Source organism: Lissotriton vulgaris, chromosome 3_1, assembly GCF_964263255.1.
Source record: "Lissotriton vulgaris chromosome 3_1, aLisVul1.2, whole genome shotgun sequence".
Classification (NCBI taxonomy): domain Eukaryota; kingdom Metazoa; phylum Chordata; class Amphibia; order Caudata; family Salamandridae; genus Lissotriton; species Lissotriton vulgaris.
In genome coordinates this window covers 1437625772-1437697860 of record NC_141689.1, presented here as the reverse complement: position 1 = coordinate 1437697860, position 72089 = coordinate 1437625772, and the positions used below count along the sequence as shown (strand labels likewise).

The 72089-nt window shown below is 46.2% G+C and overlaps 1 protein-coding gene across 1 annotated transcript; it reads right to left on the bottom strand.

Moving 5' to 3' along the window:
• Nucleotides 1-21102: 21102 nt before the first annotated feature.
• On the bottom strand, nt 21103-24179 carry LOC147728013 (uncharacterized). Its single transcript, XM_086963220.1, has 2 exons — nt 23625-24179; nt 21103-22873 (listed from the first exon to the last, which is right to left on the bottom strand). The coding sequence occupies exons 1-2, from the start codon at nt 23932-23934 to the stop codon at nt 21150-21152; spliced, it is 2034 nt and encodes a 677-aa protein (XP_086819346.1). The 5' UTR covers nt 23935-24179; the 3' UTR covers nt 21103-21149.
• Nucleotides 24180-72089: the final 47910 nt, after the last annotated feature.

Sequence of the window (72089 nt, the reverse complement as noted above, 5' to 3'; positions counted from 1 at the left end):
TCCTTCACAAAGCGATGGATAGGCAGAGACATAGTAGCAGGCTTCCTAAATTGAGGCAAGACCGCATCCTGTGAAGTGCTGGCCACAACTTCATCCGGAAACCCCATGTTCCCCGTGACATGAGAGAGAATGTCCGGAAACAAGTCCTCGGAGATAAATTTGCCCTTCATGTCCCCTGCACTCAGGGAGGCACCATCAGAGGAGTCTGAGCTAGAAATATCTGAATAGAGGTCAAGACCCCCACCAGAACGACCACCAACAGACATTCTGGAGGACTTCAAGTCAGACAAAGTCTTTAAAATCAGGTGCTTCAACCTGCAGTTATCCAACCGGGTCTGCTTCCCAGGAGGGGCAGAATCCCTACTGTCTGCCTGGGAAGAGGAAGAGGAGACAGGAGACACATGTGTGCGCTTCCTCAGGTGTTTTCCCATAATGAACACGACCACACCAGGTCTTACTTCGAGGACTTTGTCCTCAGTAAAAGGCCTGGAATTATGAGTTTCAAAATCAGGCAGGAAAGCCTGCATGCTATTTCACATTCTATAGAAGGAAAGGGTTATCAGTTTGTATTCCTTCAGTAATACGGCACACAAATTGAGGCACTAGATCCAGATCTTTCATCTCAGTGGATGTGGGAAAGTGGAATTAGAATGGAGAAATGGGTGGTATGGAGGCGGGGTGGGCATTTAAAGCCTTTGTATGCTACCACAAAGTCGTCCTTTGCAAAATTCGCAAAACCTTTTCCACAGAGGTTTTCACACAAAATTCATATTGACATTTAGATGTACAAGAAAAAGGTCCAAGTGCCTTTTTGTGAAAAGAAAAAAAAATGGTTGAAGCCACACCATATTTCAAGAAACAATAACATAGGATATTTATTTACAGAGAAAATTGCTTTGCAGGTGGAGAAAAATTAAAAAAACATAAAGGCCTGCTGTTGGGGCAAAGGAAGATTTGGAATTACTTATAGAAATCTGAAACGTAAGAAGGGGTGGCGATAAATATACTCCATGACTTATGACATTACTTGTGAATCCTTCCGAAAAGATTCTGCTTGTAGTTTTTTCATTTTACCATGTATAGCTTATTTTCTAAAATGCCCCGTCCCCCTACCCGGAGGCAAGATTGTGCATATTGTACCACTTCTCATCACAGTGCGCCTTGAGGGAAGCATGCCATGTTGAATCCTCGAATGGAAATGAATCTTTGATATGCATACTGGAAAAGAAGACACAGCAACCCCAGAGGGCCTGTGCAAGTCTCAGTAACTACTGACTCATAACTAATTCCAAACACACATCTTTATTGTACATCGCAGAAGCAAGAGCAAAAACAGCACTGAAGCAACGGAGCACCTGGAGCCCAACCCGGGTGCTCATAAGGTGGGCCCAAATTCACGGACTCAAGGAAATCCACAGAGCCCCCAGAACCCAACCCGTGCTCAATGCGCACACAACGTCACCCGCGTGCACACCAGCCCACTCACCCAGAAGAGTGGAGCACAACAAGGGTGGAGGAGAAGACCACACGTGCTCCATACGGAGCCCAGCTCCGGTGCCCATCACCACGCTGGGGAGTACACTGGAAGTAGCAGACTCACCACTGACTCCAGGAGACCGTTGCAGCCCAGTAGCACAGGAAAGAAAGAACCAAATGGAATCAAGGAAGCCAGGCGTCCGACCCAATGTAATGTCCTCTGGCGCAGGGTAGTGGTGCAGTCTACCCGCGCCGGAGAGGTCAAGTTAGCGCTGGTGCGTGTCGTCACGTGCCAGCTACAAATAAAGGAGGCGTGGCCTGGTGAGGCAGTCAGAGCCATGAGGAAATCACAGAAAGGTGTCCCGAGTAATCATTACTGCTGCGGCGCTGTCGCCACGTGTGCAAGCGGCCCCACCCTCAACAACACTGGCGGTGAGGGGCAGAAACGACCCCCTGTAGTGCTGAACAATCACCTTCATTGGCTGGTGATTGGGTCCTTTTGTGTGCCTTTGATCTGGGCTCTGGGCCAACGGAGTGTGACCTGGCCTTGTGCTGACCTGCTGGGTGCCCAAGAGTGACTCTGCTGTGTCTGAGGCAGCCCCATAAGCCCCAGAAGGTGCCTTGAATGGGGGATAGGCCCCTTCCTGCACACCTGGAGGAGACCACACCTGAGTGTGCCCCAACACCCTGCTAAAAAAAAAAAAAAGGAGAAGAAAGGAAATGAAGGGAGGAAAGCACCACGGTGAGGCTGAGGACATACAGGCCACAGGAGAAGACCCTGCCGACATCATCGTCACCCTCATCCAGTCGGCTGCTAGTGTGCCTAGGAGGTAAGCAGTGAATGTGCCCCGAGGTGTGAGTGCGTCTGCGCCAAGATGGTGTCGATCCCCGCCATTGAACCTTTCGTGGTGGACGGAGTACCCTCCTCCCTTGCTCCGCGATGGAGAGACTGGACTGATCGCTGCCAGATCTACTTCGAAGGGGCGGGCATAGCCCGGAAAAGGCGCAGAGCCCTACTCCTCCACCTCGGTGGTAAAGACATCCACTGCATCTACAAAACCCTAGTGGAAGCCACACCCAAAACATATTTCACGCTTCTCAACGCCCTAAACGCATACTTCGGGGCGATGGCGAGCAGAGACTAAAAGAGATTCATTTTTCGCCAGGTCAAGCAAGAAGCAGAGGAATCGTTGGACGCATTCCACGGACGATTAATGGAGTTGGCCAGCACGTGCAGATTCCACGAACAATAGGAACAAATTTGAGGTCAGGTAATTCAAGGGTGCTATTCGTCCAAACTCAGAGTAAACATTCTTCAAGAAGACGGCAAGCCACTAGCAGACATCCTCACCCTGGGCCGATCAAAGGAACTGTAGCAAGGCAGAGCTTCTCACATGGAAGCGGCTCTCCACGACTCATCAAGATGGAACAAGTCAATATGGCGGAGAAGGCGGACGTGATGAGGCCTGAAAGTTCGTCAAAACACTGGGAGAAGACAGCAGGACAAGAAGAAGGAATGCGGCTACTGCGGAGGCCCACCCTATCGCATGCAAGACTGCCTGGCAAGAGGAAAGAAGTGCAGTGCGTGCGGGTGGATGAATCACTTCACGGCGGTATGCCGGTCAGCGAAATGAAAGAAGGAAGCAGCACAGACTGTAGTTCAAGAACGAGACAGTGAAGATATGGATGATGACACGGGTGACTACCCGGTCCACTATGTGTTTGCAGTTGATCAACCACGACGGAAGAGACAACGACTTCCGAATTGCAGAATCAAAGTCCACTATCAGGAGGTGAGAGCCACTATTGACACTGGGGCCTTGATTGAACTGATGGCCGCCAATGTATACAACTAACTAAGTACACACCCACCCCTACTCGAGGCAAGGATAAGAGTATTTGTGTACGGCCAGAAGACACCCATCCCGCTCATGGGATGCTTCAAGACTGAACTGCAACACCAAGATCTTAAGATCCCCACTACAGTGTACGTAACAAAGGAAGGCAGCGGCATGCTGATAAGTGGACAATCAGCTGAAGAGCTGAGGCCAATATAATTCGCCATGGCAGTACAAGAAGAGGAACTAGAGGCCATCATGGAGGAGTTCAAAGACGTCTTCAAAGGTATTGGATGCCTGAAAGGGAAAGAAGTCTCTCTCCATATTGACCCATCAGTCCAACCAGTGGCGCTGAGGCACAGGTGCATTGCATTCCACCTGCAGAAGAAGTTTTAAGGAAGAGTTGGCGGCACTGGAGAAGTAAGGAATTATCGGAAAGGTCAGCGGACCCACCCCGTTGGTGTCCCCAATCTAGTGGCATGGAAACCAAAACAGCCGGGGCAAGTCTGCATCTGTGTGGACATGCGCCTCCCAAATGCCGTGGGGAAGAGGGAACGTCACCTAACCCTGACCATCGACAACATACTGGGAGAACTGAACGACGTGAGGTGGTTCTCGAAGATGGACCTCCGGTCCGGTTATCATCAACTACCACTACACCCGGACTCTCGATACATCACAACCTTTTCTACAAATGTCGGACTCAGGAGATACCGACGCCTCAATTTCGGAATCTCGAGTGCCGCGGAGGTGTTTCAAAACACCATCCGTGAAGTCCTCAGCCAACTCCAAGTGGTTTTAAATGTAAGTGATGATCTACTCATTTACGCGTCATCAATAGAAGTCCACCACAAGAGACTGCGGGGGGGGGGTTCTCCAAAGGGTCAAAGAATCCGGATTGACTCTACACAGAGAGAAGTGCCAGTTCCTGAAGAACAAGATCAGCTTTTTTGGCTACACCTTCTCGGACCAAGGAGTGGCCCCAGATCCCGACAAGGTGCGAGATGTACATGAAGCCCCTGCACCATCCAATATCTCGGAGATAAGAAGTTTCCTGGGAATGGTGAACTTTTGTGGACGCTTCGCCCCCGACCTGTCCAACCTCACGAAGCCCCTCAGGGAACTGACAAAGTCCTCCACCACTTGGCAGTGGGGCCCCGAACAGGAACAAGCCTTCAAGGCTACTAAATCAGCCCTATCGGCAGATACAACACTGTCATACTTCAACCCTACCAGATCCACCAACGTCACAGTGGGCGCCAGCCCATATGGGCTCGGAGCTGTGCTCACACAATTGCAAGGGAATGGAGAATGGGCCCGATAGCATACGCCAGCCGTTCACTGATGGACACAGAACAGAGATACTCACAAATAGAGCGAGAAGCGATTGCCATCCACCGGGCCTGTCGGCAATTCCACGTCTATGCATACGGCCACCCATTCACAGTGTCCACCGACCACAAACCCCTCATCCCCCTGTTTCAAGGGTCAGCGTCCAAACCTCCACCGAGGATTGAGAAGTGGATCCTTCAACTGCAGGGATATTACTATCGGGTGGAGTACAAACCGGGCTCGTCCAATCCAGCGGACTACCTCTCTAGGCATCCCCGAGCGGCACCAAAGCCGAGGAAGAGGATGCAGACCTCCCTTACGCTGTAAGAGGCGGACGCTCACTCGCTCTCTGGTGATTCCCTCAGCGCTATCCTCATCCTCTGAGTGATTCCCTGTCTGAAAACGGACGGCTGGTATCGTAGCGCTTCTCATTAGCACTGCTATTCTCTACTTGCATCGCAGCGCTTGTCCTCATTGTAACCGCCCGCATTTGCCTGCTACATTTGCATATTTGATTTCGCACTGCGCTCGCTTTGTTAGGCTTCTAACGTATATATTGCTTTTCGTTTACCCGTGCCTTATCTCCTTTGCTTATTTCACTTTTTGGCCCCAAGCTCGCCCAGCTCGTATTTCCCTCTACTACCATGTTGTTTGTTGTGCTTTCGAGCAAGCCCCTCCTCTCCGCCCCCCACCCGCCTCCCCAGCTGCTCCTCCCTTCCAAGGATTGATTACAACTGCCCCGTAGATTGAAGCGCTGTGACCTCCCTTACGCTGTAAGAGGCGGACGCTCACTCGCTCTCTGGCGATTCCCTCAGCGCTATCCTCATCCTCTGAGTGATTCCCTGTTTGAAAACGGACGGCTGGTATCGTAGCGCTTCTCATTAGCACTGCTATTCTCTACTTGCATCGCAGCGCTTGTCCTCATTGTAACCGCCCGCATTTGCCTGCTACATTTGCATATTTGATTTCGCACTGCGCTCGCTTTGTTAGGCTTCTAACGTATATATTGCTGTTCGTTTACCTGTGCCTTATCTCCTTTGCTTATTTCACTTTTTGGCCCCAAGCTCGCCCAGCTCGTATTTCCCTCTACTACCATTTTGTTTGTTGTGCTTTCGAGCAAGCCCCTCCTCTCCGCCCTGCACCCGCCTCCCCAGCTGCTCCTCCCTTCCAAGGATTGATTACAACTGCCCCGTAGATTGAAGCGCTGTGACCTCCCTTACGCTGTAAGAGGCGGACGCTCACTCGCTCTCTGGCGATTCCCTCAGTGCTATCCTCATCCTCTGAGTGATTCCCTGTTTGAAAACGGACGGCTGGTATCGTAGCGCTTCTCATTAGCACTGCTATTCTCTACTTGCATCGCAGCGCTTGTCCTCATTGTAACCGCCCGCATTTGCCTGCTACATTTGCATATTTGATTTCGCACTGCGCTCGCTTTGTTAGGCTTCTAACGTATATATTGCTGTTCGTTTACCTGTGCCTTATCTCCTTTGCTTATTTCACTTTTTGGCCCCAAGCTCGCCCAGCTCGTATTTCCCTCTACTACCATTTTGTTTGTTGTGCTTTCGAGCAAGCCCCTCCTCTCCGCCCCGCACCCGCCTCCCCAGCTACTCCTCCCTTCCAAGGTTTGATTACAACTGCCCCGTAGATTGAAGCGGTGTGACCTCCCTTACGCTGTAAGAGGCAGACGCTCACTCGCTCTCTGGCGATTCCCTCAGCGCTATCCTCATCCTCTGAGTGATTCCCTGTTTGAAAACGGACGGCTGGTATCGTAGCGCTTCTCATTAGCACTGCTATTCTCTACTTGCATCGCAGCGCTTGTCCTCATTGTAACCGCCCGCATTTGCCTGCTACATTTGCATATTTGATTTCGCACTGCGCTCGCTTTGTTAGGCTTCTAACGTATATATTGCTGTTCGTTTACCTGTGCCTTATCTCCTTTGCTTATTTCACTTTTTGGCCCCAAGCTCGCCCAGCTCGTATTTCCCTCTACTACCATTTTGTTTGTTGTGCTTTCGAGCAAGCCCCTCCTCTCCGCCCCGCACCCGCCTCCCCAGCTGCTCCTCCCTTCCTCCGCCCCCTCCATTCTCCATTTATGTCAGATGTCCCAACGCGCAGCGTCCACGCGCTGCGGCCGCGCCGAAGGTGCGCCAAAGGTAAGCCCGTCTACGCCCGTCCGCACCTGGACCGCGCCCAGCGCCAGACCCCCTGTTTCCCGCAATGCCCAGCCCACTCGCATCACTTACGATGCCACCACCCTCCTAGCCCTTAACCCCGGCCACTCCCCCAACTGCGTCCAAGCCGCTCCTGGACACACCCATGGACCCTTCTCTTGCTACTCCTGCAAGTTCGACGGCACCAAGAACAACTCCTCATCCACTAACACCAACCAGATATCTGACACCAACCACCTTAAATGCATCCTACTCAACACCCGCTCGGTCCACAGGCACGCCATCGACCTCTGGAATCTACTAGACACCATTTCACCGGACGTCGCCTTCCTAACAGAAACATGGATGAATGCTTCTTCAGCCCCAGACATCACCATTGCCATCCCGGAAGGCTACAAGATCATCCGAAAGGACCGCATCAAGCACACAGGAGGAGGCATCGCTATCGTTCATAAGAACTCCATCCGCATCTCAACCAGCTCAGACGTCAACCTCGCTAGCGCCGAACACCTTCACTTCCAGATCCACACCGACCCCAAGACCACACTCAGAGGCACCCTCCTCTACCGGCCTCCAGGACCCCGTGCACAATTCAGTGACAACATCACTGACTTTATCACCCCACACGCCCTCCCCTCCGAGGACTACATTCTATTGGGAGACCTCAATTTTCACCTGGAAAAGAACAACGACAGCTGCACCACCACCCTTCTGGACAATCTCGCCGACCTCGGACTCAAACAACTTGTCTCTACGCCCACCCACATTGCAGGTCACACGCTCGACCCTATCTTCACCTCCAGCAAACATATCTCATTCAGTCACACCACAGCTCTTCACTGGACGGACCACAGCTGCGTTCACTTTACCTACAATAAGACCACAATCCACAACCATCCTCAACCCACCCTGGGAAGAAACTGGAACAAAATCACCAGTGACCAGATCTCCTCTTCGCTTCTACTAAACCCCCCGCCCACTCCTCAAACCCCGACCAAGCAGCCATCAACCTCATCCAATGGCTATCCAACAGCGCCGACATCCTAGCACCGTTGAAAAAACGCCAAATCAAGCTAAGCAGCAAAAACGCATCCTGGTTCAACGATGATCTTAAGAAATCGAAGAAACACTGTCGCTCCCTCGAAAAGGCCTGGATAAAATATCCTAACACCAGCACCAGGGACGCCTTCAAAAACGCTACCCGCATACACCACCAACTAATCCGATCTGCCAAGAAAGCCGCACTCAAAGACCGTCTAGATAACAACGCCCACAACAGCAAGGAATTATTCAACATCGTCAAAGAATTTACCAACCCATCAGCCAACTCCAACGACATTACCCCCTCCCAAGCCCTCTGCGACTCCCTAGCTTCCTTCTTCCACAACAAAATCGCAGACATCCACAACAGCTTCGACAACCGTCCCGAAGACCAACCCACCCAATCTTCTGCAGGACCTTCACCCCCCTTGAACATCCTTAACGACTGGAACCCAATCTCCACTGAGGACACCATCCGCCTGATGAACTCCATCCACTCAGGTTCCCCAACTGACCCATGCCCTCACCACATCTTCAACAAAGCAGACTCCATCATAGCACCACACCTCCGAGATGTCATCAACTGCTCCCTCAACTCCGCCACCTTCCCGGAAAGCTGGAAACACGCAGAACTCAGCGCCCTTCTGAAAAAACCCACAGCTGACCCCACCGAACTCAAAAACTACCGCCCCATCTCGCTTCTTCCATTCCCGGCCAAAGTCATTGAGAAAGCTGTCAACAACCAGCTCGCCGCCTTCCTCGAAACCAACAAATCCCTCGACTCCTCACAGTCCGGCTTCGGAGCCAAACACAGCACTGAAACCGCCCTCATTGCAGCAACAGACGACATTCGAACTCTACTGGACAATGGAGACACAGTCGCCCTCATCCTCCTCGACCTCTCCGCTGCCTTCGACACAGTCTGTCACAGCACCCTTCTTCAGCGCCTCAGAGACGTAGGAATCCAAGGAAAAGCACTGGAATGGATCACCTCATTCCTCACCGGAAGAACACAGAGAGTCTGCCTCCCACCATTCAAGTCAAAGGCCTCTGAAGTCATCTGCGGCGTGCCACAAGGATCGTCACTCAGCCCCACCCTCTTCAACGTATACATGAGCCCCCTTGCGGCCATCGCTCGCCAACACAATCTCAACATCATCTCCTACGCGGATGACACTCAACTGATCCTATCACTCACCAAAGACCCTAACACAGCCAAAACCAACCTACACGAAGGAATGAAAGAAGTAGCCGAGTGGATGAAGCACAGCCGTCTGAAACTGAACTCAGACAAAACAGAAGTCCTCATCTTAGGCACCTCCCCCTCCGCCTGGGATGACTCTTGGTGGCCAGAAGCCCTTGGAAAAGCTCCCATCCCGACGGACCACGCACGGAACCTGGGCGTCATCCTGGACTCCTCACTCTCGATGACCAGACAAGTCAACGCCGTTTCATCATCTTGCTTCAACATTCTTCGCATGCTCAAAAAAACACTTCGCTGGATCCCCACCGAAACTAGAAAAACAGTCACCCACGCACTGGTCACGAGCCGCCTGGACTACGGAAACACACTATACGCCGGTACCACCGCAAAACTCCAGAAAAAACTCCAACGCATCCAGAACGCTTCAGCCAGGCTCATACTAGACATCCCGCGTAAAGAACACATCTCTGGTCACCTGAAAAACCTCCACTGGCTCCCCGTAAATAAGAGGATTACTTTCCGCCTCCTAACCCACGCACACAAAGCACTTTACAAACTTGGACCCGAATGCCTCAACACACGATTGTCCTTCTACACCCCCTCCCATCAGCTGCGATCCTCCAACCAAGCCCTTGCCACTGTACCTCGCATCAACAAAACCACCATGGGAGGTAGATCCTTCTCCTACCTGGCAGCTAAAACCTGGAACTCATTTCCCACTCACCTTCGCCTTACTCAGAACCACCTAGCATTCAGAAAGCAACTTAAAACTTGGATATTCGACAAGTAATTCCCCACCCTCCCTCTAGCGCCTTGAGACCCTATGGGTATGTAGCGCGCTATATAAATCTCTTGACTTGACTTGACTTGAAGACACTGAAGAATATTTCCGGCTTGTATTGGAGAGATCCCGACCTCTGCCTATGAGCCTTGAGACTATTGTCGAAGCCACCCGGAATGATGAATGCCTGCAACTGACCGTAAACACAGTCCAATCGAATGACTAACGCCCCATTCAGTCCACCATGACCAGATGGACGCCACAAGCAAAGGCCGTTTTGGAATCAATGATGCGGGTCAAAAAGGAACTTTCGGTCAACAGCCGAGGCTGTCTGCTCCGAGGGCCACGACTGGTGATGCCATTTAGCCTGACTCAGCAAGCAGTAGATCTCGCACACCGGGGACATCAAGGCATGGTAAAGACCAAGAGCCGGCTGAGAGCCAAGGTGTGGTTCCCAGGAATGGATACACTGGTTGAACAGACCGCCGTAACATGCACCTGGTGCCAAGCAGCGGGGCAACCAGACCTCCCTCACCCTGTCATCACAGAAGACAACCCCCAACGACCATGGGAGTGCGTGAGTGTAGATTTTGGACTCCTCCCAGATGGACGCTATGCACTGGGAATTATTGGTGATTTCACAAAGTACCAAGAGGTTGAAATTGTGGGGAGTCAGACGGCCACGGAGGTCATTACCAAGTTCGAGAAGACCATTGCTACCCACGGAATATTCAAAGTGGTGAAGACAGACAAGGGTCCACCCTTCCATAGACAAGAGTTTGCGGACTACCTAAAGACTTGGGGAATTCAGCACCAGAAGGTGACCCAGCGCCAATGGGGAAGTAGAGAGGTTCATGCGTACTCTCAACAAAACAATTCGTATTGTGCATTCCGATGGATCACCACTGGAGAGGGCCATATACAGTTTCCTGCGGGAATACTATCTGACGCCCCATCTCACAACCGAGGCAGCCCCGGGACCGGAGACCATGGGCCGAGTAGTGAGAGATACCATTCCACATCACCCAAGCTGGAACCCATCCCAGATTGACGCCTGAAAGACCCTAGCCAACCGGACCAACTCCAATGACCAAGCCAGTGCCTGAGGACGGGCCCGGAAGTCTGTCATTCAAGTGAGAGACAAGGTATATATCAAGGACAGATAACCGGGGAGCAAATTTCAGCTTCCATTGGAGCATAAGCCTTGGACAGTCATCCGCAGAACCGGCACCATGGTAACAGCCCAGAGAGGAGCAGAAGTAGTCACTTGCAACATCTCTTTCTTCAAGAAAGTGCACACCGGAACTCCGGACCTGCAGGAGTCAGACTACCCGGAGGCCAGGCCGCGTCAACCTGCGGCGGAAGAGGGACCAGAGGGGCAAGGGATGACCCCCACTGAGGATGAGAACCTGTTAGACCAGGACAATCTGCCAATGCCGGTAACGCCAGCGGGGAGTCTGCCGAGCCCTCCTGTGAGATCCCAGGAGAGTGAAGTTACGCAAGGAATGACCCCATCATTGCCATCATCACGGGGAGAACACTCCAGGTATGGACTGAGAAGAAACCCGGCTCCATCCTCCAGGCTAGCAGACTTCATGGTATTACTATCCTGAGACAGGAATTCTAGTGACTGGTAACAGATCCAAATGATTACTTTTTGTGTTGTCTTGCTTGTTTGTTTAATAAAGGTTAGAAGGAATGTAATGTCCTCCGGCGCAGGGTAGCGGTGCAGTCTACCCATGCCGGAGAGGTCACATTAGCTCTGGCTCGTCGGAGCCATGAGGAAATCACAGAAAGGTGTCCCGAGTAATCATTACTGTCGCAGCACTGTTGCCACGTGCGCGAGCGGCTCCACCCCCACTACACCCAGCAGCTCCCACGAAGGTCCAGAAGCACCCCCAGAGCCCGGCAAAGGAGGAAGCAACTGGACAAGCAAGTAGCAGGTAAGTGCCCAGCACCTACCCCAGCAGTCCCTATCATTTCCACCGACTGGTAACAAAACAGGAAGTGCTTTCTGTTGGCTATGTAATTATAGCCTAAGGTAGGAGGGAGGGTGGGTGAAGCCTAAAAGCAATTCCTATTTTGTTTCCTGTCAGTGGAATATACCTCATTAGTGATGACTGGGTCGAGGACGAGGGACGTAGAGGTAATAGGAGGTGTGGGGTGATGAATAGTGAGGTATACAGAGTAATTAACACTAGGCTGTCTTCAATTTTTTTAACCCTAGCATTTGGCGGCGCACTTATGTTTTTTTACAACTTATACAAGGGAACAAGGCTTATTCTGTGCAAGTGCCATGGCAAAGGAATGTGGTTATCATGAAATGACAACCACTGCTTATAGAGATGCGAGATTTGCCATTTCAGGTCATGCTTAGAGAAGTATAAAGTTTAGTGTTATTTCCGATATGTAGTATTATCAGTTTCCACAGATTCCAGCTAAAGGAAATTGTTTCAAGTGCAGTGTTTTAAATGGTACTCAGTACCGGCACTTCCAAATTTTCTGGCCGTCAGAACCAGTGCTTTTCTTAGGTGAGGGAGACTACCGTTACCCTTATTGAGAGCACAGCAGGCTCAGGTTCGGTATCTCCTCCAGCTCAGAGCAGATGCCGCTTTGCTTCCGAGGAGCTTGCAAAAGGAAATCTAATACAGATTCAATCCGTTAGTGAGAGTGGTTTGAACCTGATGTATTGTATTGTATTGTAATTGCATTTATATAGAGCTTACTACCCCTGACGAGGCGCCGAAGTGCTTTTTCGGCGGGTAGCACGCTACTCCAAGAACCATAGAAGATTAGTGTTGAATTAGTATAGTGAAACATGCAAGTACATTTGAAGTGGTGGATAGGTTAGTCAGTTATTTGGATATGGAATGATAGCAGAAGGATAGAGGAGAACAAAGGTTTGTATTTATTTATCGCTTATTGACGCACGTCATTTCAGGAAGCCTATAAAGGATTAGTGGTGAATTAATATGGTGAAATATGAGGTAATTTCAGTGGTGGATATTAGTCTGTTACTTGGAGTGAGAATGATAGCGGAGGGATAAATGGGAAGAAAGATTAGCATTCATATAGCACTTGTTACCCCTGATGGGTGTTGAAGCGCTTTTCTGGCAAGTAGCCCGCCACTCCGGAACCCATAAATGATTAGTGTTGAAAATTAGTATTGTATAAATATGAAGTAATTTGAGTAGCAGATATGTTATTCAGTTATTTGGGCAGAATTTTAGTATAGTTGATTATGGAATTTGAGAAGTGAACATGTTAGTCTGTTAATTTTGATTGAAAAGGATAGTGGAGGGATAAAGAGTGAAGGATTTTTTTTTAGGTCTTAGCAGTTGGAAGAGGCTTTTGGATGAGTAAAAAGGAGTTTTGGAGGGGAGGAGTCAGAGTGGAGAGTTTTGAAAGGTTTGTTTTTAGGGGATCGGTGTAGTAAAAAGAGAGTCTAGAAAGGGTTAATTTAGCAATCATAGTAGTGGTATGGGGTTTGGGATAAATGAGAGAGTGGATGTAGAGGATATATTGATAGATGTATAGGATGAGAGATAGGGTAGTGCATTGGAAGGAGTAGTAGAAAGAAGTTTGAGATGAGTCAGAAGGTTGGGCTAGAAGATATATTTAGCTAAGTATAGGCTGAGAAATAGGCTTGTGCATTGGAAATGCTAAATTAGAAGAAAGTGGTAAATATAAAGATCCATAAGTACATTGAAAGTATATAGATACATAAAGGAAGTAAGTATATTTAGATGAAAAATATTGATAGAGGCACAGGATGAGAAATAGGGTAGTGCATTGGATATGCTTTTTCAGGGGAAAAGTAACAGACACACAGATCCAAGTACATGGAAGGTACATAGAGGCATAATGGAAGTATGTACATGTAGACCAAAGATGATTTTTATTTATTGATTAATATTATTACTATTATTTTGTTTTCTTTTCTCTTAACAACATAACTATTTTACATGTTTTATAAAGTAATACACAAAGATAGGTACATATCTATAGTGAAAACAAATGCTTATATACAGAGGGATATGGTGTAAATTTCTGTTTCCGTATGGTGCTTATGGGGGGGAAAAGCCAAATCTTGAGTAGTTTTCTGAAGATAGGGTGGTTGTCAGTGGATCTTTTTTGTTGGGGGTAAAGAGTTCCATAGTTTGGCTGCTTGAACAGAGAAGGATGTGCCACCCATGGTTTTTTTCTTGTATGGTTGGATTTTGAGGCAAGATACTCCTTTAGAGCGAAGGTTCCTTTGTTGAATGTGTTTGGTGATTTTATTCCCGATGAAGAGTGTTCCTATTCCATGTATTGCTTTGCGGGTAATACAAAGCAGCTTGAACGTGGATCTTCTGGCAACCGGTAACCAATGCAGGCTTTCAAGGCAGGGGAGATGTGGTCAACCAGTTTCATATGCAAAAGAAGTCTGGCAGCCGAGTTCTGAATCTGTTGTAATCTTTTCATGGTCATTAAAGGTGATCCGTGGTAGAGGCTATTGACGTAATCGAGGTTGGATAGAACAAGGGAGTTGGTAGCTTGGACCTTGTGTGGAAATTCCAAATGAAGGAAAATTAATCGCAGCGTTTTTATAGTAGCAAAGCTTGATCTTGCTAGGTTATCCACTTGGGCATTCATCGACAGCTTGGAGTCCATAGTCATTCAGAGGTTTCTTACATCCTTTGATACTTTAGGCAGTGATCCCAGTTCATAAGGCCATGCGGCAAGCGGGTTGTAATTTTTCCAATCACCACCCGTGAGTATTTCAGTTTTTGAAGCATTCAATTTTAGATGGTTCCAAGTCATCCACTGATCCACTGCTCTGAGACAGCTGAAAATTGGTGATTTTCCAATGTCTTTGGGGCATTCCAGTTGAAGGAGTATTTTGCGTGTCATCTGCATAGTTGTAGCACGTGAGGTGAAATTTATTGATTAGTACTGGTAAATACTTCATGTAGATGTGGAAAAGCATGAGCGAGATGATAGTACCTTGAGGGACCCCTGCTTTTGTGGAGTACGGTTTGGACGAGAAAGGCGGGTATGGATGACATTAGTTCTGTTTCGAAGGTAGGACGCGATCCAGTCTAGAGCAGTTCCCTCTATGCCGGCTTCATAAAGTCTTTGTTTCAGAGTGTCATGGTCAACCATGTCAAAGGCAGCTGAGAGGTCCAAGAGGAGTAGCGCAGCAACCCCGTTGCGGTCGACTGTATTCTTTAGGTCATCCCAGATGGCAATGAGGGCAGATTTAGTGCCTCTTCCCAGACGGAATCCTGTGTGGAAATCTGAAAGTATGTCATTCTCTTCAATGAATTGTGACATCTGGGCGAACACTGCTCTTTCTATCAGTTTGCCCAGGAAAGGTCCATTTGTAATGGGACTGTAGTTCTCAGGGTTCAGCGGGTCCAAGTTTGTTTTCTTCAGTAAAGGGCGTATGTATGACTTTTTGAGTTCTTCTGGAAATATTTCAGTAGTGAAGGAATCCTTGATGATTCTTCTTACTGGAATGGCAGCAGAGGTTGTTAAAAGAATTGTCTTGAAAGTTTGTGGCGGACAGGGTCAGAAGGGCTGCCGGCAGGCCTGCTTGCTTTGACCAGGTCCATAAATTCATTGTGTGAGATGTGTTGGAAGGAACGGAGAGGCTTGATTAGAGCATTTTTGGATAGTTGTTTTGTACAAGGGTTAGTGCTGTTGCTTTGTTTCTGTTTTAAGTATGAGTCCTGATTTGATATGGGGGTGGGATGCACACCTTTAATTTCAACTTTTTTCTCTCCACTTTTGCTGTTCAATTTCATCCGCTTTTTCCTTTAAATGCGTGCAGAATGGTAGGTGCCAACTCGTTATGACAGCAAAAAATAAAACTCCACGTAATAGCTGGGGCGTGGATACGCCCCCAACCACTTGCACAGCTTGATTCCGCCATTTCGGCCTATATCCTTTCTTTTTTAATCTTCAGTGTATTCTTTATGTACTTTCTGCTTTTCATCTTTTTCCACATTTATTTGAAGTACTCATCCACACGTAGAATTGTGTGCCATTTTCCAAGTTTCTAATATTCATGCTGTGTCCATCCGGACCTCTCTACATAAATACGACTGAAGCAGAGTTCATCAAAAAGGCAGCGTTTATTCTAAATAAAACAATGCATTTCGGGCTGCAAGCGCCCTTCTTCGGGGTTCACTGCCAACACACGCTAAAATCTTCCTTCCGGATGGACACAGCATGAATATTAGAAACTTGGACAATGGCACACAACTCCACGTGTGGATGAGTACTTCAAATAAATGTGGAAAAAGATGAAAAGATGAAAGTACATAAAGAATACACTGATGATTAAAAAAGAAAGGATATAGGCCGAAATGGCGGAATCAAGCTGTGCAAGTGGTTGGGGGCGTATCCACGCCCCAGCTATTACGTGGAGTTTAAGTACGAGTCCAGTATGTCTGCATTGTCCGTGTAAGGATTTGCCAGTTTGTCTGTGAAATCTTGAGTAACAGGATGAGTTCCTTCAAGGCAATTTGGTTTTCGAAATTCATTGAGTATTTTATAGAATTCTTTATTTGCACATTTAGCGTTTTGAATTCTGTCTGAATAGTACCTTTTCTTAGCTTTTTTGATAGCCGACTTATATAATCTGTTAATTTTCTGTAGGTGAAGTTTGTCATGTTTGGTGTTTGTTTTGAGCCAGGTACGTTGCAGCTTTCTAATTTGTTGTTTTATGTCTTTTATTTCTATGTTTCTCCAAGGCACTTTTTTTCTTTTGTTCTGTTGTGTGGTTTTGAGTGGTATCAGGATGTCAAAAGATTCCTGTAGCCACTCATATAGATTCTGAACAGAATTTATGGTTTACAGATTTATACTGGATGCTAGTTGTGTTTCCAAGTGTTCCAAATTGAGTTTGTTCCACGGCCGATAGGTGGATGGATGTAAGGTAGTTTTAGTTGAGTCGCTTAGTGTTGTTTTATGTTGGACAGCAAGCAAGTGGTGGTCTGACCATGTGACCGGAGTTATAGTTTGAAAGGTAACTAGTTCAGTATTAGCAAAAATGACATCTAGGATACGTCCAGCGGTGTGTGTCAGATTGTGGACAATCTGATGCAGGTTCAATGCGTCTAGGCCGGTGATTATTGTTTTTGGATGGGTCATATTGGTTTTATCAAACCAAATGTTAAGGTCACCTGGCTCGCCTTTGCATCAATAGCCAGATAGCTTATTTACATGGCTGTGTCTGGTGAAAGGGGTCCTCCCCTCCTAGGTACTGGCAGTCCATCCTTATGCTAGCACTGTCTCTGCTCTATGCCCAGCCTAGCACTGGGCTTTACCACTAACTCTCACCATAGATACCTACAGGCTTGCTTTTGTGACATTTAGTCATGCCACTGTTAGACCCCTTTGAAACTCTACATGGAAAGTGGGCATACTGTGGCAGTATCCTCCTGACGTTTTTAGACTTCTTGTTGGATTTAAGCATTGTCTTTATCGGCTAGTTACATATTGTGTGCTAGATACAGCTGAAAACTAGCGCCTGGCACTTCCTGTGATTTAATGCATCAAATAACGTGTTGTCACTGGGTCAAAGTTCTTGTGATGTCACCAAGGCCTGCCTCTCACCCTACAAACTGATCTGAAAGGTTAAGAGCTAGGGTTGCAGCCCTGCAGTATTTTAAGCCCCCCTCAGTAATGTGTGCTCTGACTCTGGTGCTGCAATTGCTGAAATGCCAGTAGTACCTTGTTCGCCATTTTATTTTGCCAGAGGCCTGTGAGAGTGGCAACATTTGCTGCAACTTGTCTTGCCTTTTTCTTCAATTCTTAGCAAACCTGTCAATTCACATGTATCCACCTGTTTTTTATTTCTATTCACCTACCCGACAAACAAAATGCTTCCAAAGACTTTAATAGAGTCACCCCCTTTTCAAACCTATATCACCCTGCAAAAATGTTCGTTCTCCATTAATCTTACTGGGATCACTATTTTATTATCTGAATTCACCCACATTTTTGAGGTACGTGTTTGACAGGTGTGGCTAGGAATTGCCTTGTTTACACTTTACATAGTGGTGCAGACTGTCTAAAAGCTGCACAACTTCAGCACTTCCAGAGAGGAAAATTGTCCGGACTGTAAATATTCACTTCCCATTGTGCATTCCTAAGTAAGCAAGACATCTTGGGAGAGGAGAGATGTAAGTAATGAGATAAAGTTTCAACCACCACGTAGCCATGACTTTACATTCCAGTCTATGACTGTGACGTCAGGTACATAGTTTCTGGCTGCTTTTATTCCATTGCCTCGGGGAACTTACTTAGGGGTGGCCTGCTCTACTGTGATAGCAGAGAGGTTTTTCAGAATATAGGGCGTTTGGGGGGCTGCTTTATTGGGTGCTAGGCAGCCTTGAAAGGAGCTGTCACCTTAATGGAGTAATATTTCCATAGGAACTCTCCATGTATGTGCCTATATCAGTGTTTTAATTTGCACAGGTGGTTGCAGGCGGGGCCCACCAGTAATCATTTTTGGGGACTGACACTTACTTTCCCTTCTGAGACTTCGACCCAGAGGAATAGAGAGAAAAATACAAAAGGAGAAAATCCGAAAAGAAATACTGAACAAGCACAAAGGGAGACTGCATGGATGAAAAAGAGCCTGCAAGAGTGGAATAAAAGGGCAGAGAGGTGGTGGGAAAAAAAGCAAGCGATGGAATTAAGACTACACAGAGTTAGGGGTCCATTAGGATAGCGGGCGGTGGCACTACCGAAACGATGGCGGGGCGGAAAAACTGCTTTTTCCGCCCGCTAGCAGTGGAAATCACGTCCGCCACATTAGGATATGTAAACACAGGTCATTTCCCGTCCGCCGCGGAGCGCCTCGCTCCGCCATCAAGGTGCGCCCGCCACCGCGGCGGCTGCAGCCAATCGAGACCCTCCGCCGCGGTCGATGACGTCCGCCCCGCTCGACATATTAGGATGGGCCAAACAAGCTGACGCACCGCACCGGAGACACCGCACAGCTCTAGCAGGCGGAAAGTCTACAGCGGAGCACGCACGCCGAGATCCGACATGAACCCCATGGACCCAGCCCTCCACATGCATCCGGTCATGTACCTGCTGCAACACTATCGCCAGATGGGCCGCCGCGGACGCCGCCGCAGGTACGTCACTACACATATACACCACACAACACACATGCCGACACAGGTCCCAAGCACAACACTGGCATCCTGCTGGGGGGCACAACACATCCACATGGGCACACACACATCACCCACCTCAGAACAAGGCACCCCACGGCATCCGGAACACACAACGTCGGCCAACCTGCAGCAACGTCACGGTCACGTCACCGCCGCGGTCAACACATGCGCACAATGCAGAAGGCAGGGCAACAGCAAGGCATGGACACATTCCAAACATCACAGCGACACACCACCCCGACCAACACTGCACACCACCCGAAGTAGTCACAGGCCAGGTGCCAATCCCGTGCACCCCCTTGCACATCAACAAGCACTGTAACAACAAGCACAATACACACACACTGCGACACACAACCAGGGACAAAGGCACAGCAGGATTGCCTGACAACGGACACACAACACCAGTGCACTCCCCACAGCCCACACAATTGAATACAAACATCCACACAGGGCAAGACAAAACATACAACAGGCATACAACTCCTGCCTGACACATGTGTGTCTCACACCATACAGGGGCACACATACATACACTACAAACTAACACCCTTCACACTGCACACCTCTGCCACACACATGCCATGTAAGCCATGCCACCAGGACCAAGGGCCAACACAAGACGACCATACACATACACGCCAGGGCACACAGAATGGGAAACACACACCTCATCACATCATAAACATCTACTACACCACAGCACAGCTGCACACCCTGTGCTGCCAGTGTCCCCCAAGGTGACCTGTGAACAGTGTATGCAGCAATAGCAATTCACCCACACGAAAACTGCATGGCCTGCCAAATAACCATCACAGAGTACAACATCAGCAGGGCCACAATGGACTGAAGAACCTGTCCCCCTGTCTAAAAATCATATGGCCACATACAACCTTGCAATGGTGATGTACAAAATAGACCATGGAACTCAGTCAAACAAGAAAATGACTTTAATCAGTAAGGAGACAGAGAAAACACACCATAATGTACTGTATTTATTCACATATTGCACAGATGTAGCTACACAACATAAGTAGACAACAGCAACTCTCAAAATCATGTGCAAATGCCATAGACTATGCACTGGTGAATCACAATCGGGAAGTGCAAAGTCCTTGGCAGGGCAGGGTACAGCACATCAGAGCAACAGGCCCAGTGTCCTTGGCAGGGCAGGGTACAGCACATCAGAGCAACAGGCCCAGAGTCCTTGGCAGGGGAGAGCACATCAGAGCAACAGGCCCAGAGTCCTTGGCAGGGGAGAGCACATCAGAGCAACAGGCCCAGTGTCCTTGGCAGGGCAGGGTACAGCACATCAGAGCAACAGGCCCAGTGTCCTTGGCAGGGCAGGGTACAGCACATCAGAGCAACAGGCCAGTGTCCTTGGCAGGGCAGGGTACAGCACATCAGAGCAACAGGCCCAGAGTCCTTGGCAGGGGAGAGCACATCAGAGCAACAGGCCCAGAGTCCTTGGCAGGGGAGAGCACATCAGAGCAACAGGCCCAGAGTCCTTGGCAGGGTACAGCACATCAGAGCAACAGGCCCAGAGTCCTTGGCAGGGGAGAGCACATCAGAGCAACAGGCCCAGTGTCCTTGGCAGGGCAGGGTACAGCACATCAGAGCAACAGGCCCAGTGTCCTTGGCAGGGCAGGGTACAGCACATCAGAGCAACAGGCCAGTGTCCTTGGCAGGGCAGGGTACAGCACATCAGAGCAACAGGCCCAGAGTCCTTGGCAGGGGAGAGCACATCAGAGCAACAGGCCCAGAGTCCTTGGCAGGGGAGAGCACATCAGAGCAACAGGCCCAGAGTCCTTGGCAGGGGAGAGCACATCAGAGCAACAGGCCCAGAGTCCTTGGCAGGGGAGAGCACATCAGAGCAACAGGCCCAGAGTCCTTGGCAGGGTACAGCACATCAGAGCAACAGGCCCAGAGTCCTTGGCAGGGGAGAGCACATCAGAGCAACAGGCCCAGAGTCCTTGGCAGGGGAGAGCACATCAGAGCAACAGGCCCAGAGTCCTTGGCAGGGTACAGCACATCAGAGCAACAGGCCCTGGAACACACCCACATCGCTAACAATGGTGTACTGTAGCACACCTATGTGTGGCACAGGCGTCTGAGGGTGTTGACAACTCACTCCTGGCTGTCATGTGGAGTGGAACCTGGCTGTGTGTCAGGGACTGCAGGTCGACTTGACTGGTGTGACAGAGGGACATGTGGTGTGGCTATAACAGAGGGCCTGCAAGGTGGAGGGCTGTGCGGACCAGGTGGCACCGTGGCACGTGGAGGTGGAGTCATGCACGCCCTTGACACAGTGTGGGTGGGAGAGGTTGGAGGGGTGCCCTTCCACTTCTTTGGAATATGAATTCGCTTCCCTGTCATGGGGTTGATGGGAAGTGGCGTTGACACCACCTGCACACCCCCCAACTGTTCCACTTCAGGGGCAGACACTGCCACTCCCTCTGGAGAAGTGCTTGATCCTGCAGTACGCTTGTGCTGGCTACGCCTCCGGGCCACTTTAGCCTCTCTGGAAGGTGTACCCCCCACAGTGACCACCTTCCCACTTACCCCAGGGATGGCCATTACACTGCCCTCCTGCCCCTTCTTGCCAGGGATGGCCACTACACTGCCCTCCTGTCCCTTCTTGCCAGGGATGGCCACTACACTGCCCTCCTGTCCCTTCTTGCCAGGGATGGCCACTACACTGCCCTTCTGTCCCTTCTTGCCAGGGATGGCCACTACACTGCCCTCCTGTCCCTTCTTGCCAGGGATGGCCACTACACTGCCCTCCTGTCCCTTCTTGCCAGGGATGGCCACTACACTGCCCTCCTGTCCCTTCTTGCCAGGGATGGCCACTACACTGCCCTTCTTTGCCACAATGACTGGGCTGGTCACAGCAGGGCTTCCCTCCACCTGCCTCGATGTACTTTGTTCTGGGGTTGATGTGGTAGGTGGGTGTGTCCCTGTGTTCACCCCAGGTGTAGTCATGACATCCCACACATCCTCTGTGGGCATAGCAGAGTCAATATCTGGTGATGGCTCAGCAGCATGTGAGCCTGATGTCTGACACAATGTTGTTCTGGCCTTGCTCTTCTGTGACTCCACCTGGTCTGTGCATATTGGGGGGTCCCTGCCCTTCTTTGGGGATGGAGTCTGTGGACGGGATTGTTTGCTTTGGGTCTGAGCTGTGCTCCTAGTGTTGTAACGTTTACTTGATGTATGTCCCAAGTGCTCACTGTCATCTGATGTGGCCACTGACTGGGTGGACGTCACAGGCACCTGAGCTGCAAAGGGGGCATGTTGGAGGGCTGACGTCACTGTACCTGACAATGACAGGAGTGTACGATGTAGGCCACCCACGTCAGAGTGTATGCCCTCCATGAATGCCAGAACCTGCCCTATTTTGTAATCGTGGGCACTGAAGGCATTCAGCAGGGCGGTCTGGCCCACGCAAAGTTGCCGCAGGAGCTCTACGCACTCTGCACTGAGGGCAGCAGGGGGGACAGGTGCAGGTGCTGCGGTGCCATGTGTGAATGTCACACGTCCCCTCTTAGTGACACGGATATGGCCAGCCCCAGAGGAAGTGGATGGGAGGGTGGGCAGTGGCCGTTGGTAGTCAGATGCAGCAGCAGAGTCCCCATCCCCTGTGGCTGCTAACAGGGACTCATCCCCCCTGCCATCAGATGAAGTGGTACTCTGTGTCTCAGCCACAGATTCCTCATGCATACTCCTGTCACCCTCAGTAGCGCTGGTGTGGTCAGTGTCACTTTGCTCCGTCTCACCCTGCTCTGCTGCCGCTGTCGTGCTGGTCTCCCCACCACTTTCAGGATCATGTTCCGCTGTGGTGTCTTCCGAATCTGCATTAGTGACAGAAACATGGTTGTATAAGTGTCATAGTCTGGTCACACGATATCAGAGCAATGCAGCACATGAGAGGCCTAGAGCTACATGGTAACCACCACACCCTCAAATCATTGTGCTGCTACACACCAGTTACACCACAACTGAGCCTGTCATGCGGACAAACAGGCAGGAGTGGACCAATGTCGATGACACACAGCACTACACCCTGCCCATGGATGGTGTTCCCCTAGCCCACATGGACCTGCCCCACGGACATGATGTAGCCACAACTAACATCACCACTTCCAGAGCCTAAAGGGATCCAGAGGGGAATACACACACCTGTTTTGTCTACACATGCCACATTGTCAAAAAGGCCATTACAATCACCATGTGCCAATGTGGGTTCACATTGTTGTCAGATGTGTGGGCCACTACCATGGAGGTGCATGCAAAGTACACTGACATGGTGTAACACTCATTAAGTGGACACAGCTGTACAGCATAATAGGGACTACACCCACCATCACAAAGAAGAGTGACCATGTGGACAACAAAATATATGTCAAGGACTGAAAACTGCAGCCAGGAGCTGCAGAGTAAGGCCATGGTGGGCCAATGTCTCATACAGACACACATCACAGTTGCCACTCACATCACATATCACAGCATGGCAGCACACGCACATCACATGTGTCACCGCAGACACAGGCACTCTACACATGCATCCACTCCCAGACAAACTCTCCCTCCCCGGATACTCACCATCGCTGTCTTGCTGCTGAAGCCCCTTCAGACGTGCATCCAGGTCTGGATAGGTCACTGCCAGTATGCGTGCCATCAGCGGAGTCATGGTGCGGCGTGCCACACGCCCTGTGCGTGGTACCATCCCCAACTTCATCTCTGCCACTTGCTTAGCCAGCCGGCTGATGTCGTCCCACCTCTTGTGACAGTGTGTGTGTCGTCTGTTTGATACCCCCAGGGCTCGCACCTTTGCTGCTATGGCCCTCCAGACAGCCTTACGTTGGTGTACTTTGAGCTGCAGGTATGAGAGTAAAGAAGGACTAATGAACATTTACACATTGTCATATGTCAGCATCTATCAGTACAGCAGCCAGACACTGAATCAGGACGCACAGTGACCCCCCTCCCTCCAGAACTGGGGGTACCCTCACAAGGCCACTCTGCATGGCATAAACATTAGTGAATGCATGCACACATTGAGCTTCGTAGTCTCCATGATTATCACACTGAAGAATGATGATTCAACACAAATGCATCGACAGCACTGTATAAATCATAAATTGTACAGGGCATTGATGTGGCATATCCACTAATCAGTGTGCAGCAACTGTAGCATGTAAGTTGGCTGATGGACAAACTTTGGAAGGGCAGCCACTGAACCTACTCTGTGGGGCACACTGACTATGACTACAGGGGCACCTTGAAATTACATCACAAGCGGACACTGTCCAACCAGCTACAAGGCAAACAACCGTTGGTCATGTCTGCCCCAAAAAGTAGCACATCCCACTCACACATACAAGTATTGGCCTAGGACAGAGTCATAATGCAAAACACACACTCCCACCACCTGCAAACATCTTGTCTGTCAGTGTTTGTCAGCACCACACATCCAAAATAACATACAGCTGCATCATGAATACACGTCTGACACCACCCTGCCCTACAGCTCCCTACATGGTGACTTACCACGACATTGGGGCCACCAAACAGCCGTGGGTACTGTGCCAGCACCTCGTTCACAAGGACATCCAGCTCCTCACTCATGAATGGACTGGCACGGATCTTATCTGTTCTTGACATCCCTGTGGATATGGCAGACCTGTGGCGGAAGTGAGTTGTGAGGTGTCCCAGGCAGCAGGCTCTGTGAGCAGCAGGAGAGGGTCCCAGGCAGCAGCAGGAGAGGGTCCCAGGCAGCAGCAGGAGAGGGTCCCAGGCAGCAGCAGGAGAGGGTCTCAGGCAGCAGCAGGAGAGGGTCCCAGGCAGCAGCAGGAGAGGGTCCCAGGCAGCAGCAGGAGAGGGTCCCAGGCAGCAGCAGGAGAGGGTCCCAGGCAGCAGCAGGAGAGGGTCTCAGGCAGCAGCAGGAGAAGGTCTCAGGCAGCAGGCTCTGTGAGCAGTGGGAATGTGTGGCTCACTCCCACAGATTTATAGGCCCATGGGGTCGTTAGGAAGCTGATAAGGTGCTACAATTGGTTGTCTGGGTCAGCCTTATTCATAAGCATCCAATGACCGGCTCCGCGGCGGCGGCGCGCCGCTTCCGCATTATTCAAATCTGCATCATGCCACATTGAACACCCATGCCATTGGCTGTATGCAATGCACCATGGCGGTGACGCACCGCGGGTGTCCGGGGTGCGCTACCGCGATGGTGCATCATTCAAATGCATCCAATGACCGGCTCCGCGGCGGCGGCGAGCCGCTTCCGCATTATTCAAATCTGCATCATGCCACATTGAACACCCATGCCATTGGCTGTATGCAATGCACCATGGCGGTGACGCACCGCGGGTGTCCGGGGTGCGCTACCGCGATGGTGCATCATTCAAAAGCATCCAATGACCGGCTCCGCGGCGGCGGCGCGCCGCTTCCGCATTATTCAAATCTGCATCATGCCACATTGAACACCCATGCCATTGGCTGTATGCAATGCACCATGGCGGTGACGCACCGCGGGTGTCCGGGGTGCGCTACCGCGATGGTGCATCATTCAAATGCATCCAATGACCGGCTCCGCGGCGGCGGCGAGCCGCTTCCGCATTATTCAAATCTGCATCATGCCACATTGAACACCCATGCCATTGGCTGTATGCAATGCACCATGGCGGTGACGCACCGCGGGTGTCCGGGGTGCGCTACCGCGATGGTGCATCATTCAAAAGCATCCAATGACCGGCTCCGCGGCGGCGGCGCGCCGCTTCCGCATTATTCAAATCTGCATCATGCCACATTGAACACCCATGCCATTGGCTGTATGCAATGCACCATGGCGGTGACGCACCGCGGGTGTCCGGGGTGCGCTACCGCGATGGTGCATCATTCAAAAGCATCCAATGACCGGCTCCGCGGCGGCGGCGTTCCGCGGCGGCGGCGCGCCGCTTCCGCATTATTCAAATCTGCATCATGCCACATTGAACGCCCATGCCATTGGCTGTATGCAATGCACCATGGCGGTGACCCTCCGCCGGGGACCGGCGGTAGGTACCGCGACTGATGCGGCGGAGCCTAGCCAGCGGCATGGACACCAGTCCATGTGCCAATGGCTACCTTGGCTGGGTAGATGGTGGTGCTGGGGTCACACCGCCAGGGACTGGCGCTAGGTTCTGGCATTTTCGTACACATTGCTGTGTATGTCAATCATGGACAATGTATAAGTGCCATGCAGCTACATGGTGTAGGGCACATCATTGTACACACGATGCCACAGAGCCATTGCATCCACAGGAGGACGCACGTTCAGTCTGAGCCACTTTAGCATGTGTTTGTGCCATTTTAGTAAGGCTTTTGATGGGTGCTGATAATTGACAGACGTCAGGTGCTCTACATAGATGTAGTGAGGTTTAATGTGTTGTTGGTCAGTGCAGACCTTGACCAGGCTGGTGGCACTGCATTGTATCGTACCTGACTTGTGCATAGGGTGACCAACCGTCCGTAAATTTCACGGACAGTCCGTAATTTTGGCTGTCTGTCCGTTGTCCGTGAAGGATTCTTTAACGGACGCCATTTGTCCGTAATTTTAACCGGGCACAGCTTTCCCCCACCTCCCTTCTTGACTCCGATGCTGCATGAAAGCTCAGACCCCCAGCAGCACTGTAGAGGCACAGCGGGATGGCAACCCTCACACCTCCAGCCCTTGATGAGCTGTTAAGAGGTGCTTGAAGGTGACAGAGGGAGGGGCGCAGGTTCAGGAGCAGGGGGCATCCATTCACATGCAAACAGCCCTGAATGCGTCTTGTATCTGCTATTTAGAGGGGGGCTCGCACATTCCATTTCTACCCAGGGCCCCAAACATCCGAGACTCGGCCAGATTACACCCCTGATTACACCGAGGCAGCACCTGCTTCTCTTCACCGAGCTTACTTACTGCCACTAATTTGTAAGCAAACCTCGGTTCTTCAAACATGCATAACGTAATACAATAAAGAAATGGCACAATCGCACCCACACTGATTAACAAAGTATGGAGGACAATCAGTTCTCTTAGAGTATCTCCTGTGAGTACTGTATATCACAGTGGGGGATGGCATTTTGGAGCTTGTGCAGGAGGGGGCGAGAAGCCCAAGATGATACTAGAATACTGCATGGCCACCCCTGTGCCCACCCTGGTGGATCACGTTCCCTCTCCTGTGATGACTCCTGCTCCTGTCCCCCATGTTGTGGCTCCAGTCCACCCCCTCCTGTGATGGCTCTTGTCCCCCCCTGTGGTGGATCCTGTCTCTGCCCTGGGTGGCTTCTGTACCAGTCCTGGAACGGCCCCTGCAGCGAGGGTGAAGTTCTTGATGGGCCTCTTCTCAAAAGGGCTCAGCTCAAAATTAATATGGAAAGGTGGGCGAGTAAGTAAGTGAAGGGATGTGTGAATGGCTGGATGAATTAGTGAAAGGGTGAATGGATGAATGAAAGATTGACTAAATGGATAATGAGAGAGGATAGATGGATTGATGAGTGAGGGGAAGGATGATGGATGGAGGGGAAGGATGGATGAGGGGCAGGATAAATGGATGGGATGGATGGATGGGTGAGGGGAAGGATGGATGAAAGGAAGGATGGATGAAAGGAAGGATGGATGAGGGGAAGGATGGATGGATGACGGGAAAGGATGGATGATGAGGGGAAGGATGGATGGATGGATGATGAGGGGGTGGGTGAACGGATGGATGATGAGGGGAAGGGTGGATGGATGGATGATGAGGGGGTGGGTGAAAGGATGTATGGATGGATGATGAGAGAATGGATGGATGATGAGTGGGTGGGTGAAAGGATGGATGGATGAGTGGGTGGGTGGATGATGGGGGGTAGGTGGATGAGTGAAATGATGGATGTATTGATGTATTGATAAGTGCAAGGGTGAATGAATGGACATATGAGTGAAAGGGTGGGTGTAAGGATGGATGAGTGAGTGAAAGGGAGGGTAGATGGACAAAAGGATGAATAGATGTGTGAAGGAGTGAAATGATAGATGGATGAGTGATAGGGGCAATGGATGGATTCATGAGTGGATGAGTAGATGGATGGATGGATGGGTAGTTGGATGGATGGATGGAAGGCTAAGTGAAAGGGTCGATGGAGAGAGAAAGGGAGGATGGATGGATGACTAAAAGAGTGGATGGGTGGAAGGATTAGTAAGTGAAAGGATGGCTGGATTGGTGAAAGGGTAAATGGCTGAATAGGTGAGTGAATGGATGGATGGGATGAAGAGTGGATGGATAAGTGTACAGATGGATAGGGTGAAAGGGTGGATGGATGGATAATGGAGGATGAGTGAAAGGATGGATGAGGGGATGGATGAGTGAAATGATAGATGGAAGGATACATGATGGGTAGGTTTGCAAATGGTTGAATATGTTTGGAAATGGCTGGGCTTACTTATATACTATTGCGCGACCTCTGATGTGTCTGTAAAACGTACCTATTGTCCTGAAGTTTAGTCCTGAATTTTGACCTCCTATCCTGAATTTGTGTCCTGAATTTTGACCCTTTGTCCTGAATTTTTACACTCACCGTCCTGAATTTGGACCAATGCCAGTTGGTCACCCTACTTGTGCATTCAGAACTGATCATGCACACAACCAGAAGTGTCCCTGCTATTGTGATCATTGTGTTGATGAATGCTTCCACAATGTACATGATGCATTGAGGTCTGGCAGGTACGGCAGATGGGTATGACAGGCATGTTAAGTCACATTAGATTTGTGGCTCTTGTAGCTCCATGTCTGCGCATGTCACTCGTTTAATCATTGTATCCACATTATTGTCACTTGGGTATTGTCACTGGAGAGGCCTGCCCTCTGTGTGTAGCTATTGGGCAGCCATGTAACCAGATGTGCCATGCAGCTTTCTGGCCATTGTTTTTTACCCATTACATCAATGATGTTTTGTGCTATGGCCATCTCATGATGCTTGTCATTGACCTATTGTTTTTAATCCTGAACTAGGAGGAGGCCAGATCTCCTACGTCAGGTGATTGTGCTTGAGGACATGGAGAATGAGGCAATCATCAGGAAATTCCGGTTGGACAGACCGACATTGAAGATCTTGTGTGATCTATTGGAGCCCCACCTGCAGCCTCGCCGTCACTATCCTACGGCATTCACACCCGCCCACAAGGTAATGGCAGCACTACACTTCTTTGCAACTGGTTCCTTCCAGGAGACCGTGGCTAACGCTGGGGGAATGTCGCAGCCCATGTTCAGCATGGTGCTGAGGGATGTACTCGAGGCCATGATGATCTATCGGAATCGCTACATCCATTTCCCCCGGGGACATGAATTGGCTGCCGTTAAGGGGGACTTCTATCCACTTGGGCACATCCCACATGTAGTCGGTGCGATAGATTGCACCTATGTGGCTCTGGTGGCACCGCAGGCGACGGAGCACATTTTTCGAAACCGGAAACACTACCACTCCATGAATGTGCAGGTGGTGTGCCTTGCAGACATGACAATTTCACATGTGTGTGCTAAGTATCCCGGTTCCGCACATGACTCTTTCATCATGAGGAACAGCATGGTGCCACGGATGATGGAGAATCTGCATCCCGAACGTGCCTGGATTGTGGGTGAGTTACACAACTGCTATCGCGTGCTGTGTGTCACTGCCTTTACTGTGGCCGTACAACATTGCAATGTGTATTTTTTTTTCCACAGGGGACTCAGCTTATCCCAGTAGGCCATGGCTGTTGAGCCCACTCCGTAATCCCCAGACACCTGCAGAGATCCGCTACAATGAGGCCCATGGCAGGACACGACGGGTAATTGAACGTACTTTTGGGCTGCTGAAGGCAAGGTTCCGGTGCCTTGACAGGACTGGAGGCGCACTTGCATACTCGCCTGGGAAGGTGTGCAAGATCGTTGTGGCATGCTGTATGCTACACAACCTGGCCATCCACAAGGGGGTCCCCCTGCTCCTGGATGACGGTGAGGAACCAAGGCCACAACCTACTCAGGGACCTGAATCCAGTGATGAGGAGAGTGGAGAGGAGGAAGGAGTTGACCAACGGCAGCAGCTAATCCAACGCTACTTCACTTGAAGGTGTGTGACGAGTTACAACGTCTACATAGTGTAGTGTCTTAGCTTATCTTATGAATGGTTATGCGCAGATGTTCCCAATAGCCACATGTTCTGTCACCTATGTATGGGATTGTTGGAATGGACGTTACGTCCGGAGATGTATTATGGACGGCATTACAGCATTTCAGATAGACACTGTGTAGGGTACCTGTGATAATTAGGATATTTGTGGATCAGTGATCTGTGTGTGTTGCCACGATGAGACCAGTGACTGTAGTTCTGTTGTGTCTCCCTAGGTTCTCCAGCGTGTTCCTGCCCTGCATACTGTACATCATGTTTACATATCATGGACATAATCATCATTGTAAATTATGCACTAAAGAATTCACTACACAAAATCTGGATTGTAAGGTATTTTATTTACGGGGTGGACATGTGAATTGTGCGTGAATATTTACAGGAAGGTGGGGAATGAGCAGTGAGTTGACAGTCATGGTCGCTGAGATGCAAGAGTAGACACCACATGAATGTGGTGACCCAGTCCAACAGACAGGTGCCATTGCCAAGGCAATGTGGGGAAAGATAGTCCAAAAGAGTCAATGCAGTTGGGGAGAGGGTTGTCTTCAAGGCTGGCTCCGTGACTGGCGTGTGGCAGGTGCTTGGCTTCCAGAGACTCCCAGGCTCTTCTTTGGACGCCCCCTAGATCTTTTTGGCGGTGGGGGGCCTGCTGAATGGCCAGCGGCGTCAGAGGACTCGCCCCTCTCTGTTGGCGCAGGGGAGGATGGTGGACTGGCATCCTGCTGCACAACAGGAGGGGATGTCGGTGATGGTTGGGACACAGGCCTGTCCCTCTGCAACGCCACTTGCTGGCCCATGAGGTCCACCATCTGTCCCATGTGGTTATTGATGGACCTCATCAGCAGGATGAGCTCCCTGAAAAATTCCTCCGACCGGCCACTTTGTCCCTGGACCTCTTGATAGGCATCCACAACTCTGGTGAAGTGGTCCAGGGATGGTGTCCACTCCGCCTGAGGTCTGGTGTTGGCCCTGGCCCTCCCACCTGCTCTGCTGCCACGAACCTCTTCCCTCGCCACTGGTGCGCCACGCACTGGCTCCCTGCCCTCCACAGTTGTTTGTGTGGGCTGGTCATCCCTAGGGACAGGGAGGGTGCGGGAGGTGGTACTGGTGGTCGTGGTGGTGTTGGTGGCAGTGGCTGCGGTGGTGGTTGCGGTGGAGGCAGAGGCTGTGACAGCAGGGGTCTGCTGCGTTGTCGTTGCAGCAGAGGTGGTGGTGGGGAGGATGGGGGCCTGGGACCTCTGGGTGTGTGGAACACCGGATGTGCCGGGCTGGAGCTCATCGTCCATACTGTCCTGGGAGTCTGCATCTGTGAGTCCATGTGCCGGAGGTGGAGACTGGCTCTGCGGGTCGTTGGTGTTGTCCCCAGCAGCGAGTTCTTCATCACCTGTGGAGTAGATGGGGAGTGGTCAGTGTTTGTGTCATCTGTGTATCATCAGCTGTCTGTACACTAGTGCATTGTGCTGTCATCAGTTGTACAAATCATGGCAACATCGTGTTACATTACATAGTGGATAGTTAGATCATGGTGTCCTAAAGGTTGATTGTCTATGCATTTTGTACAATAGTAAATCGATTAATACACACACACTTCATGAAGATAAACGGTAGTTACATACCTGTAAGGTGAGCGTGCAGGGTATAATGGCTGACACTTTCTCCTGGGTGGGGCAGGCCTCCATGCTGCTGGGCTGTGGGACAAGGGGCATGCTGGGAGTAGTGGTACAGGCCTCCCTCCCTCCCTCGCACCCACAAACACCCTCCAAGTGCAGATGGCTACCAACCTGTAAGTTTGTTTGTTACACAGTGCAATGGCTGACACTTTCTCCTGGGTGGGGCAGGCCTCCATGCTGCTGGGCTGTGGGACAAGGGGCATGCTGGGAGTAGTGGTACAGGCCTCCCTCCCTCCCTCGCACCCACAAACACCCTCCAAGTGCAGATGGCTACCAACCTGTAAGTTTGTTTGTTAAACAGTGCAATGGCTGACACTTTCTCCTGGGTGGGGCAGGCCTCCATGCTGCTGGGCTGTGGGACAAGGGGGCATGCTGGGAGTAGTGAGACAGGCCTCCCTCCCTCCCTCCCTCCCTCCCTCGCACCCACAAACACCCTCCAAGTGCAGATGGCTACCTACCTGTAAGTTTGTTTGTTACACAGTGCAATGGCTGACACTTTCTCCTGGGTGGGGCAGGCCTCCATGCTGCTGGGCTGTGGGACAAGGGGCATGCTGGGAGTAGTGAGACAGGCCTCCCTCCCTCCCTCCCTCGCACCCACAAACACCCTCCAAGTGCAGATGGCTACCAACCTGTAAGTTTGTTTGTTACACAGTGCAATGGCTGACACTTTCTCCTGGGTGGGGCAGGCCTCCATGCTGCTGGGCTGTGGGACAAGGGGCATGCTGGGAGTAGTGAGACAGGCCTCACCCCCACAAACACCCTCCAAGTGCAGATGGCTACCTACCTGTAAGTTTGTTTGTTACACAGTGCAATGGCTGACACTTTCTCCTGGGTGGGGCAGGCCTCCATGCTGCTGGGCTGTGGGACAAGGGGCATGCTGGGAGTAGTGGTACAGGCCTCCCTCCCTCCCTCGCACCCACAAACACCCTCCAAGTGCAGATGGCTACCAACCTGTAAGTTTGTTTGTTAAACAGTGCAATGGCTGACACTTTCTCCTGGGTGGGGCAGGCCTCCATGCTGCTGGGCTGTGGGACAAGGGGGCATGCTGGGAGTAGTGAGACAGGCCTCCCTCCCTCCCTCCCTCCCTCGCACCCACAAACACCCTCCAAGTGCAGATGGCTACCTACCTGTAAGTTTGTTTGTTACACAGTGCAATGGCTGACACTTTCTCCTTGGTGGGGCAGGCCTCCATGCTGCTGGGCTGTGGGACAAGGGGCATGCTGGGAGTAGTGAGACAGGCCTCCCTCCCTCCCTCCCTCGCACCCACAAACACCCTCCAAGTGCAGATGGCTACCAACCTGTAAGTTTGTTTGTTACACAGTGCAATGGCTGACACTTTCTCCTGGGTGGGGCAGGCCTCCATGCTGCTGGGCTGTGGGACAAGGGGCATGCTGGGAGTAGTGGTACAGGCCTCACCCCCACAAACACCCTCCAAGTGCAGATGGCTACCTACCTGTAAGTTTGTTTGTTAAACAGTGCAATGGCTGACACTTTCTCCTGGGTGGGGCAGGCCTCCATGCTGCTGGGCTGTGGGACAAGGGGGCATGCTGGGAGTAGTGAGACAGGCCTCCCTCCCTCCCTCCCTCCCTCGCACCCACAAACACCCTCCAAGTGCAGATGGCTACCTACCTGTAAGTTTGTTTGTTACACAGTGCAATGGCTGACACTTTCTCCTGGGTGGGGCAGGCCTCCATGCTGCTGGGCTGTGGGACAAGGGGCATGCTGGGAGTAGTGGTACAGGCCTCCCTCCCTCCCTCGCACCCACAAACACCCTCCAAGTGCAGATGGCTACCAACCTGTAAGTTTGTTTGTTAAACAGTGCAATGGCTGACACTTTCTCCTGGGTGGGACAGGCCTCCATGCTGCTGGGCTGTGGGACAAGGGGCATGCTGGGAGTAGTGAGACAGGCCTCCCTCCCTCCCTCCCTCGCACCCACAAACACCCTCCAAGTGCAGATGGCTACCAACCTGTAAGTTTGTTTGTTACACAGTGCAATGGCTGACACTTTCTCCTGGGTGGGGCAGGCCTCCATGCTGCTGGGCTGTGGGACAAGGGGCATGCTGGGAGTAGTGAGACAGGCCTCCCTCCCTCCCTCCCTCGCACCCACAAACACCCTCCAAGTGCAGATGGCTACCAACCTGTTAGTTTGTTTGTTAAACAGTGCAATGGCTGACACTTTCTCCTGGGTGGGGCAGGCCTCCATGATGCTGGGCTGTGGGACAGGGGCTATGGTGGGAGTTGTTGTACTGACATTCCGGCCCCATACAGGCCTCCTCAGCAGAATGGCTGGCTACATCTTGTTTAGGGATGGACAGTGTATTGGTGGTTGGGTATTGCAAGGAGGTAAAAGTCAATGTGGTTGTCTGTACTTACCAGCCTCCACTCCCCCGGCTACTCCTGTGTAACTCTCAGGTAGCAGGATACCAAGCACCTTCTCCTCCCATGGTGTGAATGTCTTCATTGGGAGGGGAGGGCCACTGCCAGTCAAGTTTGCCACAGTCCAGTTCTTGCTCCTCTTCTCCTTGACAACCCTCTTGAGATCATGCCACCGCTTCATGATCTCCTTCTTGGATCTTGGGGTGGCCCCAACTGCATTAACCCTTTGGACAATCCTTTGCCACATTTGTGCCCTGGTGGCTAATGGTGTCTGTTGGACTAGGTTCCCAAATAGTTGTGGTTCTACTCTCACAATCTCGTTGACCATGACTGTCAACTCACTCTCTGTGAATTTGGGCATTTTTTGTGAGGTCATGGTGTGGGGGTGTTGAGGTGTTTGTGGGTGCAGGGGTGTGTGGGTGCAAGGGTGTGGTGATGAGGTGTGTTCTGTGCTGGGGGTTTGATTGTGATGGTGTGATGGTGGTGTTGATGGTGGTGGTGGGTGTTGTGTGCGATTTTGCCTCTCTCAGATGTGGTGTGTGGCCTTCTGTTCTGGGAAGATGCAAAGGATTGTGGTGAGTGGAGGGTGTGGATTTGTACTCAGCTGTGTGGGTGTGTCCAATTGGATAGTGGTTGTCAGGTGTGTAGTGGGTGTGGTTATGTAGTATTGTGTATTTCTTTGCCATTTCTGTATCTGTGTGTGTGTGTTGTATGTATTTGTTGCTGGGCTACTTTGTTTATGCAGTATTTTGCATCGCTGCGGTGCTTTGACATCGACCGCGATGGATTTCGTGTTCGTCCGCTGCGGTGACTTTGCTGGTGCTTGTCCGTCATTTCTCCCATGCAATCCTGCCTTCGACCGCGGCGGTCGGTGCCTGCCGGTCCGCCCGCGCCACCCTCGGGGATATCGTAATTTCCTGTGCGGTGTCTCCGCTTTCCCTGTGGGCGGTGTTGTATTTCCAGCTGCTTTTCCGACCGCCGCGGTCGGAGTTTTGTCATCACCGCACACGTCGGGCGGTTTCATTTTCACCGCTACCGCCGCGGTCGGTCTCTAGTGGCGGTCGATCCTAATTTGTCTGCCGGTTGCACCGCCTCCATGGCGGGCGGTTGTTTCCCGCATCCATGGCGGGCGGGGTGGTTTTCCGCCCGCTATCCTAATGGGGCCCTTAGTATTTGGCAATCCTGACATTAGTTTTCGCCAGCTGCGGGCTTCTCAAAAATATTTTGGTACTGCAAGTTTTATTTTATGGGGAAAAAGTGCTGTTAAATATATGAAACTTATCTTTAAAACCAAGGGCATTATTTAAATCTTGGAGGATAGTTTACTCCATCACTATGGTGACGTATATCCTGACGACCGAAATGTATATTTCATAGGATATAATGAAATTTTGTTGGATGGGATATCCGTCACCGTTGTGATGGAGTAATCCGTCCGCCAAGATCTAAATTTTTGTTAGAAACGTGTTGGTACAATTTCATGTTTTTGGTTGTACATCCGATCTAGTTAAAAGCCCTTTAACCTAGTTAAATATAACACCTGTGATAAGGAGACACACATACAATGAGTTATTAAAGGACCCAAATCATCATATGACATACCACTTAACCAGGTGCACATTGGATTAAAGATTCAGATTCAGATTCATGAGTCTTTATTTCGAATATTTCATCATAAAAGACAGCATTTAAAATTAATAATCACCATGCTCTAAAACACTTCATAATGGCTTAAAAACATTTGGATGATGCATTTTATACATACAATACAATTTAATTACACAAAAATAAACAGACATACTAAAATACGAAAGTGCAAAGAAGGTGCAGCTATCAGCAGATTAGTTTAAATATGAGAAAAGCTTTCCTCGGATTCAATTAACTTTGGACAAGTCCGATAAATACCCAATTCAACCCTTAACATCGCGGTTTGGCTCTAATAATCCACATCCAGCCCAAGAATTTTGCTACTGCGATTACCACGGTTTCCCTTGTGTCTGTCCTCATGATCCTTAAGGCCTCTAGCCCCACCCGCGTACCCAGGTTTTTACATATAGGTTTGAGCCATTTATTTCGAAGGGCTAGATAGGCAGGACATACAAAGAAAATGTGGCCAATTGTTTCCCTCTGTTCCGCACACCAAGGACAGAGCTCGTCCACTTGCCCATTCCAATTTTTTGTAAACGATATTATTGGGAGGGAGCCAATCCTAAACTGGTGATATATCTTCCTATCACTACTCTTGGTGATGGTATCTCAGTATTCTTGGATTAAAGACATTACTAAGTATGACCAATTACAGTTGACGTCATTATAAAACATTTAATAGTGAGGACCATATGCGTTCTGCATTCAGATTCCAGTTAGTCTGCCAACACATGATTTGTCCTGGGGCCTTGAGCTTTACTAGGCTTTTAAAGGTTTATCAATTAAAAATAAATAATTATTCATGGAATCACTAACTTAAAATGGTCGTCCTGAAGAAACTTTTGTACGTTTTGTAGGCGTATATAAATTCACTTTCATAGAGCAAAGCAAGTCAGTCTTTAAATGTAATTAGGCAGTTCATGAGGTCCATAACCATGGGATTCTAGGACATGTCATGAGTAGGGCCTGGTGAAAGGCTGTTCGAATCACATCACAAGGTCTGTAGTCATGATGAAAAACAATGATCATTAATGAAAAATCCTCTCCATAGAACTCAACTTAAATTGCGCATACTTACTCATTAAGCATTGGCCAAAAAATATATGCACTGAGCCTGTTTTACCTCGGTGACGTATATCCTGACGACCGAAATGTATATTTCATAGGATATAATGAAATTTTGTTGGATGGGATATCCGTCACCGTTGTGATGGAGTAATCCGTCCGCCAAGATCTAAATTTTTGTTAGAAACGTGTTGGTACAATTTCATGTTTTTGGTTGTACATCCGATCTAGTTAAAAGCCCTTTAACCTAGTTAAATATAACACCTGTGATAAGGAGACACACATACAATGAGTTATTAAAGGACCCAAATCATCATATGACATACCACTTAACCAGGTGCACATTGGATTAAAGATTCAGATTCAGATTCATGAGTCTTTATTTCGAATATTTCATCATAAAAGACAGCATTTAAAATTAATAATCACCATGCTCTAAAACACTTCATAATGGCTTAAAAACATTTGGATGATGCATTTTATACATACAATACAATTTAATTACACAAAAATAAACAGACATACTAAAATACGAAAGTGCAAAGAAGGTGCAGCTATCAGCAGATTAGTTTAAATATGAGAAAAGCTTTCCTCGGATTCAATTAACTTTGGACAAGTCCGATAAATACCCAATTCAACCCTTAACATCGCGGTTTGGCTCTAATAATCCACATCCAGCCCAATATAAATATATAATATATATATATATATATATATATATATATATATATATATATATATATATATATATATATATATATATATATATATATATATATATTCTAAGTTCCAAAGGTAATTTCTAAATTTCTAATGCACTCTCAGAGGTCAAGTTGCTACACCAAGAGTTTATTTCTTGTTAACTGCTACGCGTTTCGACACCACAATGTGTCTGTGATCAAGACACATTGTGGTGTCGAAACGCGTAGCGGTTAACAAGAAATAAACTCTTGGTGTAGCAACTTGACCTCTGCGAGTGCATCAGAAATTACTTTTGGGCCTTGGAATATTGATGTCCGGCTTTGGGTTACGCGGGGAAGTATCACCTGACTTTGGGGCTGATCCCAGGAGAGCCTAACCTGACTTTGTATATATATATATATATATTCACTGAAAAAACCATAGGTTTCACACCAGTTATAGTTAGGAATTAGCATTTAAAAAACCTATTAAATTCACTAAAAAAACCATAGGTTTCACATCAGTTATAGTTAGCTGGAAATTTTACTGACATAAAACCATTGAAATTCCACGTTATAGTTAGTTGGACTCACTATAATTTGCGCGTGTAATGCACTGCTGATGACGTCACATATTACATCACTCATGACATGGTCAGTGACATCACTGATGACACCATCCAGTGAATGTGTGCCTTTCTGAAAAATAAATATGTTTTATATATGTATATGTAAAGGTCGATGGAAGAATAAATGTTTAAATAAGTGTGTAAATGGATGTTGTTTTTTTTTAAATGATTGGTTAACTGGCTTATTAAGTGTTTCTTAGTGAATACATATATTAACTAGTAATGTTTAAATATTTAAATATATGTATCAGTGTTTCACTTTGTGTATAAATGGCTGCATGGGTTGGTGAGTTGCTACACGTGTGTGTATATGGGTTATTAGATGTTTTTTTAGTATCAGTATGAGTGTCTGTATGGTTTGGTGGGAGTGTTACTTAGCACATAGATGCATCAATGACTGACTCACTGTTTGTATGTGTTTTGAAGACGGCATATGTGCAGGACTGTATGGGTGGATGAGTGTGTATATGCGTGTGTTAGTGAGTGAATGACTGTCTCATTAGTGTCTTTATCAGTAACTACATATGTTTTAATCTAGTATATGTGAGTATTGATGTATATGAGTGAGTATATGTGAGAGTGAGAGATTGAAAGAGTTCTTGTTTAAATAAGTATGTGTTTCTATAAGTGATTGTTTAAGAGAGTAAGTATGTGTAAGTTTCCTTAGAAGTAAGGTGGTAGTGTGTGTATAGCTGTATATGCCAATAAATGGATGTTCAATAGTTTATTTGCATGTGTGAGTAACTTTTGGATGACTGTCGGTGTGTAACAGGATGTATAGGTGTATCACTACATATGATGAGTGAGTATATGTATGAGTGACTATATAGAACTGTTGGTGAATGAGTGAATGTGTATATAGATGATGGAATTATTGAATTGGTTGTTGTAACTGGTATGGGTATCTCCATTTTTAAAAAAAATTTAATTTATATTTTTCAATATGTGTTTCATGGGTTACATTACAGTGAAAGGAGGTCTGTCACTCTGTCACAAGGATGATGTCATGAGTGATGTCATGAGTGATGTCACTGACCATGTCATGAGTGATGTAATATGTGACGTCATCAGCAGTGCATTACACACGCAAGTTATAGTGAGTCCAACTAACTATAACGTGGAATTTCAATAGTTTTATGTCAGTAAAATTTCCAGCTAACTATAACTGATGTGAAACCTATGTTTTTTTAGTGAATTTAATAGTTTTTTTAAATGCTAATTCCTAACTATAACTGGTCTGAAACCCATGGTTTTTTCAGTGAATTTCATAGGTTTTTTTAATGCTAATTCCTAACTATAAGTCTCACTTTATAAGTAAGACTGTTAGCGCTCTAGTTGTTTAGAACACTCTGGTACATTCTGTCATTGGGCTACAGTTGGGCTATATTTGGGCTATATATTTTTTTTTGTCTCTAGTGGCCATCTTTGGGCTACATTGGGCTACATTGGGCTACATTTGGGCTGCATTTTGGCTCTAACATATATATAGCCCAATGTAGCACAATACATATTTTTTCAAAGTTAATTTTCGTAAAAACCAATTAAGAATAGGGCTACCAGTCCCTACAATTTTTCCCATTTTTTATTTTTTTTTATTTTTTATTTTTGGAGCGCTCCCGGTGCGCGCCCCGAAAAGCATACTTCTATAAAGCGCCCCGGGGCGCACTCTGGGGAGCGTCCCGTAAGCGCCAATATCGCGAACGAAAACATGATCGTGACGTATCGCGTAGCCGCGTCCGCGTGTTACGCACGGCGTAAGCGCACCCGGAAGTACTCGAGCGAATACGATCGCGCAACGTAAACATCCGACGCGCTTACGCGACGCGACCCGGGGTGCGCCCCCGGGCGCGTAGCGTAAGCGCGTCGGGTCATGTGACCTGAAAATAACACTTGGTTCATAACTGTTTTAGTTTCATAATGATGAAGCCCCTGGTCTTGTGACCTGAAAATAACACTTCTCATTGGTTCAGGACAGTTTTTTTTCCAAATGATGAAAGACCCCACCTTTTTTCCTTATTCTGACTTTGTCCTTTGACTTAGGAACACCTGTTTGTACCTCTCTGTACCTTTTTGATCTTTATAATGGCTTCAGTAGCAGCAGCAGCTGGTGCATCTGCCCCACCACCACCACCACAACCACCAAGAGGACCAGCTCAAGATTACATTGGTGGTCAACAAGAGGAGGAGGAGGAAGAGGAAGAGGAGGATGGTGGAAGATGGTTGCCTGAACAAAATACCCCATACAAGCCCAGGTCACATATTGTATGGGAGTTTTTTTCACTCCCAGAGGGCAAGAAAAAAGTGAATGCGGCCAAGGTAACTTGCCTAATCTGTAAGGATGGACTCTCAAGGGGCAACCCAAACAAAAAATATTCCTTTGGTAACAATACCATGATTCGACATATGACCTGTAAGCACCCTAACAACTATTCTCGTGCAGAGCTCAGGTAACTGGCCAGTGACCTCCCCCAGTCTTCAAGGACCACCTCCCAAAGAAACGAACCCACTTCATCGGGACCAGAAACATCAGAGATGATGCCTTGCATTCAGCAACGATTTGCTGATTTTAAAATCACTTGTACTGCATGTGGCAAGCTTGTCGCCTATGGTGAAAAGAGCGTAAAGCTCATCGTCCTTACAGGTGACAATCACAAGTGCCCTAAAAAGAAGCAATTTTTGGGGTTTTTTGTTTTTTTGCTCCAGTTGAGCCAGTTTCAATTCCCTTTTTTTTTGTTTCTCCCCCTAAAAAAATACAAAAAAAATATAAAACTGTTTTGAAAAGCCAAAAAAAGAACAAAATGTTCAAAAAACACAAAAGAAATATAAAACAACAAAAAGAAGAAAAAAAAAGTTCTTTTTAGAACTTCCTCCAATTTCTAAAAAAAGGCTTTATTTTTTAAAAACTCTGTCATTCTTTTTTCCTCATAGGACGCTCCCTGGTCCGCTCCCCAGTGCGCGTACCGGGCGCTTCCCCCGTGCAAAAACGAAAAAAAAAATATTTTAAATGCCCCGCGGGGCCATTTTATAGCCCCCACATCAAACCTAGGGGGTCAGAGGGGGTCTATCCCTGACGCCTTATGGTCATTTCCCCCTTTGTTTTAGCCACCTCTTGTGTCTCGATTTTACCGAGACACAAGATGGCGGCCGCTCCGGACTGTTTCGAATGTTTACAGACACCGGAGAGCCAATCAGCTTTCCGTGCGCACCTCGCGTGGCGCGCCCGGAGCGCTCCCCGGGGCGCGTACCGGGGCACTGCCATAGATATATACATTTTTTTTAACCTAAATTACTCAAAGACCACTGGAGCACACATCATGAGACATAGCAAAGGCACATCGGGCTACCAGTCCCTACAATTTTGCCAAGTTTGGTGGAAATTCATTCAGCCGTTCGGGCTAAAAGTGAAATCGACCGCCCTATGGAAATTAACATGGGGAAATTGTGTTTTGGGACCCCCCTTTTATCTCGGCCCCCGCTTGACGAATCCCCTCCAAACTTTCAGGGAAGGACCGGAACGCCGCGAGGCCATTTTTTTCAGTCAGATTCGTCAACCGGCGCCAAAGTTATTCCAAATAGAATTTTGAGATTTAACATTGAAAAAAATCCTAACTATAACTACCTACTGGCGATCGCCAGTAGGTAATATATATATATATATATATATATATTACCTACTGGCGGTCGCCAGTAGGTATATATAGTTAGGATTTTTTCCCTATGGGATTTTTGAAAATTCTATGTCTAAAAACTTTGGCGTTTGTGGACGGAATCGGCTGAAATTTTCAGGAAAATGGCACATTTTGTTTCTGAGCAGCTCCTGGAAATTTGGGGGGTGTTCGTCGAGGGGAGGCCGAGAAAAAAGGGGGGTCCCAAAACACGTTTTTCCCATGTTAATTTCCATAGGGCGGTTGGCCTCACTTTTAGCTCGAACGGCTGAATGGATTTGCACGAAACTTGGCAAAATTGTAGGGACTGTTAGCCCGATGTGCCTTTGCTAGGTCTCAATATTTGTGCTTCAGTGGATTTTGAGAAATTAACGTTCAAAGTAAGATATATATCTGTAACAGCACTCCGGGCAGCGATCCGGTTCGCGTACTTTTCGCGTAACGGAACTTTGCGATGCGAAGCTGATTGGCTCTCCGGTGTCTGTCAACATTCTAAACAGTCCGGAGCGGCCGCCATCTTGTCTCTCGGTAGGATCGAGAGACAAGAGGAGGCCAAAACAAAGGGGGAAATTACCATAAGGGGGCATAGTAGATCCTCGTTGACCCCCTAAATCTAAATTTGCCAACCGCAGGTGGGAGCGTATTTACAAGAAACTTGCACCATGAAGAACGCTTTCCATTTAAAAAGGAAAAATAACATCATAGACACTCATATGTCTTATAAATATGACCCAAAACAACCTATGAAGCTCTAGCAGTACATATCCAGAAATGTAATTGTTTTCAAATAATCGTTTTTAAACACAGCATATAAATCAATTGTATACCTGTATTCAAGAGGAAATGACTGAAAATGTCCTTGAGACACATGAAAGCGTTTTCTGGAATGCCCTAGCACCATTGTTTGGACATTATTAACATGGCTATGTAACTCCCATAATCAAAATCTAAATTTGCCAAGCGCAAGTGGGAGCGTATTTACAAGAAACTTGCCCCATGAAGAACGCTTTCCATTTAAAAAGGAAAAATAACATCATAGACACTCATATGCCTTATAAATATGACCCAAAACAACCTATGAAGCTCTAGCAGTAGATATCCAGAAATGTAATTGATTTCAAAAAATCGTTTTTAAACACAGCATATAAATCAATTGTATACATGCATTCAAGAGGAAATGACTGAAAATGTCCTTGAGACATATGAAAGCGTTTTCTGGAATGCCCTAGCACCATTTTTTGGACATTATTAACATGGCTATGTAACTCCCATAATCAAAATCTAAATTTGCCAAGCACAGGTGGGAGCGTATTTACAAGACACTTGCCCCATGAGGAACGCTTTCCATTTAAAAAGGAAAAAATAACATCAAAGACACTCAAATGCCTTATAAATATGACCCAAAACAACCTATGAAGCTCTAGCAGTACATATCCAGAAATGTAATTGATTTCAAATAATGACTTACTTCATTGGTAGGCCTTCACATGTATTATCTCCTTTGTTTTCTTCAGTGAAAATCTTATCTGCAACCATGTGTTGGCCTCACCTCAAACAAACAAAACAGGTGTTGGACCGAATGTGGATCAATGACACACATTCACCCCAGTCCAAAGATCTGGGCCTAAACAAACCTTTAGATAGGCCACACCTTATCGTCATCCTGAATTAATCATTTAAAATATTAGGGAGAGATTTATGATTGTTGTATGCCTGTTTTGTACCATTGTGTGTCATTTTTGTGATGCAGTGCTGGTGCAAAAGATTTGCTATGTTAAATAATAAGTAGGGCATTAAGTTTTTGATGACTGTTATTCATTTACTGTTTGGTAATAGTGGTTAATAACATTTTTTATTATATTTTTCCACAGATTCAACTGCAGATCTTTTCTTAATTTGAAAAATGCCAACGAAAAATCGAATTAGAAAGGCTAGAAAACGTCAAGGACAGCAGGATGATCTTTTATTGCAGCAGTCCTCTTCCCCAAATACTTTTCAAAACACCAAGAAAGCTCCGGGTAAGAGCACAAAATCATTCTTAAGAAATATTTTTAGTAAAAAAAGTATTTATCCTAAAAATGTTTCAGGTCAGAAAAGGAAAATCAATTTAAATGGAAAGGAAAGACCCATCAAAAATGTTACTGGTAGAGGAAGAGATAACTCTGTGCATGATAGTAGAAGGAAACAACAGTTTAGGGACATTCGAAATCGAATGTTCCGTAACAGGATAATAGTTAATTTATTAAAAAATATTAAGAAAGGCCAACAGAAAGCGGCATTTTATAAGAAGAAGAAAAATGTAGAGAAAATTATTGATCATGCTTTTGAAATTAAGCGAAAGTTGTTTATTTTGGTAATCAATAGAATTAGGAAACTAAGCAAGGTAATTTCTGATTTCAAAACAAAAAGTAGATGGAAGAGAGTAGTAAATCGTAGTATTTTTTGTGAAGTTTTTTCCGGAGAATGGATGCATAGTTCAAGTTGTGAGGCATTTTTTAATGAGGAGAGTTATTTTCAGGATAATGATTTGGTGTTTGCAGTTGACACCAGTGGTCGAGCTTATGAAGTGAAGGATGGTTGTCCAGTTGAAAAAAAAAAACTTGTGACAACAGAGACAGAAGAGGTGCTAAGTGATGAGGTTTTAGGAAGACGTCCTAAGGGTCCTGTGTACATTTGGAAGTGTAGTTCTATTTGCAGTGTGCGACAGGTTTCCATCAATTTGCTTTGTGATTTTATACGGACATTTAATAAGAAAAGTTTGAAGCAGAAAATGAAGTTGTTGCAAGATTTAGATCCTTGCAGAGTGAGACAAATGACAGGTTTGCGTGGTCATTCACTGGCTTGTCTTTCCAGGAGAGTATGCCAGAGTGTTTTTCATCATTTCAGGATGCTAGCAGTGCATCATAATAAAGTGAGAAAATTAGTGAGAATGTTGTATTATGCTAAGAGTCCAGCAATTATGCTTAAACAATTATGTGCTGCTCTTTTGCATGGTTCTGAAATAGATGTGAAGAATATTTGTGAAGAAATTGAGTTTTGTTACTTTGGTAGTAGAGATGAGAATGTTCAAATTGACCCTGAAGTAGAGGGTAATGTTGAAGATAATGTACAGGTTTCAGTACAGATAATTTTCAGAAGGAAATTGCCACGTTTCAGATGAAATCAAGTGAGAGGCCTAATTTCACTTGTGTATGTTGTCGACGCACTTATTATAAGAATCAGACTAAGGTAGTGGATTTATATGCAAAAAGTGAAAGGGAAAATAATAGTGAATGGAAGGATTTTGCCACATACTTGATGGTAGAAAATTATTTTGATTTGGGATCGGATCAACGTGTGTGTACTTATTGTTGTAATAAATTAAACCAAAACCAGATGCCTGCTAGGGCAGTTCATAATAATCTGGAATTGGTTGAGATTCCTTCTGAATTGAAGGATTTAAATACTTATGAATCTATTTTGATTCAAAGTATCCATCCCTTTCAGGCTATTGTAAGAATGGAGCCAAAGACAGGGAAGTTGCCTCCAGCAGATTTACAGAGAGGATTAAAGGGAAGAGTTGTTTATTTGCCTCTAGATTTGAACAAAAACATTAACACAATTGGAATAGAAAAAGTGGAAGAGGAACCTCTGGTTATCTTGGTTAATGGGGTTCCGACAAAGAATAAGAAAATATGGCAAGATTTAGTGGATGTTAGGAAAGTCAAACAGGCAACAGTGTATTTGAAGAAAAATAATAAGTACTATAAGAATGTATATGTTGCAGAAGAGGAAGTAAGTGATGAAGAGGATAGCGATTTGTATGCTGGCCAAATTGAGAAAGTAGAGGCCTCTAAAAGTGAAGAAATATTTGAACATTATAGTGTTCATCCTTTGCATTCCGAGGAAGTCATGGGGAATGCTATTGAGTTGTTTCAAATGAAACAAGCCAAAGGGAGTCCCATTAGTGTTTGGGAGGAAAGTTTGGAAGCTCGGTGTTTCCCACAGCTATTTCCCACAGGTCGAGGAGGAAGATATGATGAGCGATCTCATCAAATTCCTGCGTCTGAATACCGGACTTTACGATTGTATGCAGAAGATCCTAGGTTTCATCAATGCATTCCCTATTTGTTTCATCTCCTGTTTGAAAGCGATCTGTCTGGACTGTCATATGCAGTGAACCACATCTTAAAAAGTGGTATACAGATGCGAAATATCTCGGCAAGGGACTTTATGCATAAAGTCAATGTCCAAGACAGTATTTTGGATTCTCACTTAATTAATCTCATGGCGTGTCAGCGTGGTACTAATGAGTACTGGTACCGTCGTCATGGTGATTTAAAATGTATGCTGAGGAACTTAGGAACTCCGACATGGTTCCTCACTCTGAGCTGTGCCGAGTATGGCTGGGAAGACTTACTTGAATTTCTACGAGAGGCAAATGGAAATATTGAAAACATTGAATTCAAGACACCTGGAGAACTGTGTTCTTTGGATCCTGTGAATGTATGCAGGTACTTCAATCATAGATTTGAAGCTATGATGTCTTTCATCACAAATAAGAAGAATCCACCTCTTGGAGAGGTGTTGGATTTCTTCTGGAGAAAGGAGCACCAAGCAAGAGGTGCTCCTCATATACATATGTTGTTGTGGATCAAGGATGCACCTAAATTTGGAACAGATCCGGATGACTTAGTGATGAATTTCATAGAACAGTATTCTACGTGTGCTGTTCCAAACGCAACGGAGAAGAAAAGCCTAAGAGAACAAGTTCTACGTTTCCAAAGCCATCGTTGTGGAAAGTACTGTTGTCGTAAATTCAGAAACAAGGACAAGTTCTACACCAAATGTCGTTTCAACTTTCCACGACCGGTGATTTCTAAAGGAAAAGTGAACAGTTTGATGTCTTCACTGCGACATAATGTGACGAGGAAATCACCCAAAAATACATACAATTTGAAAAGGAACGAAGAGTCCAAGTACATCAACGACTACAACCCAGTGATTTTGTCCATGTGGAATGCTAACATGGATATACAGTTTGTGGGTGACAACTGTATGGCTGTGGCTCGGTATGTGACATCTTACATCACCAAAAAAGAAAAGACAGAACTGAAGGATATGTGGGAGGACATTTCCCATGAAAAGAGCCTCAGCAAGAAGTTGTACAGTTTCAGTCTGAAGATGTTGTCGCATCGAGAAATCGGAGCTTACGAATGTTCAGATCGATTGTCTTCAGCAAGTCTCTATGCCAAATCCAGGAGTATTGTTTGGGCGAGTCTTGGTCTTGCTGCAACGCGAAATCGAGTTCTAAAACCTGTCCGGGAAATTGAATATTTGGCAGAAAAGGAACCAAACAGTACCGACATTTTGAAGACCAACATGTTGGATACATATTATCCAAATCGAAGCAGTCACCTTGAGAATGTTTGTCTATATGAGGTTCTACAAAATTATATATTCAAGAGGAACATCAAAGAAGATATTGAGAAAGGAGTGTATGCTGTAATTGGAAGTGAGGGATGCCTGGTCAAGCAAAGAAAATGCCAATTAGTAAACCATCGAAAATTGAGTGGCGAATCTCCAGAAAAAAAGGAGTTTTTCTATTTAGCACTTTTGCAACTTTTCAAGCCTTGGCGTGCAGAAGAGGAACTGCTTGGAGATTTCCTCTGTTACGAAGACTCTTTCACTGCTGCTAAGGAGACCATAGAATGTCCTGCTTTTCCCAAATATCAAGAAATGCTAACTTTGGAAATTGAGCAGGAAGCAACGATTGCAGCCGAGATTGCCAGAGACAGTTCTCAGGACGGTCAGAGTTCTGTTTCATTGAGTCAAGATCCACTTGGAGGACCTATTATCGAAAATGAAGCTGCCACTGCTATGAATGAAGTGGAAAGAGCCATGGCACATGCTCAGGAGGATTCAGTTAACTTAGAAGACTTGGAAAAACAACTCAACGTTGAGCAGAGGAAAATATATGATGAAGTTACCAAGCAAATTGAGCATGGATTAAGTCATGAGAAGAAAGAGTGCTCATGTACATCGTTGAAGCCTGTCCGACTGTACGTGAGTGGAGAAGCGGAAACTGGAAAAAGTTTCCTCATTAAAGCAATTTCATGCTATCTGCAGGAAAGGACTGAGTCATTGCTGTCTTGTGTTGTCACCGCTCCTACTGGACTTGCAGCACATAACATTAAAGGTATTACTTTGCATCGTCTACTGATGCTGCCGGTGGAGCATGACAACAAATTACAATACCACAAGTTATCTGGGGATGCTTGCTGTGAAGTTTCAAGAGTCTTGAGGAAAATGAAACTACTTATCATTGACGAAGTAAGCATGGTTTCCAATGTCATGCTTGCCTTTGTGCATTTGAGAATGCAAGAAGTACTTAAAACTGAATATGATGTGTTATTTGGTGGCAAACACATCATTGTTTTCGGAGATCTTCTGCAGCTGACACCAGTAAAAGGACAACCTGTGTTCAAAATACTCACGCATGAAGATACCAGGAAGTGCCTAGGGAGCATTGGCAACGTCAATATATGGTTAAACTTCAATTATGCTGAACTGCATGAAAATATGCGTCAGGCGAAAGATGAAGATTACAAGAATATTCTACAAGATATTAGAATTGGAAAAGTGACCGAGCATGGAAAAGAAGCTTTAAATGCACGATTACTTTCAAATTTATATCCCGAACAAGAGATTGTGGCCGAGAATATTTTTCAGAAAATTACTGAGATGAAATCCGGAATATGTTTGATGCCAACTCTTGCAGAATGTGCCATCTTCAACAACAAAATGTTGAATTTAGAAAAGCAAGAGATTGTGAAACTTGATGCTATTGACAAAATAGAGCATATGGGATCAACAATTATTTTGTCAGAGAATTTGAAATCAAAATTGGATTCATTAGAGAAGACTATATCTAAAACAGCGGGTTTTGTAAAGACTTTGAATGTGTGTTTAAATTGCCGAATCATTTTGAGAAGGAATTTACATGTTGAAAGAGGTCTGGTAAATGGATCAAAGGGTAATGTTGTTGATTTTGAGAAGTACAGAAATAGAGATGGAATAGAATTTTTAAAAATTAAATTTGATGGCATTGAGGAAGTACAGCTAATTGGTCGTTGTTCTGCTAGGTTTTTGCTTGTTAAAGACTTATATGTTCGCCGTAAACAGTTTCCCGTTTGCTTGGCATATGCGGTAACAATCCATAAATCGCAAGGTTTAAGTGTAGACAGTGCATTGGTGAATATTGGCAGTTCTGTGTTCAAGGAGGGTATGGCATATGTGGCATTGTCACGAGTTAGAACTTTATCAGGATTGTACTTGATTGACTGTGATGTCACAAACATTTGTGCGGATCTTGATTGTGTGAAGGAATACAATAGGTTAAGAAGAGAGTATGCGCCACATTTGCCTCAATATCCTTTGTTTGAGAAACGTGTGGTAGGCCGGAAACGTAGAAATATCAGTAATAGTAGGGAGGTTGTTGCAAAAAGACTAAAAGTCAATGAACCGAAAATTGTTAGCATAAAGAAAGTGGATTCTGTTGAAGATGTTGTCGGTTTTCAATTTGAAAACAGTTCTGGTGTCAACTGCTATGCAAATGTAGTGGTTAATGTTCTCTTTTCACTAGAGAGTTTAAAAGAACAGATTCTGTTGAATTCAGAACAAATTTTATGCTGTTTGTTGAATTCTGTTTTCGAGAAATGTAGCACTGATCGAACAAAAGTAGAAAGTGTGTCTGAAGTTCGTTATCTGTTAGATGAATGTTCAGGTCAAACAGACTTCTCTGAAAATAATCAGCAAGATTGTCAGGAGTTTTTAATGTATATGCTTGATGTATTGCAAGATGAGGGTGTAGATGTAGATCACCTGTTTGGGCTTTCTTATCAATGGCAGCATGACTGCGAGAATTGTAGGGTATCAAGTACTACTAGTGTAGACTCAGAAAGATTTATATATTTAACTTTGCCAGACAGTAAATCAGTCTCCTTTAATAAGCTAGTAAATGCAGCGGATCACAACATGGAGTGTAGCCAATGTAAATCTGAAATGATGTCAACATTATTTATACGTAGATATGGACAGTATGTCATTTTAATGATCCAACGATGTAGGCCTGATGGATCAAAATTGTCAACTTTAATAAAAAATGTTGTGGCTTCTCAGCTTTCAATATCAGGAAGGACTTTTGCAAAAGGTTCATGAAGTAGAGGGAATGTAAGTCTGCAATGCTGTCTAGATTATTGGTCCAAAACTTTTAATTATAATGTCAATTTAAAAATCCAACTATATAAACCTGATGCAAGTAAGTCTGCTTCATAGTAAGCAGTATCAGTGTCATAGGAAAAGGAGAACATGAGTGACAAAGAAGGGTAAGATATTAGTAGTCCTGGATTGTGAAAATAATCTTAAATGTATTCTTTTTGAAAGTTGCGAAAATAGAAAATGTCGGGATTTGATTGGAAGAATTACAAGAGTTGCGAATCGCGGCAACATGATTTGGCCTAGTGGAAACATGTGATAGAATGAGAGAAGTCTTTTCTTGTATGTAACATATTTTTCGAATCGATGGAGGTTTTCTTTCAGAAAGTGGCGGGCTGAAAATATTTATAGCACAACAGAGTGGACGCTGTTCATAGGACATCCTTCGACGTCATTGAAAGTAAGTTAATTTTAAGGAGTTTTGAATTCAGATTTCTTAGGTTGTATGGGTTTTTTAAACACAATCATTTTGATTGTGTTTTTTTTTCCCCGCTGTTACATGATGAATATCTTCAAGTCACTGATTTAAGTGAAATTTGGTACATTCTGAGAACAGCAAAAATAAACCATTTAACATGTATAATTAATGTTCTGCTTTTTGTACTTATGATATACATTTAGAAATGTGAGGTAGATATGGAGAAACTGAGTCTTCTGTAAGTGTCAATTTTAATGCTTACAGTGCTGTATTTCTGGGTACTGTTTTTTTTTAAAAAAGGAATAGGCCTCACCTCAAAGAAAGCTCTTGAAAGCACACATCTTATTTGCATCCTGAAACAATCATTTAAAATATTAGACACAATTTTATGATGGCTTTACATCTTTTTTGCGCTGCTATTGCATCACTATTGTGAGACATCAGCAGTGCAAAAGAAGTACCATGTTCCAAAATAGGTCTCAGTTCATCAGCATGAAGATACTGTTTGTTTAAAATATATATCTTTAGGATTGTGTAGGGGACGTAGAGAAGCAGAGGCTTCTGTAAATGTCAAAGTTGTTGAAAAACTGTTTCTTCTTGAACCTTTTCCCTTTTCTTTTCTAATTTTTAAATACATGTTGTAATATTTTTGGAAATGTTTGTTCTCTCTTTTACAGATTGAAAGTATGAAAAAATATTTAAAAAAGGTAACAAGAATTATAAGGTAAATGTTTTCTACTCTTTTTACCCGCAATGCACTGCTGATGATGTCACTGACCATGTCATGAATGATGTAATAAGAGGACATGATTTACTTCATTGGTAGGCCTTCACATGCTTTATCTGCTCTGTATTCTTCAACAAGTGTAAAATTGATCTGTAACCCTGAGTAGGTCTCACCTTAAACAAACCTCAGGAGACATCACACCTTATCGTCATCCTGAATTAATAAATAGATCTATTAAACAGTATCTCTGGTTTACTCCCTATAGCTGTCTTTCTTTTTACATTACTCTCTGTTTACTTCCCTTATACTAACTCTTCTTTTTTTTAAAAAAATATTTTTTTGGTTCGCTTCAAGTTCGCGAACCGGGCAGCGAACTGGAAAGCGAACCAAAAGAAATAGAGCTTGCCAGAGTGCTAAACATTCTAGCAATTTTATTTGAAAGGGGAGGTAGTTCTGAAAAGAACTTTTTTTTAATGTTTTTGTTGTTTTATTTATTATTATTTTTTTCTGAACATTTTTTGTTTTTTTTGTATTTTTAGAACAGTTTTATGTTTTTTTTGTGTTTTTCATGGAGGGGAAACAACAAAAAAACAGGCATTGAAAAGGGCTCAACAGGAGCAAAAAAAAAATTACTGCTTGGGTGGGTTAGGGCAGTTATGGTTTTCAAACACCAAGTTGATTAAGTTCACGCTCATAGTTTTTAGGTATTCATGGGGGCGCACCAAAATGAGAGTCCAAAAAGAATAAGTAGAGAAATGTTCTTTATTTATCTTTGTTCAGCAGAAAAAGGCACATTAATAAAATATATAGTGAGATCAGCCAACGCGTTTCACTCCCTACCAAGGAGTTTCTTCAGGGCGCTATGGATATTTTCGGTAAGTTGTCCTTTGTAGGATCCCTCTGTGATCACACTGATATTTTCTCGATCGTTATTCCAGCCTATTTCTTTAGAAGACTTTTTGGAGTATCTATCTTCCCTTCTCTTTTCTTGTTGTAGTGGACTTTGTAGGTCTTGTCCAAAAAGGTAGTTCTGGTACTTCAAAAAAGGAAGGAGGAACCAGCCATGCCGAGACGCCGAAACTGACGACGGTCATTACAGCACTTCACCCACCTAGAACAAACATAACCAGGGACGGGTTCCTCCTTCCTTTTTTGAAGTACCAGAACTACCTTTTTGGACAAGACCTACAAAGTCCACTACAACAAGAAAAGAGAAGGGAAGATAGATACTCCAAAAAGTCTTCTAAAGAAATAGGCTGGAATAACGATCGAGAAAATATCAGTGTGATCACAGAGGGATCCTACAAAGGACAACTTACCGAAAATATCCATAGCGCCCTGAAGAAACTCCTTGGTAGGGAGTGAAACGCGTTGGCTGATCTCACTATATATTTTATTAATGTGCCTTTTTCTGCTGAACAAAGATAAATAAAGAACATTTCTCTACTTATTCTTTTTGGACTCTCATTTTGGTGCGCCCCCATGAATACCTAAAAACTATTTAACTGATCTGGAGAGCACAGCGACGCCAAACAGCAGCTGGTGTCGGGGTTGGCAGCACAATATCAAACTGACTTGATCTTAGACTCATTGGCACTGGAGGTTATGTGCGGCATTTTTTAAGGTCCGCTGCTGCTTTTTCGTACAAATAAGTTCACGCTCATGTTGCCACATGAGAGCATAGCACCACAATGTATGCACGTAAACTTCATGTGCTTGAAGTTTGGCTGTATGTTTGGCACAGTTTCCTGTGCCTCTCTTGCAGTCAACGATATATTTGATGTTGATCTGGCCACAGGAGTTGTCGGGGGATTATCTTGAAGGTCCCTTAACTCTGCCCGGCTGTAATTTAATGGATGCCACCTGACCATATGGCGATGCGTAGTATAGTTGCCCATACTATACTTTTTGTCTGTGCCTCGAGATAATCTTTTTTTGCAAATTAGGCAGGTGGCATATTTGGCATTAACCTTCTTCTCCCCTCGAGGAATTGAGAAAAACTGCCATATAAAACTTGTTTTCCTTCGGGAAACACGGGGCAACTCCTGAATAAATTCAGGTTCATCAGTGTCCTGTTCTTCTAAGTCCTCCTCTTCCTCCTCTCTGTTGGAAATGAATTGTGATGGTGGTCCTCTCTTGTCATGAGGAGGTTGAGGTGGTGGTGGGGGTCCACCAGCTGAAGCAAGGATAGAAGCCATTGCAATCAAATTGGAAAATGGTCTTTCTCTCACCAAGATGAAAGTCAGAGTGAGGAATGAAGGAGGGGTTTACATGATTTGGGAAAAGCAAAAGTTCTGAACCAATGAAAAGTGTTATTTTTAGGTCACATGACCTAGTCATACATCATTTGGAAACCAAAAGTGAAATGAACCAATGAAAAGTTTGATAAACAAGTCACATGACCTGTTCCGCTTACGTTACGCGGTGCGCGCCGCGTCCCGCATCGTTTCCGGTTCGCGGTCCGGAGCACTTTCGGGAGCGCTAACGCGGCGCGTCATAAGACGCATTACGCGACAACGTGATACGTCGCGCTTCCGCGACGCGTCACAGTTCCGCTAACGAAACGTTTACCGGTTCGCGTACTAGATCGCGGCATCAAGATGAGCTAACGGAAAGCTTCCCGGTTCGCTTACCGGAAGCGAAGAAAAAAAATATTTAAAAAAAAATGATCAATAAACATCTAAAATATATTTTGGGTTTTAAAGAAGAATACATTTTACAGCTACAGATGTTAGCTTTTAAAAAACCAATGAAATTCACAGAAAAAACCATAGGTTATAGTCCATATATATATATATATATATATATATATATATATATATATATATATATATATATATATATATATATATATATATATATATATATTCACAGAAATCAGTGATGTCATTTGAGATGTCATCAGTTATGTCATCAGTGATGTCACTAACCATGTCATGAATGATGTAATATGTGACATCATCAGCAGTGGATTGCGGGTGCGCGATATATAGTTAGCGCATCTAACTATATATGGAATTTCAATGGTTTTATGCGAGTAAAATAAGGTTTTGTAAATGCAAATTCCTAACTATATATGTTCTATAACCAATGGTTTTTTCATTGAATTTTCAAGGTTTTGTAAATGCAAATTCCTAACTATATATGGACTATAACCTATGGTTTTTTCTGTGAATATATATATATATATATATATATATATATATATATATATATATATATATATATATATATATATATATATATATATATATATATATATATATATATATGTATTACCTACTGGTGGTTGCCAGTAGGTAGTTATACTTAGGACCTTGTTTCTATTCAAAAAGTGTTTTTTCTTTTGCCAATATCTTTGGTGCTATTTGACGAACTTTCGCAAAATTTTCAAACTAATGGCCCAATCAGGTCAGCTTCTGTCTTGAAAGTTTCGGGTGATTTGTCAAGCGGGGGCCGAGAAAAAAGGGGTGGTCCCAAAACGTGTTTTCTCCATGTTAGTTTCCATTGGAAACTTTTGTCACAGCTACAGCCCGAATTGCTGAACGGAATTACACCAAATTTGGCAGTGAGTTAGCTCTTGGTCAAGAGTGCATGCTTTGCTTTAAATGGTGTAAACCATTTGGTAGTTCCTAAGAAATTCATACTTTAAAACATATTAGTATCTGGTGATCACAGTGGATCCACAAACCCTCCGGAGCACGTTCTTGACTCTGATTGGCTGCCAACACTTCAAACCAGGAAGTGTTGGCAGCCGTCTTGTGACTCGGTTGAACCTAGTCACAAGAAAAAAGGTGAAAAAAATGATACATTTAAGAAAAGGGGGCAGGCTAGAAACATCCTAACACCCTAGGCCTGCTCATAGGGTCTCACATGGATCTCGTGGGAAAACCCCCCAATTTTTTTTATATTTTCTGCAGGATTTATGTAGGGTCAGTGAATCCCACAGAATTTTTTTTTAAAACGAGGCACTTTGTTTGTTTTAAGAGCCTGAGTGGGCCAGGTCGCAGGCAATCCATAATTATGTAGCGGGGCTTTGTTAATAGTGTGCAGGGGCATGTGGCCCCCCCACAGACCCAGGGATCGTCACCTCCCCGGGGTTAGTTTTGAAAACAAAATGTGGATGCTCAAGCCCCCCCACACTGCCCCAGGGACCACCACCTCCTCGGGGCTTTAAACCAGTTGCAAGGGGGCCCGGTCCCTCCAGGAGCCTTCCATGACCCTGGGGACCGCCACCCAGGGCCGGCTCCAGCAATGACCCAGGGTGCCCACTCCTGGGACATTGCAGTTTGGTATGGCAGGGCGGGAGCACTGCTTCCGCCCTGTCATAGCAAACTTCTGCTTCGCAGAAGCGAGAGCAGGAAAGCTGTTCTCACTTCCATGAAGCAAAGCAGAATTGATTTAGGGCAAAGGGAGCTGTATGTCCCTTTGCCTAAAAGCAATGCCGGCTCCCGCAGGCCTCCACCTGTGGTCCCAACAAAGAGGCCAAGCCAAGGGGATGGTGTCCCCAGAGGCAAAAATGGCCCAGGAGCGGGGCCACTCAGCTCCCCTCCCTTTTCTTAACATTTTCAAAAAAGGCTTGGCACCAGGGGATGAGGTTCCCGGGGTCAAAATCGGGCTGCGAAGGGGGGCCACGTAGCCCCCCTCCTTTCAAAAACAATATTTGATTTTAAAAATGGCCAAGGGGATGGGGTCCCAAGCCAAAATGTCCTCAGGAGGGGGCCACGCGGCCCCCTCCTTTAAATGTAGGTATTTAAAAAAAACTAGAAGTGGCCATGCCCCGGGGGATGGGGTACCCGGGACCAAAATTGGCCTGGGGAGGGGGGCAGTGTGGCCCCCTTCCCCTTTACATTATTAATAATACAATATTTGTGCCCAAACCCCTATAACGAACAATGTAAATATTTCAATACATAAATACATATTATCTGTCAAAATATAATCTGGGGGACATGTAAACCAGTGATTTCATCTATGTAGGGAAGAAAAATAAAGTCTTTAGGGCAACCAGAGGCCTAATCAAAGAGTTTAATTTAGTTGATGTAGATTATGTAAAAGGGTTGGGGGCCCCCGGGAGTACTGTTTTTTCTGCTTCTCATCGAAAATATGTGCGTCTAGACTATTTCTTCATTACCACTGGATATGTTAATAATGCCAAGTTTGATATCTTACCCAGATAATCTCCGACCACAATCCTATTATTTTAGAGCTAGATGTTAACATTAGTCCTTCTCTGAGAGTGTGGACTTTTGAGCGTATTTGGAGCAAATGGAGAAATGGATAGTTGAATTTTTCAAAATAAATCTGGGATCTTCTTCTGTTTCTATGGTTTGGGGTGCTTTTACGTCAGGGTTACGGGGAGAAAAATTAAGTTACTCAGTCGTTAAACAACGGGAGATGCGAGAAGTATTTACTATTGAGATGAAGAAACTTTGTGATATAGAAATTTGACTTATGATGGCTGTTGGTGGCGGGCAGGATACTGATCGAATTCAGAGTGACTAAGCGGCTCAGAAGGCAAGGCTATATCAGAATTTTGCTACAAAGTTAGCTGCACAAATTGCAGTATATATATCTGAGATCTATGAGGTGGGAGAAAATTCAGGGCGAATATTGGCGAAAAGATTATGCCAGAAAGAGGTCGCCAAAAGGATAGATAGTATCCAAGACGAGGCAGGGCAAATTTATGATAGACCTGCAGATGTTTTGGAGGTCTTTCGTAAATTCTATAGTAAGCTGTATACAGAAGAAATAATATGTGGCGATGAAGATAACGTACCTGATATTAGTGCGGGCATCAAAATTTCTAAATTAACACCTGAACAGACTGGAGAATTAGATACAGTCATCATGTGGGAGGAGGTTGAGGCAGCTTTAACATCATTGGCGGTTGGCAAGGCGGTAGGCCCTGATGGCATTCCTCTTGAATTCTTTATGGTCTTTCGATCATTTTTGAAAGAAGAACTTATGGCAGTTTTTTTGGAAGCTCAGAAGGGGAATACACCCTTGTCGTGGCGGGAATCCATAATCACAATCTTCTTTAAAAAAAAGATAAACCGCCTCTGATGCCTTCCTCATATAGGCCTGTATGGCTTATCAATGCATACAGTAAAGTATATTCTTAGATCCTAGCATCGTGTTTAACTTGCATAATTACATCTCTTGTGTCAAAGTTCCAGCATGGATTTATCCCGAACCGTGACACAGCTGATCATGTTCGGCAATTGATTGCTCTTCTCGATTGGGCACAAGCAACTAAAGCTACAATAGGGGTAACCCTGTTAGATGCCGAAAAGGCATTTGACAGGGTTTCCTGGTCCTATATGTGGGACGTCTTAGGATTAAAGGAGTTCAGCCCTGGAATTCCACTTGCTTTGAAGGCTCTTTATTTTTCTCCAACTGCTTGTATTCGATTAGCTGTCCAGAAAAAGAAGGAAAAAAAGTACACTCTCGCTGTGTATCGGCCAAGTGCCCTTGATGGGCTTAATCCTTTTATATTCGTAACAAGTTACATATTAAATATTGACTGAATGGGCGAAATCATTATGGTCGCATCATATGGAAACCTTTACTAAAATTATCATGCCATCTATTGGCATTTAGTGACCAATAATACTTGTAAACAAAATCAATTAATTATAAATCAACTTCAATCATGTATTTTTGTGGACATCCTGAACAAACAAATGCATCAACTTATCTCCTAAATGCACTACCAATTATTTCCCACTGTTAAGACCCTTAGGGGTTTTGGTTTGCAAATCAATATTAAAATGAGACTCAAGTCTACGTAGCCTTTTGATTCTGTCCCCTCCTCTGATGTTAACTGGGACATGGTCCAGGACAAAGAAAAACAACAGATCCCCTTTGCTTTGGTGCGTGCTGGCAAAATGTCTTGCCACAGGATATGTCTGGTTGTGCTTTGAAATAGCTTGCATATGCTGTAAGACGCTGACTTTCACGGGATGGATGGTGCTACCCATGTATCTTAATCCACATGGGCACACTAGACAATGCACAGCATATGCAGTGTTGCAAGTTATAAACTTAGTTATGTTTCTTTTTACTGTGGTTCCAGGAATGTTATATCCCAAAATCCTTTTACTATACTTACAGACCTTGCACTTGCCACATGGGAAAAACCCTTGCATCTCTTTGAGTGTCCCTGCTCTAGGTGAATCCTTGGCTTGATGACTATGAACCAGCATCTCTTTAATCGCTCTAGCTTTTTTAAAATTAACTAATGGTACATTAGGTAGGTCCTCACTAATGGTCATATCCTTTTTCAGGATATGCCAATTCCTCTTAGGAATCCTCTTTAGAGTCATGGCTTCCTCAGAGAAAGTGGTTATTTATTTGAATTTGCCACCCTTCAGATCTTTCTTACGTCTGCTGTTGTCACTTATGAAGCTCTGTCTGGGGATATGTTGAACCCTGTCAAGAGTTTTAATCAGAAGTGTGTCATCATAGCCCCTATTTATAAATCTGCTGATACATTCTTGCACTGCCGACAGTTGGCTGCTGGACGCATGAAGTGTCAAATTACCAGCTGTAGGCATTCTGTATAAACTGTGTGGATTTTGCCATCGCTGATAAACACCTTCAGGTCAAGGTAGTTCACTGCCACTGACCTAACCTCACCTGAAAAGTGTAGATTCAAGGTGTTGTCATTAAGGATTGTGATGTATTCATATGCAGATTCAGCTGATCCTTTACAAATCAGGAACAGGTAATCAATGTACCTGTTCCATGCAATGACTTCTCCGGAGTCCTATGCACCCTGGTGCAACCTGGGCACTTGCTCCTCCCACCAGCCAACAAACAAGTTTGCATAGCTGAGGGCGAAGCACGTGCCCATCGCTGTCCCAGAGATCTGTTTGTAATAATCCTCTTAAAAGAGAAAAATATTGTTGGTTAAACAGCACTCTGTAAATTCCAACAGCATCTTATTATGTGCTGCATACTTCAATGGCCGTTTATTCAAATAATACTGAACAGCTCTTAATCCACTTGAATGTCCTATTCAGGTGTATAAGCTAGTAATATCTAATACCTCTAGCTGATAGGAAGGGTCCCACTTCAGTGCCTCAATTTGAATTAAAACATCTTTCATATCCTTTACATAGGATGACAACTGCAGCACTGCCTGAAACAAAAAATGGTCAATAAACATAGACAGATGTTACGATGAGCGGGTGCCAGCATTTGTGACAGAGTAACTATCCACAAACCTGTCTTTGACTGGTGCCTGCTTGGCGTAGCCAACCTCATCTCCATCATGGCCATCCCCAAATTCTACCTAGGTACCAGTTCACTGCAAAGTGTTGTTTTTCAAAGACACTTCTTCATTCATGAATCATTCGCTAAATTGTTCTAAAATTTTCTACATTGGTTTTGGAATTTTATAGTGTTGTATTTATTACTTTGAAATTGTTGATACTGAATGAACTTAGCAAGCACTTCTCTGTGGATTGCCTGCTGCCTATACCATAGCTACCTTGGGCTAAGCAGAGATTCTCTCTGGACTCTCTTTAGTACAGTTTGGGCTGACATGACCCAATCATGCATAATTTTAGTCACAGCTTCTGACAGTGGATGGCTGGTTTTAACTTTTTGCCATGTTTGATTTTGATTTTCAGTCCACAGAAAAATAATCAGCCCCTATATAGTTTTGATTTGACTTGTATTATAGTGCCAGAATTTCAAGCAATCAGTTAGCATGTTATAGTTTAGGCAATTTACTCCTAAACGTCTGTTGATCATAATTTTACGACATAATTAGATAAGGACCTAACTAAGGAAGTGATCTCACAGGTCATACACAATATGCCAGGAAATAAAGCACTGAGCTCTGATGGGCTATCATCGGAATGTTATTGCACGTATCCAGACCTCTTTTCAGAGAAACTGTTAGAGGTTTTTATGGAGTCCACATACCTTGGGATATTCCCTAGATCTATGTGGTAAGCAATCATGACCGAGATACAGATGAATTAGGATTATACCATCCACTTTTCATGATCGACATGGATGTCAAGATATTACCTAAATTGCTGGCTAGTGGGTTGCAGACCGTGATTGGGTCCCAAGTACACGTTTATCAATGTGGCTTTATCCCAAACAGGAGCCCATTACTGACCATATGTAGGCTCATGCACGTCATACACCCTATGCAAGACTCTGATTCATCATCAATATCAAAATGGGTGGGATTACACGATGGTGGTAGTGTCCAAAATGGGCCTCTTGCCACAATTTAGAAACTGGATTGTGCTGCTTTATGGTGAAACCCTTGTCCAAAGTTCGTTCGAGGGGGGGTTTACATCTCAAAGGTGTGGAATTGGAAGACAAACTCGACAGGGGTGTACTCTAATACCCTTATTGATTGCTTTGCCAACGTAACCCGTGACCATGTTTTTGCCCGAGGCCTTACAGCAGTGGACACCTGGGGTAGAGACTCAGTTTAATTAGTATCTCTGAACGCAGATTATGCCTTAGTGTATCTTCAGTGGCTGAATATATTAGTATCCAGTGTACTGGAGGAATTGAAAATATTCAGACAGGTCACAGGGTTGAATATCCAACCCATTAAGTCCCTGGTGTTTCCCTTGGTAGGCCTGGTTGAGAGTCTTTAGGACCAACTATCCAGGGCGGGATTGAGATGAGAACTAGACAGGTTCAGGTATCTGGGGATATAAGTGGGCCACACAACAGAGAAGCAATATAACTACAATATGGAGAGGGTCCTGTCAGACATATTGGTCTCTATCATCTTCTGGAATAAACTACTGTTGTAGGTCACTGGTAGGGTTGCGATAGTGAAAATGACACTGCTGCTGAGTTGTCTATACACTCTTCAAAACATGAAATGCCAAATACCTAGGAAATCATTAAAAAAAATTCAACAACCTGATGAGCTCACTCATATGGGCAGGAAAAAGGTGCCAAGTTGAATTAAATATCCCAAAACTAGACATGCTAAATGGGAGGATGGGTCTACCAGACCTGGAAATATACTGTAATATAATACAAAACCGTCCAGTGGGACTCTGTGAATTCAATGAGAGATCCACTGGCAGTCACCTGTAGAGAAATATATATATAAACATCTAGGTTATCGTTTTGAGATTGGGTATTTAGTGGAATCTGGCCACCCAATTCCCAGACACAGTCAAGTGTGTAATCAAGCCCATTCTTGACACATGTAAAAGCAGGCACACTCAAAACAGTTGAGTGAGACACAACAGGATAAAGTGGCTACTTCCTATTACAAAACAGGCATGAATGCAAATAAAACCATAAGCAAAGCTTACTCATAGTTGTCTGGTGTGATGCCTCAAATCAGGGCCCCGGCATCGGGCTCAAGGTATTCTCTATCCTATAAAATATTATAGGAGAGAGGACAGAGACAAATAATGGAGGGATAAAACCTCTAGGTACTTCAGACCAAGGGAGGTGTAAAAAGAATTGCTAGAGAGTTAGCATTTTAAAACTTAAGCTGGTATAAAGATGTAGGACCCACACTGCCCACATCTAGGGCATGCTTGTGCATACACCTGCCTATGCGTGCTGGTAAGTGTGAATAGTGTTCACTTTTAATAAGTGTTTCTATAAGTAATTTACTGGCAAAGAGATTCCAGCACTGTTCTATTAATAAATACTCAACCACAACCGGAATAGTGGCAGCCATCTGGTCTCAATCATGATTGCTTGACTAAGAGCGGGATATCATATAAGGGAGAAAAGCCATATGAGATGACAATGCACCATGATGTGAGCCGTCGGTAATCGTGACTGATATACGTGCCCCCAATTGGTGCAATAGTACTAGAAATGTCTGTCCAATCTATACTACTATAATAAAGCAAGAACTTTCAGGCTTTGAGGCGGGTAAACTCGGGAACCACAGCGCTAATCTACACACCCGATACACAGTTGAAATCGTCAGGGTGTGTAGATGGTTATAGGCTATATACATTTTAAAAATAAACGTTATTTAAAAAGTTATATTAAAAAAAAAGTAGTCCCTCCAAAGTAGCGCCGGCTGCGACGTGCGTCCTGACATCAGGAGGAGCGGCGTACAGCGTGGGGAGGAGCAGTGACGATCAGCGCGGGAGCAGCGGACATGAGCGGCAATCGGAGGCAGGCAGTGAGGAGCGGCGGCGTGGAGGAGCGCTGAGCGGCGGATGAGGTAGGGTGAAAGCGGAGGCAGAGAAGAGCGGTGAGCGAGCCACAGGAAAAAGAAACGTGTACAGGTAAGTGGAGCGGATAGCAAACAGCCCATTACAGGAGGAAAAAGCGGTGGCGGGGACATGGGCAGTGAGGAGCGTGCAGGTTAAGAAACGTGTGCAGGGCGCCACGGCCGCGGAAAAAGAAACGTGGAGCGGGTAGCAAACAGCCCATTAGAGGAGGAAAAAGCGGCGGCGGGGATGTGGGCAGTGAGGAGCGTGCAGGTTAAGAAACGTGTGCAGGGCACCAGCGGCCGCGGAAAAAGAAACGTGGAGCGGGTAGCAAACAGCTCACTACAGGAGGAAAAAGTCACAGAAACGTCTGCAGGTGACAAAAAGTGACGTGGGTCGTGAGGAGCGTGCAGGTTAACAAACGTGTGCAGGTTACAAAAGCCTCCAAAAGTAAACATACAGCCATAATACTTCACTACATCATGGCAGGCGGGGGCCCTAAGCCATGATTGCTCCCGGACAAGGTCGGGACGGGCTGCTAGTCATTAATAAAGTGGTAAATAAAAACTGCCTCATAGAAAGAAAGGTTGAAGTGGAGACAGAATGACAGCATTTATGTGTCTCAGGGAATGCAGGAGGTGGTCTTTGTGGCTGGTACATGTGCCCCAGGTAGGGCTGCCCGTATAGGGGGGTATAGCTAAAGTAGTAGGTCACCAATGGCGGGTGAGAGAAATCATCCTTTAAAAGGAATATCTGTTCCCACTTAAGTTATCTTGTTCCCTGTTTTTGCTTCTCTTTCTTACTCAGACCCAGGTGTTCTGCTGTGTTATATAATATACAAAATATACAATCTGTGCAATCAATTACAACGCATAGCAAATTGGGGCACAGAAGAGGATAGTTGAAAAAAAGACTACTTGCAGGTATCTTGGGTTCACTGGATCTCTTACTATGTTTGATGGCAGGGAAAAAGCAATGCGCAAATTTTCGGTATCTAGTATGTCAAGGAGTAAATGCATGGGAGCTGGCTAAATCAAGGACACTGTGTGAACCCCCATTTTCCTGTCAACTACCACTAAGGTGGTTGCAGCTGTTCCTGTGACTTAAACGCCAATGTCTATGGAGAAATGGCAGCAGGGAAGGAACAACACACTGGGTGACTTATTTTCCCGCAAAATATGTGCATTAGATTCCAGGATACACAAGACATTTTTGGGTTAGACTCTGGCCAATTTATTCAATTTGCAGCACTGATTTGAATGGCCAGGGACATTTTGACAGGGTTTCCAAACACAAGAGACAACTTTCACACAATGGAAATACTTCTTGAGGGCTCCTACTCTAGACACTTGAGGGGTATATTCACAAGAACGTGTGATAACTACCGCAAGAGTAGCATAACGCAACTTTCAACATTGCTATCGCTGGCAATACCCTGTGTCAATGTGGAATTCACAACGCGGCGGTAGCGTGCGATAGTCTGCCAAATCCATGGACAATGTCCGCAATACAACCACCTTGATGGAGACGAAAACACAAACGACAACACCAAAAATTCTGCGATGGGCAAAAGCGCAATGAGGAAATCAGCGATAATCAGTGCCAGGCCTGCAACAAACACCTAGCAGGTGGGAAACAATCACCTGTTTGCTTTTGCTGAGCGCGCTGCGCTGATGATTTCTGCATTGCTTGCCTTACTGTAGGCTTTTTAATACTCCCGTTTTGTTATCTCTGTTATATCATTATATGCCTTTCACCCCCTTTTAACTTCACTGCCCACTCACCCGCAGTATAATTGTATCAAGCACCGCTGTTGGGCGGGTCCCTTTCCCGGCACTCCCGATACAGTTGCTCTTTGGCGGCCATATTGGGGGGGTCGAGGTACGCCCGGCGGCACCTTTAGACGCGGTGACGGTGTAGTTGTCACAAGGACGCTAGTCGTCTACTTAAGCAGGGAAAACCCAGGGAGAATCCCTGTTTGCTTCTGCTGAGCGCGCTGCGCTGGTGATTTCTGCATTGCTTGCCTTACTGTAGGCTTTTAAATACTCCCGTTTTGTTATCTCTGTTATATCATTATTTTCCTTTCGCCCCCTTTTAACTTCACTGCCCACTCACCGCAGTATAATTGTATCAAGCACCGCTGTTTGGCGGGTCCCTTTCCCGGCACTCCCGATACAGTTGCTCTTTGGCGGCAATATTGGGGGGTAGAGGTACGCCCGGCGGCGCCTTTAGTCGCGGTGACGGTCTAGTCGTCACAAGGACGCTAGTCGTCTACTTAAGCAGGTCACACTGACGCGCAGCGGGGTCGCCGGATCTCTGCCGGAGTTATGCCAGAGTTCTGCCCATCTGCGCCCGTCTGCGCTGAGGACGCGCTGCAGGACGAGCCATGTTGGGAGGATGACGTCTCTTCGGTAGCCTGTCAGGTACTCCGCTCTTATTCCCTTGCTGATCTGACTGCTTTGAAACCTTCTCCCTTACCCTGTCACCATAAATCTACTCCTGAGACCCTGTTAAGCTCTTCTATCTGCCGCACTTGTTATAGTGACCCCCTCCCTATTTCGGCTTCTGGAAGTATACAAGCCCCCTCCAGCAATGGGGTCCCCCTATATTCGGAAAGGGTTTTTTTAATTAATGCCCGATCGCTCATTAAAAACAACATCGCTTTCCATTACTTTGTCTCGGCTAGGAATCCATCTTGGGTTTTTATAACGGAAACCTGGGCTTCGGATTCGTCGGGTCCGGATCTTCTGAATGCAATCCCGGAAGGTTACGCGCTACATAGATTTTATAGAGTAAAACGTAGAGGGGGAGGACTGGCGATTCTCTATAAATCCTCTTCTGTCTGTCGCATAAAAGTCCTCTCTAAGCCCTCTGACTCATTCCAGGCCTTTCACTTTTGCATTTCCTCCTCTCCTTCGGTTTCCTTCACGGGTCTTCTTATCTATAGACCTCCTGGTCCCAGATCCAATTTTAGTCATGATCTGTTCAGAATTCTGGAACCTTATTTTGGTAAATCTCACTTTACTATTCTAGGGGATTTAAATTTCCAGCTAGACGATCAGAGTTCGAAAGACACTCTCTCTTTGACGGATCCTCTCATGGCATGTGGTCTTCTTCAGCTGGTGAACAGACCTACCCATTTGGCAGGGCATATCCTGGATGGGGTGTTTTCCAATGACCCTAGGCTTTCCTCGGGCCCCCCGTACCATTGGTCTGGTCAGATCATTTGGCTGTGCCCTTAGAGCTGATTTCTTCTCTAGGACCTCTAACTTCTCAGGCTTCCGCCAATAGAATCCCCAAGAGGTGCCTTAGGAATTTCACTAATGAGGCACTTGCCCCCCTAATAGGATCCGTGGCCCTCTTGTCCACCAGAGACGCCGGTGCTGCTGCACAGGAGCTCGACAACTCCATCGCTAGAGCAGTTGATGTTCTAGCCCCAGCATCCCTTCGCTATTCAGCAAGGGCTAAACCCTCTGCCCCCTGGTTCACAGAGTCTTTGAGACTCCTGAGGCAGAAGTATAGGAGGCAGGAGAGGAAATGGCGGAAATCTTGGGAGCCGACCGAAAGAGACTGTCACAAGCGGTTACTGGGAGAGTATAAGGCCAGGATCATCAAGGAAAAACAGGAATTCTTTTCCAAACGCACGATGTCCCTTACTTCATCTAGGGAGCTTTTCAAGATTGTCGATTCTCTGTGCTCCTTACAAGAACCGGATCCGGTCATAGGCTCGCAAGAGCTTTGCGACAGGATCTCTGAGTTCTTCCACTCTAAAATTGTGGATATTTATCGCACGCTAGATGCACAGAGAAAGACTCTCGTTGTCAATTCCAGTCTGACCCAAGATAGTATAGAGCCCTGGTCCAGAGATTCGGCTAAGACCCTTACGGTCTTTACCCCCCTTACCATTGAAGATCTTGACTCCCTGTGGAACAAAACAAAATCAGGCTCCCCGCTTGACCCCTGCCCTTTAAAAGTCCTGAAGGATTGTAGGGATACCCTGTTACCACCATTACTGGAGGTGATGAATGGCGCTATCCTCCAGGGTATCTATCCGGCAGCTTGGAAAAAGGCGATTGTTAAGCCCCTTCTTAAAAAGCCTACCCTGGACCCAGAAAACCTCAAATATTTTAGACCTATCTCCCTGCTCCCAGCCCCTGCTAAGATGCTGGAATCTCACCTTAACTCACATCTCACCACTTTCCTTGATTCTTCTGGATACCTGGACCAGTCCCAACATGGGTTCAGGAAATCACACAGTACGGAATCAGCACTTACCGTGGTGATGAATAATATCCGAACTAAGGTTGACCAAGGACAGTCCACCCTGCTAGTCCTTCTAGATCTGACGCCAGCCTTTGATACCCTGTCTCCCTCGACTTTAACAGCTCGTCTGAGGGAGATAGGGTTGCAGGGCCCAGCGCTGAGCCTGCTGTCCTCCTTTTTAGAACTTAGGGAGCAGAGGGTCAAGCTTGGAGAGTTCCTCTCCCCTGTCAAACCGTTGCAATGTGGGGTTCCTCAAGGGTCAGAGTTAAGTTCGACCCTGTTTAACATCTATGTGGCCCCACTTGCTAGGTAAGTAAAATCGCAGGGGATGGAGGTTGTATCATACGCAGATGATACACAGATCATGGTGTCCCTGGCCTATTCGGTCAGCACCGCTGCGTCCAGCTTCAGGAACTGCATGCAAGTAGTTGCAGAATGGATGATTCAAAATTCCCTGAAGCTGAATGGCGATAAAACTGAGGTGTTGATCTTTGGCAAGGACCAGGATGTCTGGTCCAATGAGTGGTGGCCTCCATCGTTGGGAGCTTGTCCTACACCATCGCCCTCTGCCAGGAATCTTGGTGTCATTTTTGACACCTCGCTGACGATGAATCTTCAGGTAAATAGAACTGTGGCTACCTGTTGAGGAGTCATCAGGATTCTTAGGAGAATCGTCCATTATCTCTCCCCTCAGGCACGTAAGCAGACTGTAGTCGCGTTGGTGTCTTCCCGACTGGATTACTGCAACGCTTTGTATGCAGATATCAATAAGGGCCTTATTCAACGCCTTCAGAGCGTGCAGAACCCTGCGGCGAGTTTTGTGTTGGACGTCCCCAAGTCTTTTTCTGTCACTTTAGCCAGGAAGAATCTCCATTGGCTCCCGATCCAGCACAGAATTATGTTTAAAATTCTATGTCTGGCTTTTGGAGCACTTCTGGCAGGACCCTCTGATGCCTTAGGCTCCCTTCTAACTTGCTTTTCCCCCAGCAGGAGCCTTCGTTCCTCCAACATGAATCTTCTTTGTATCCCGCGCATCAAGAAAGTCAGATGGGGAGGCAGGGCCTTTGCCACCGTGGCCCCCCATCTGTGGAATGCCCTCCCCGCCGACATTAAGGCGCAACCCTCATTGTCCCTTTTCAGAAAAGCATTAAAAACGTGGTGTTTCATTAAGGCCTATCAGTAAGTTTGCTCTGTGGATATTTGAGCTATTTGGATTAGGCGCCTTGACGCCCTATGGGATAAGCAGCGCAATATAAGTCGGGTTTCATTCATTCATTCATGAAAGTAGAAAAAACACATAAAAGCAAACTGACTAACACCCAAGCACCATGGAGGCAGAAAGGAGCAGGCGCAGTGGACGAGAGCAACCCCACAAGCACCATGGATGACCAGCCCGGGACCTCGGGGACAGGCAAGAGCAAGGACAAGAAGAAGAGGAAGACGCAGTTCAGTCCGCAGGTGAACAGGATCATAGTCATGGATGTGATGGAACACCATCAACAACTGTTCTTCACCTCTAACGTGTCGTTGGGCACCAAAAATGGAATATGGTGGGACATTGTGGACAAGGTGAATTCTGTCAGTAAATACAAGAGGACAATGGATGAGGTCAAGAGGCGATGGGATGGTATCAAGCGGAGGACCAAGGAGAAACTCTCTGCCAACCAGAAAGCAGCAATGTAAGGCTGGTGGTGGGGGCCTAGTGCCACAGTTCGATCTGGATGGCATGGAGGAGCTGGTGTTGACAGTCATCAGTGTGGAGACGATGGCTGAAGTCGAGGGATCGGACACTGCTCCACAGGACATAACACAACCGCAACAGGGTGAGTGACCACCAGGTACTGGGGGGACGAGTGGAGATGGGCACACAGGCACAATCAAGTAGAGCACAGTGCACACCCACAATGATTCGGGTCCTTGCCCAGATCTACGGACTGTCACAATGTACAATGCCATGCGGTATGAATGTCAACATGTACCTGATGTGTCAATCAAACACAGTGCGGCCGACAATACGCTCCTGATGTGTCAGGGGCACACAGTGCCACAGCCGGTACAGCAACACCCACAGGTGGGGCAGAGCACACAGCCGGGAACGAGGACGTGGATGTGCGTGTGATCAGGACTCAGTAGCATTTATTTCCGCCATGTGGCATGTCTCTGCTTGGTCCAGCACGTGGCCTCATGACCTTCCACTGACCCCCGATTCACACAGATGCACTCACCTTGGACAACGACATGGACTGCCACATCCTGTTTGATTACCAATGACACAGCGACCAGACTGCGGACTGTACCCCTCCTCTTCCGCAGTACTTGTATTCCCAGGATGGACTCTGGCTGACCCTCCACGGGCCCATATTGTGTAGTTTGTTCGGCTTTGCCCTGTACCTACCCAGCTGCAGAACTGCACTAGATGTCCAATAAACATCCAGTGACACACTGCTGTGTCATTTCTTTCATCATTCATGTATGTATGTGTTGATGAAGGTAGGGACAGTGATTTCCCTTGCGTCAATGATGCTCATCCTGTGGGATGTCAGTCAGTGGGTGCTACATAGCAATTTGTGTTACCAGTCCCATAGACACCACAACTGGGACACACGCATCAGCCACTTTCATGTCCGGACATGGACTGAACCATGCCCAGTGCCCACAAGTCACTTTTGCAAGCCCTGCGCTGTTCTGGCAAATTGCAGGCTAGACCACTCTGCTAATGCGCCGAGTGGGTGGCCTCATTGCTACCCGCCGCAGGCGAACTCGCTGGTGGTATGCAGGTCACTGATCTAGTTGTCAGCATGTCACAGCCCCTCCCTGAGGGCAGGTTTGCATGCACACTGCACCCATCCGGCGCAGGCGTCTGTAACGACCGGATTTTCAGACCAGATATCACCAGCTCACCAAGACACCACCAATCCAGCCGAAACGTAACCATCTCCCTCCCCAGAGCCTACTTACCACAGTACCTAGGTACCTTCCTGGGGATGGGGAATTAACAATATACAAGCTTATATCATCAAAAACACCACTAAATCTATAGGATTACTAGGAATACTCACTGATTACTAAGGAATTCCATGTCACATCCTATGATCTCACCTTATAGTCTCACAGCAATCTGGCCCAGACTATACTACTCTCTTCCTCATGGTGGAGAGCAGTTCTAATGCATCTACCATTACACACTGACCTCAATCAGTGCTCACATCAGCCACAATCCTGTGGGTATGCACACCGTATCCTCCCGGTGCTCTCTCTCAAGCTGCAATCCTGTGGGTATACACACCGTATCCTCCCGGTGCTCTCAGTAACGCCGCTACACAACGGCGATCACTGTCCTATTGATACCTTCAACTCTCTCTCTGTTGGGAAGTTTCTCTATATGTCTAATATCTACTGGGGATGTCTCCTACATAATTGTTATCCCTTATGTTGCGAATAGGAAATCCAATCCTCTCACACAAGAATGGCCAAATTGTAGCATTTAAAGGTTATCTCCCGACCTGATCTACACACAATCTTCCATGCTCAATTATCTGCAGGGAAGGGAATGTCACATCCTTCTCCTTTCAGCATTTAGGTAAAAAGAAGGGTTAGCTCTGTCCTAGAAGATAACAACCGAATGTAATTACTATATGCAAAGGTTATTCCCTGATTTAGGCGCTCCTTGCTCCCTTGATCAGTTACCACTTACCTGGACGGGAAACACATCCGTCCACATAACAGCATCTGGCTAGAAGAAAGGTTAGTCATGAAGAAATAACACCTGCACAGCTGTTCACTAAGAACTGGGGTCCCTTTATTACACAATAGCAAATTATAACATCCATCACAATAACTAGCAATCTAGACATAGCCTGAAAAGTAAAGGGAAATAGGTACATCTAAGGAATACACAGATCTGCGGGGTCTCTTTATTAGAATGAAAACAAGAAAGCTTTATTACTAACACATCCACATATAGCTGACAGGAACTGTAGATAGCTAAAAATGGAAATAATGGATTATAACAGGACTGCACACCGCTGAAAGAAAAGGGAGTAATCAGTGTTACAATACAGTAGGGAATATAGCCTAGGAAATAAAGGAAAGTGAATGATTAAGTGTAAAGCAAACTAGTTTACAATACCTCACCCTATAAGAAAGGAATGCTTCTCTCTCTCTGGTGGAATCAGGGCTCTCTCCCTCTGTCACCACGGCTTCACTCCACTGGCTCAACTGCTTCAAAAGCTCCAACTGGCAGCTCCAACTCTTCCATCTGACTGGCAACTGCTTCAATACATTCTGACAAACTGGCAGCTCCAGCTGACAGTTCCAACTCCAAGGATCATCTCTGGCCGCTCTCTTCAGCTCCAGAGACCAACTGACTTCTACCATTCCAAGATTCATCTGACCGCTCCAAGATCCATATGAACGCTCCAAGATCCATCCGAACGCTCCAAGATCCATCTGAACGCTCCAAGATCCATCTGAACACTCTGCCTCTCTGTACTTTGCTAATATAGAATGCTCTCTCCTCATGGAAATTTCCAACAGAAACTACCTCCCACCGAATTCCTGTGCCAGCTCCAAGGCTCTCCGCGCAACTGCAGTGGCCATCTGCATGTTACGTCTGGACCCAAGAGACAAACACATTTCTTCGATAAGAACCAGTCTCCGCCGGCTTTTCTCTAGCACACAACAGGCTTAACTATAAACATTACCTTTACCCTGCAAGCTCCTCAGCCAGCAGAGGCAGGAAGGAAAATGGAGTCTCTCTGGTTCTGGGCCTTGTAGGCCCGAAAAGGATGAAATAGACACATAGCTCTATCAGAGTACATACACAAACCCTACCAATAGGCAATATAAAGTCAGAACTACAGGACCCACCCTCTACCATAGGTCTTAAGGCCTGAGAATGATTAAAGGACACATAATTATGTCAAAGCCAATAGGCAATAGATGGATTAGAGTCAGAAATAAGGGATCTATCATCATATAAAGCGGCTATCCTCTAGTTTATGCTTCTAGGTCTGAAAAGAGGCCTGAAAAGGACCAAAACAAGCTAAGAATAGGGATCTAGGATGGTAGCAAGCTAAAGTCACCATCACTCAGAAAAAGAGCCAAAAACCCGGTCAATACAGCGTCACAGGCCATGTGACCCCACAAATATGAGGGTCCGCCAACGTCACATACCCCTCTGCCGGTGGTGACTGTGGATGGACCCGAGGCCCTGAGGCTGTCATGGGCCTACCACGACGTGGAGCTGACTGGGGTTGAACAGGGTTTGTGGCACATGCTGCATTGTGGCCGGCACAGGCACCCCACCAAGGGACGGTGACTTTGGGT

Excerpts from the sequence above, each read along its gene's own strand:
- LOC147728013 (XM_086963220.1), bottom strand. The coding sequence starts at position 23,934 with ATGTTCATTAGTCCTTCTTTACTCTCATACCTGCAGCTCAAAGTACAC. Across the intron at positions 22,874-23,624 it reads TCAGCAGCAAGACAGCGATG|ATTCGGAAGACACCACAGCG; the intron begins GTGAGTATCCGG and ends TCACTAATGCAG.